The sequence below is a fragment of the Carassius auratus genome, unplaced genomic scaffold (assembly GCF_003368295.1).
Source record: "Carassius auratus strain Wakin unplaced genomic scaffold, ASM336829v1 scaf_tig00217103, whole genome shotgun sequence".
Lineage (NCBI taxonomy): Eukaryota > Metazoa > Chordata > Actinopteri > Cypriniformes > Cyprinidae > Carassius > Carassius auratus.
This window is the reverse complement of record NW_020528895.1, coordinates 48,352-120,440: the sequence shown is the minus strand read 5'-3', so window position 1 is coordinate 120,440 and position 72,089 is coordinate 48,352. Positions and strand designations below refer to the sequence as shown.

The 72,089-nt window shown below is 37.8% G+C and overlaps 2 protein-coding genes across 2 annotated transcripts in view; both read left to right on the top strand.

The window, feature by feature from the left end:
- The window catches only part of LOC113100013 (NLR family CARD domain-containing protein 3-like), a 37,790-nt gene extending 36,309 nt beyond the window's left edge, over positions 1-1,481 (top strand). Inside the window, exon 6 of the mRNA XM_026264890.1 lies at positions 826-1,481. Within this exon, the coding sequence (XP_026120675.1) occupies positions 826-832 (7 nt within the window). The 3' untranslated portion in view covers positions 833-1,481. The remainder of the gene's footprint in view (positions 1-825) is intronic.
- Positions 1,482-48,513: 47,032 nt separating this feature from the next.
- Positions 48,514-70,421, top strand: LOC113100005 (NLR family CARD domain-containing protein 3-like). Its single transcript, XM_026264877.1, has 4 exons — positions 48,514-48,585; positions 48,767-48,955; positions 69,161-69,353; positions 69,415-70,421. The coding sequence occupies exons 1-4, from the start codon at positions 48,514-48,516 to the stop codon at positions 70,410-70,412; spliced, it is 1,452 nt and encodes a 483-aa protein (XP_026120662.1). The 3' UTR covers positions 70,413-70,421.
- Positions 70,422-72,089: the final 1,668 nt, after the last annotated feature.

Below are 72,089 nucleotides of genomic sequence, written 5' to 3'. Positions count from 1 at the left end.
CAAAATGTAAATGATAAAATACAATGATTATACTGAATGTGCCCAAAAATTATAAATTTACATTAATTAATTGGCAGCTTCACATATAAAGTATTCTCTCGCGCTCTCTCTCTCTTTATATGTATATGTATGTGTATATATATATATATATATATATATATATATATAATATATATATATATATACATATACATGCTGCTTATAGAATTACAGTGTAATGAAAATTGTCCTTTAAATTAAAAGTAGAAAACTGGCAGCACATTTGCCTGTAGTTTACTGCAATTTTACAGCTCTTTGAAGACTTTACATTGTTACTGTAATACACTAAATTAAACATACAGATAAATTACAAAAATGACAGATTGACTAGTTCAGTATAACAATCATGAATCATGTGGGTAGAGTGCATTTAACCTCAATGTTTTAGCTGCTGGCAAGTTAAAATCTCTATAGCACTGATCCTGGTGTATAGAAAAAGTAGAGCTCATACAAACACACACAAACACACTCCAACACTAAAACTTAAACACCGTCTCAGAGATCATTCATGTTCTTCTCTCTCTGCAGGCTGATTAACTGCAGTATTGGAGAGGAAGGCTGTGCTGCTCTGATTTCAGCTCTGAGATCAAACTCCTCACACCCGACAGAACTGGATCTGAGTGGTAATAAACCAGGAGACTCAGGAGTGAAGCTGCTCTCTGCTCTACTGCAGGATCCACAATGTAAACTGAAGAAACTACTGTAAGTTACTGAGTCAATGCTTTCATTTATCATCTTGTATTAAAGCAGATCTTAGTGTATTTTATCTTTCTATTTATTGTACAGTATTTGACAGTGGAAACTCCACGAGCTCCAAACAACTGAATCAAAACAACACGTCTTGAACAAGACTGTCACCTGGACATTAACCCCCTGGGGTCGAAGCATCAGTGCGGTCTGTCTCGTATTTTCTTGATGACCGCGAACAGAACTAAAAATACTTTGATCATTTTTGATCATACAGATAAGAATAAGGTATTGTTTTAAACTGGACATGGTGTACTTTTATATTACCGGTGCTGTCTGTCAGGTATTTTATAGATGGATTGTGTATAAATGTTATGTTTAAATATAACATTTTAATATAGAAATATTTAATGATTGCAAAAATGAAATAAGATACTTTTTGTAATGTGGTGTTTGGGTTTTGTTTCATGTTCTTGTTTTCATGTCTCTTATTTTGTAGTTTGTTTCTTCCTGTGTGTCATACTTCCCTTGCCCTCATGTATCTCTGCCTTGTGGATGTATCATGTTCTGATTGGTTTATTGTCTTGTCATGTGATTATCAGTTTGCTCATTAGTTTGTTCATGTCATGTGACCCTCATTGTCTGTTATAAGTACTCATGTTTTTGCCACTGTCCCTTGTCATGTATTAATGTTGTAACCTGCTGTCGGTGAGTCTACTCTGTTCATGCCTCGTCAAATCAAGTCTGTTCAAGTCAAGTCTTTGTTTATTGTTTGTTTATTGTTTGGATTTTGGATCACTCTGTAAATAAACTGCACTTGGGTTCTCACAACGGTTCGCCTTCATTGGACTCGTTACACTTTTTTAAATATGAAACTACAACTGCCAGTAGGTGGCAGCAAGTGACTGTTTAATGAGTGAGTTGAATCAACTGAGTCGTTGAAAAATCTGATTCATTTAACTTCGCAAACGATTCAGCGGTTTTGCTGTTTGTTCTCATTTCTTTCTGATGGAGCAAAAACTGACTTTTGTGTCTGAAAATCAGGGAATCTTCCAATAATTCGTTTTTTTTTTTTTTTTTTTTATATATAGGGCTTGGGCGCCGCGTTGCATTCTGGGACGTGGCGGTCCTGCTGGCAGCCTCTCGAATGTAAACAAACAGCAATTCGAACGAGAAGAAGCAGAGTTGGGAGAAAGAGAAAAGATGGTAAAATCGCGAAAAGGTTGTGGGATTTAAAGGGATACACAAAATAGGGATGTCAGGGACCGGTATGTGCACAAAATCGGCAACATTAACGGTTTGGATCCATATGAAATTCCCAACAAATAGTGGAGTACCGACGGAGACTTGTTGCCGCACATTTGCATTACAGATATCTTCGGCTACCTTGTTTGTTTTGTGAGCGCCTACACTTCAGAACAGTTCCGAAGCTACAAGTCATTGGAGTCTCATGTACAGTTCACAAATGGATATGTTCAGGAGTTGCAGATCATAAAACCGGCAAACAGTATACGTTACAGTAATCTGGACAAAGGTAAGCTGCGCTACACCTAGCTGCTAGTTTGGTAAACGTTAGTGCTAACAACCATTCACACATGTAATTACTTTTAACAAAAGTGTAGTTAGAAGCTGTCAACCCTCCCGTTTTTATCCGGGATTCTCACGTATTTGAGCTCTTTTCCCGCTGTCTTCCCGTTTTAGTATTTTCCTGTAAAATATCCCGTAAGCCCTTCGATCCGACCTGTCAGTCTCTGTACTGTTGTCCTGTTGCTACCCCTTGCCCTTCCAGCGAAACATGTTTTCAAAGCATCGTTTGCTTACTTGAGAGCAACCTTAAGGCCAATTTATACTTCTGCGTGATGTTGGGCTTTTTAAGATAGCGTGGTTGTTGTGAGAGCACGATTTCACGCCAATCTGTAACTAAAATCACGTTAGACCTAGCTTCACAAATCGCTTAACGTTAGTTAATGCAGCAGTTTTGTAGTACGACTTTTTGCTGTCAGCAGAGGGATAGCAACAAAAAGATGAATGTTGAAATTTCCCATATTTTGGATGAGTAATCCGAGAAATTTCCCTTATTTTCAATGATAACTTGAGCTATATAAATTAATATTCAGATGTTATGGTCTCCGTGGTCGCGCCTCCAAGCAGGAAAGCGTTGTAAAGTTAATCCATTCTCATTTTATTTTCCCCATGGCGATTATGTGTTGCGCTATTACACCCCACAATACAGCAACGGTTTACCATGGTTGAAATAGATTTTTAATTAATCAAATTAAGACACACGGATGAGAGGGAGTATGTCTAAACACTGCACAGTAGTCCGAGTATCAGTAAAGGAGGCTGTCAACGTGGTGGCAACGCCAAGTAATGATGTCACGACGCCCAAGCCCTATTGAAATCTGAAAAATGGCACTTATTTCATAATAATTGTCCTCTGCTTCTGTTGATTCTTAACATGTTTATTTCTACTACATTTGATCTCTTTCTCTTCATTAAACAGACAGATTATGAATGGCTTAACCATAATGAGGCAGAGCCTTTGTTGCTTTGGCACACAGTCTGATCTATAGCTAACTATCAAAATCTGTGTAGCAAAGCTGCTCAACACACTGCAGTGCGAGGAGAATGTATTGTAGTGAAGCACTGACCTCTATCAATTTATGTGAACATAGAGTCTTAATTTTGTGTTCAACTACACTGTGTTTTAGACAAAGGAGGAACTTAAATAATATGACAGATATGAAGAGTTTTATTTATTTTTTATTTTTTTTAATTATATATATATATTTTATTAATAGAGCACTTTCTAGAAATTCATGAAATCATATGTTATCCAACTGGGATAGGACTATTTGTTCATCAAAATGCTTGTTTCAGTGATTGAATTTAGTGAAATGTGAATTTGACGTCATGTTTTGAAGGTGAACTTGTTTGAGTTATAAGAACATATCCAAACCCTGAAATATCACTTTGAACAATAATCCAGTGTCATCAGTGTCAGAAATGAACTTTCCCATAAGGGGCAGCTGATTTTCAGTTTATTTATTTATTTATTATTTTTACTTTTTACCTTTTGTATGTCATCTTTAATGTTAAATTCTTACCAGTTAAATCAACATTCAGAGATATAGAAGCTGCGTCTGAAGATGATTTTAGATGTATTTACAGTTTAATGTTGATCAGACGGCTGAAGGTGCATTTACACAGCAATTACAAATGTATAATGAAATGAGGTTGTTTTATGCAATATTTTTAATACAGAAATATGAATGAAATTAATCAATGAAATGATGCTTAAATTATGAAAGTAAGTCATTGTGTTAATAAAGGAGCCTTTTATTCAATTAATTCATTCAAAATGCTTCATTCAGGAATAAAATTAAGCGGCTGTCTATAATAATTAGTAATTGCATTGTTGTCTATAATAATGTATTTCTGAAAGACAGGAATGATGAATGTGTGTAGTGCACAGACCAATGGCCAAGGTAAGGTCTTTCCTTAAATATATTAAATCTCAGTTTGTTTTTCCACCAAACCCTAACACGTGTGATTGTGTGAGTGTAATGTTTGTATTTCAACACTGCGTGTGACAGCATGAGCATGATGATCATGAGTTTGATTGTAAAATGACTGTAATACTGTGTCCAAAGTGAAAGAGCTCTGTCTGGAGGTCTGGGGTTTCATGAGACAGCAGCTACCAATCTCTACTCGTCACCTTTCACTCCCTCTCAAGGATTTGACAGAGTTAGAGAAACCAGAGCGGATCGTTCAATGTGAAGATGACAGACGTGTGATGGTCATTTTAGAGTTATTTATATTTATTTTACTTTTATTTATTCATTTTGAGAAAAAAAAGTTTTTCATTCAACACACATCTACCAGGTGAATGCTGTTTTTAATGTTTTCTAGCAGGAAAACTACATCACCATGACATTTATTTGTAACCTATCCATGTTTTGTGCGAATATGTCCCTGACACCCTTTTCTCTTTCTGAATGAGTTTCTCTCTTTTGTTGAACACAAAAGAAAATGTGTTAAAGAATGTTAGTAACCCACACTGTATAAACTCCAGTTAACAAAATATTGGAAGGTCAAAAATATTTAAGTTGAGCCAATTTTATAACTTGGATTTAGTTGATATTATATTACACAAATAGATTTCAGAAACGTTTAATGAACGGTTATTTTCAAATCCAGTCAACAGTGAGTTATGCTAATGTTGACTAAATTAATAAAAACTAATCCAACCAACACTGAGATCATTCTGCACGTGCACTAGCCTGAGTGACTTCACAGGAGAAACAGCGCCATCTTGTCAAGTTCATGAGTCAGGTAAGTGACACTAAATACATTTATTGTCAGAAGAAAAATAAATATTAAGGCTTTGTTATGTCAAGTTCACGCGTCAACTGAATTTGTACCCACATGGAAAGAACCTATACGTGGATATATGCGCATATATGAAACCTATATGCAGTGTATATGCACATATATGCTGCATAAATGCACATATATACTGCATATATACGTATGCCACATATAGGCAAAATTGAGGTGCATATATGTGCACCTACAGGAAATATAGGTCTCCTGTATTGCTTCTTCCACATATAAGCCCTATACATACAAGATATGTCTTCTATATAGCTCATGTAGCTCAGGGCCGGTAGGACAAATCGACAGAACACCGGCCCGCGGCAAATGCTAAGGGCGCCACTCATCCATAGGGGCGCCAGAATGAGTGAACGAGTGAATTTTTTTTTTTTTTTTTTTTTACATATATTTTTTTTATAATAGGCTACTATTTAAAAAACATTAATTCGAAATACTACCAAATAAAGCAAAAAAAAAAAAAAAAGTCAGGCTCTTCAATCTTCCCCCGCCCATCGAGTGCTTGAAGTGCGTCAGAAACAGAGCGCGCGCACGATCAGTTGTTAATTTGTTGTGTAGCGTGCCCGACGCCGCATCCAATGTAGACAGCACTGCTTTTGTTAACACACAGCTCGTAGAAACGGGCCTGGCAGCTCGCGCCAGTTCTAGACACGCTGAAAGTTTCCTGATTGTGACGGAAGGCCGAATTTACATGACACATTATAAATGAGCATAGTCTGCGATAGATACAGTGCCAAAAAGAAGAGAAGAGGATAAAGACAGACGTAAAGAGATGTAGTGAAAGAACAATTTATTGCATAGGAGTAAGATACTATAATTTCATGGCAGTTATTTTTACCTTAAACTTAATGTTAGCAGTTGTTCTGAGTTCTGAGTCCCCAGACTGTGATTTTGTACAATCATGTCAGTTTTAAGACGCATTTTTTATTATCACTTTTTTATTAATGTTTTACTCTACAGTTGTGCAGTTTTGGGGGGATACAGTACAGGCCAAAAGTTTGGAAACATTACTATTTTTAATGTTTTTGAAAGAAGTTTCTTCTGCTCATCAAGCCTGCATTTATTTGATCAAAAATACAGAAAAAATGTAATATTGTGATATATTATTACAATTTAAAATAATTTGTTTTCAATTTATTATACTTTAAATTATCATTTATTTCTGTGATGCAAAGCTGAATTTTCAGCATCATTACTCCATTCTTCAGTGTCACATGTGACATCCAGTCTATCACATGATCCTTTAGAAATCATTCTAATATTCTGATTTATTATGAGTGTTGGAAACAGTTCTGCTGTAATGTGTGTGTGTGTGTGTGTGTGTGTGTGTGTATATAAATATATATATATATATGCTAAATCATGAACACAATGACAGGGTGAAATGGGCTGTGATGCATGGGGCGCCAGGTAAAATCTTGCCTAGGGCAGCAAATTGGTCAGGGCCAGCCCTGGGCTGAGGCAGCAGCCCTGTCTCACTCCTCGCTGTTGAGGAAAATACTCTGTCCTTTGCTGCCCAATTTTAAATAAATGTTTATGTTCTAGATTTCTGTTTTTTTTCTGAAATATCATAATTTTAGTTTTTGGGATGTTGACGTCTAAGGCCCAATCCTGGCAGTATTTAGTTAAAATGTCAAGGTTGTTCTGGAGACCTTCTGGTGTTTTAGACAGAATTAGTAAGTCGTCTGCATACAGTAAGTATTTGACCTCTGTGTGGTATAATTGTAGTCCTGGACTGTTTGACTGGTCCAGTAGATCTGTCAGTTCATTGATATATATGTTAAATAAGATCGGGCTGAGGCAGCAGCTCTGTCTCACTCCTCGCTGTTGAGGAAAATACTCTGTCCTTTGCTGCCCAATTTTTACTGCACATTTATTTTGGTTATACTTGTTTTTAATTAAGTCATATATTTTACCCCCTATGCCACTTTGAATGATTTTATAAAACAGTCCGTTATGCCAGATGGAGTCAAAAGCCTTCTTAAAATCTATAAAGCATGCAAATATTTTTCCATCTTTCTTCTGGTGTACATGTTCATTTATTAGCGTGTGTAGTGTGTGAATATGGTCAGTGGTCCGATGTTTAGGGAGGAGGCCAATCTGAGATTTGCTGATGACATTGTGCTGCTTTAAGAAAGATGAAATCCATGAGTTGACTATAGCGCAAAATACTTTTCCCAAATTACTGGTTACACAGATCCCTCTGTAGTTATTAGGATCAGTTTTGTCTCCACTTTTAAAGATGGGAGAGATGAATCCTGTGTTCCAGACCTCAGGAAAAACACCTGAACTCAAAATCAAATTAAAAAGTTTGAGTAATGCAATTTGCAATTCAGGAGAGCTGTTTTTAAGCATCTCGTTCTTTATCTTGTCAGGGCTTTATCTTTATCTTGATTTCTGACATTTGAGGGATTTCAGTTTTTCACTAAGTTCTTGTTGGGTTATTGGATAATCTAGTGGATTTTGGTTGTTTTTGATACATGATTCAAGAGCATTCAATTTTTCGAGGACTTTTAATTGGTTGGGATTATTCAGAGGGTCAGTTTGAGGTGTATAGAGCTTCTCAAAGTAATCCTTCCAAATCTGACCATCTTGTGTGGCTAACTCTTGTGGTTTTGTCTTGTTCAGACTGTCCCACATGCTCCAGAACTGACCCTGATCAATTGATGTTGTGCTACAGGATGGCGGCTGGTACAACAGCAGCAGCAGCACGGCGTGCTGCGGGAGAGTGCACACAAGAGTTTTCTCGAATCAAACCAGAGATTTACCATACTGTAGACGGTAGAGTCGTAGTTGAAGATGAATTGCTGAACTTTATTGTGATTAAAATGCGAACACTAAGCCATGATGATATTGTGACGATTGTAACTAGCAGTTTCAGCTCTGAGCGGATTGAGACCTCAAAGGCAGTTTTGTCAGAGCTCCTTCCACATCATAAACGATGGATCTCCCATAGGGGACAAAAGAAGGATGTTAATAATGTCAAAATGTGTCTGCAAGTGCTTAATGAATGCGGTGAAGAGATCTTCCTGGATGATCTACCGCCCGTCTCATTTAAACACGTCGATGTGTCTGTGCTCCTTGGGAAAATGCAGCAAATTAATACTGACATTGACTACCTAAAAAGAACAATGGGAACTCAAGTAGCTGCCTGTGAAATGTTGCGGGAGGTTTCTGAGAAACTTGACGACCGGCTGACAGCTGTGGAGGGGCACTGTGAACCGGATGCTATCTGCCTCACTGCTGTGGAGACACAACTGGGTCTTGTGCCCAGCGTGTCAGGTCTTTCCTCGGCTGTGTTGGAGAGGCCAATAGGCCCTGGTCCTGTTTTCTGCCCTCCCTCTGCGGCTGATGGATGTTTGTCAGCGGCGCATGGTGAGACTGATGGCGGAAGACCGGCGCAGTCTTTGGATCCAGCCCTGGGACAAACGCAGACTCTCCCATGGAGCATGATGGTTAAGGATGGGTGCCGGCTGAAGCAGGTATCTGAGAACCCTGCACATCGAAGCCCCACACCTCGCACTGTAAAAACTCCAGCGAGGTTTGTGAGAAAGAAAACTGCCATAACTGGGACTGGTGTGGTTAGTAATATACTGGCTGTTAAAACAAAGTTGGTAAAGGTATTTGCAACAAAGTTTGATCTTAGTGTTGATGCCGATACTCTTAGTGACTACTTAAAGATGAAGCTGAATCAGGAAGTGACATGCAGAAAAATAGAGGCGACACAGAGCAGATTTAGCTCCTTTTGTATTTCTGCTGAATGTAATGATGTGGCCGAGCTATATGATCCGCAGCTTTGGCCCGCTGGGACTTTTGTCTGACGCTTCTATGAGCCTCGTCGCCCTAGGGGATCAGAAGGAAGACTGTCCAGGCCAGAGGATGCCCCCTGCTCTCGAGATGAGGGGCTGTTGCACGTTAATGATGCTAGTGTGCCTGCTGTAGTTGTGGGTGAGAACGGGATGAAGACCGGCTGCTCGGCTGGAAATGACAAAACATTGTAAAATGCGTGTTGTCTCATATAATACACGCGGGCTGCGAGTAGGTCATACTGCTTCTGATATATCAAAACGTCTGGTTGTGGATACATTGCTGGATGAGTGTGACATTCTGTGCTTGCAAGAAACGTGGCTGGCGAAACAAGATTTGTATAAGCTGAACACTGTACACATAAACTTTCATGGGGCTGGAGAGTCCACTACTGACCTCAGTACAAAGCTGGTTCGGGGTAGGATAGCTGGTGGTGTAGCAATATTGTGGAACATCAAATATGACTCAATGGTGAATGTGGTGCGCCTAAATGTTGACTGGGCCATAGGGCTAGTGTGTAATTTTAATGAAAAGAAATGTATTGTCTTAAATGTTTATACACCGTATGAATCATATGAGCATGAGGATGAATTTTTGAACAGGTTAGCTTTTATTCAGACATTCATAGAGGAGAATAGTTCATCTTGTGTCTATGTTATGGGTGATTTTAATGCTGACATGTCAGATAGCAAATCTTTATTTGCAACACACTTACAGCAGTTTTGTAATGAGTCTAACTTAATTCTATCGAGCATTGCTTTGTTGCCTGACTCAAGTTTTACCTATGTTAGTGATGCGTGGAACACAACATCTTGGTTAGACCATATTGTTACCACAGCTGATGCTCATGCCTCACTGATAAATCTGGAGATCTGCTATGAACTTGCCACCTCAGATCATATACCTATTGCTGCTTTGTTAGATGTTGAAAAACTCCCCCTGCTGTCCAGGAATAAGAAACTGGACTGGTCAAAGCTGAGTAAAGAGGAGGTGGCAGAATACTCATTGCGAACTGAAAGTTTTCTAAATGATATTCCACTGCCTTATGAAGTCCTAATGTGCTCAGATATTAATTGTAAGGATGTGCTACATGTTGAAAAACTCTGTGGCATGTATGATGGTATTGTGAAATGTCTTAATGTTTCCAGTGTACCGTTCTGTAAAAGAAAATGTAAGGTGCTTAACATTAGACCTGGGTGGAATGAGTTTGTGGCTGAGCAGTATGCTGAGGCAAGAGAGGCCTTTAGACTTTGGTCAGAGGCAGGAAGGCCCAGACATGGGGAATTGTTAGATAGAACAAAATGTACAAATGCTAGAGTTAAGTATGCATTACGTTTCATTAAGAAAAATGAAAATACAATGAGAGCAGACTCACTAGCCAGAAAACTACAGAAAAACAACCCTACTGATTTCTGGCAAGAGGTCAAAATTATGAATAACAATAAAATATATTTACCAGCTGACATTGAAGGTATTAGTAGCCCAGAAAAAATAGCTGAGCTCTGGCGAGAGCATTATTGTGACCTATTCAATTGTGTCAAAAGTAACCCAGTTAGATTCAATCATGAACATACTGATTTCTCAGCAGATATGATGGTTAGGGTAGCAGATATCTATGATCCCATTGATATGTTGGAGAACAAAGTCTGTCGTATGGACTACATTAATGCAGAACATCTCAAATATGCCAGCCATAAGCTCTGTCCTTTGCTTTCCATGTGTTTTAATGGTTGTTTGGTTCATGGGGTCCTGCCTAATGCTATTATGTCGGTTTTGTTACTACCTGTGCTTAAAGACAAGGCTGGTAGATTCCATAAAAATAATAACAACAAATACATAAAACAGGTTGAAATAATGACTAAATTGCAGCATGGCTTTGCAATCACTTAACTACACTGGGCACTTTTGTGATTATAATTTTTTTAAACAAGATAAAGTGAATATATTTACTTTGTATATTTTTTTTTTCTCTCTGCTAGTCTTGCTTGGACATCTTTTCACAAACCATGACGAGACGTGTAAAAGACATCAGTGGACGTCTATTCACAACCTCTTTAAAACCTCTTAAAAACTACTTGGTGCACTTGAATTAATTATTGCAGTATTAATCAAGGTGTAAGCACAGCTTTTGCATATTCCACAAGGATTTCACAGAGGGTCATGATGGACGTGTAACGCACGTCCTCTCACAACCGATTCCAAACGCGGGTAAATATTGAACCAAGTATCTTGTCTAAAGTACTGGAGAGAATACTGCTAACAAAGTTAGAAATGTATGTTCTTACTACTGATAATCAGTTTGGTTTAAAGAAAGCATTGAACCGATTTGTGTATCTATGCTCTTAAAGTGATTGTGTCCAGGTATAACAGCCTGCATTCGACCATGTTTTTATGTTTTATTGATGCGTCAAAGGCATTTGATAGAATCAATCATGAACGACTGTTTGTAAAATGGCTTGATAGAGGAGCCCCTACATTTTTAGTGAGAATTTTAATGTATTGGTATGCCCATCAAACGTTTCAGGTTAAATGGGACAATGTTGTATCTGCTCCATTCCATGTCAATAACGGAGTGAGACAAGGAGGAATTATGTCTCCTATTTTATTTAATGTCTATATGGATGAACTGTCAGACCAGTTAAATAGGTTAAAAACTGGCTGTCTTGTGGGCAACACTGTTGTTAATCATCTAATGTATGCAGACGATCTTGTCTTGCTCTGTCCTTACAGCGTTGGGCTGCAGCAGATGCTGAAAGTCTGCTCACAGTATGGCTTTGATTATGATATTAAATATAACACTAAGAAAAGCCACATAATGGTAGTTAGAAGCAATGAGGATAATAAATCAACTTTTCCGACTTTTTATTTGTCAGATAGCCCTCTTGCTGTGTGTGAGGAAGTTAAATATTTAGGTCATGTGATATCTAATGACTGGACGGATGACAAAGATCTATACCGTCAGCGCTGTAAGATTTATGCTCAAGCCAATATGCTCATAAGAAAGTTTTATATGTGTACTGACTCTGTGAGTTGCTCTTTGTTTAGAACTTACATCACACCGCTATATACTGCTCAATTGTGGTCTAACTATAAGAAAAAAAGAGTATGCAGCGGCTTAAGGTAGCATACAATGATGCAATGAGGTTGCTGCTCCGTGTCCCTAGGTGGCGTAGTGCGAGTCGTTTGTTTGTGTCTAATAGAGTGCCAACCTGCAACTGATGTTTGGTTTTATGTGTCGACTCGACAGTTCAGTGAACTATATAATCAAAGCCGTAGTCAGTCCTCTGAAAAGCTGTTACAGATACACTTCCAGGCTTAGACGACACTGGTGTAATAGCCTGTATATTATATAGGCTATTATGGAATTTTTTGTATTTGTTGTTGTTGATTGTTGTGTTATATGGATCTGTGTCTGCAATAAAGGAAAATAATTGAGTTTTCCATCTTCTGTAGTGTGTTGTTATAATAGTCCAATTTCTTCTGTCTCACTGTGTTTTTGTGTTGTTTCAGAGCGTAACTCAGAGTGTTTAGAGCGTAACTCTAAGTTGACCGGATCTTTGTGTTTTTGATTTGAAATGAATCGTAGCTCTTGTCTTATTGTTTTACATTCATGGTCAAACCACTTTTCAGAAGGTTTCTGTTTAGCTTTATTTTTGTGTTTATATGTGGTTGTTTCATTTAAATGAGCATTTTTTTGCTATATTTTCAAAAATGTCATTAATATGTTTAATTGCTAAATTTATTCCTTTCCAATTATTATCATATGTTGAATTGTTAAATAGTATAATGGAACAGACAGTTTCGTTTGATTTCAATGCTTTAATATATGTTTCAGCAGCACTACGAGTCCATCTATATAGTGCTTTGAGTTTATGTAGATGAATTGGCTTTTTATGAATTCCCCTTGATTTGTTGTCTTCCCCTTTAATGAAGAGATTGATCTGGCTGTGATCAGACAGGGGCGACTGATGTTTAACGACAAATGCACTGAAATGGGAAGGGCATATATTTGATATAGCACAATCTACAACACTGTTCCCGAGATCTGAGCTATATGTAAACTGTCCACAGGAATCTCCTTTGATTCTACCGTTGAGGATATAAAGACCTAAAGTCTGACAGAGGTGGGCTAGCTCTTTCCCGTGTCTATTGACTCCAGTATCCTGGCTATTATCATTAGATATCACATGACACTCTCTCTCACACACACACCCTCTCTCTCTCTCTCTCTCTCTCTCACACACACACACACACACACACACAGACTATCTCTCTGTCACACATACACACACACACACACACACACACTCTCTCACAAACACTCACTCTCTCTCTCTCTCTCTCTCATACACACACACACACTCTCTCTCTCTCTCTCACACGCACACACACAATCTCTGAATTTGATCACCATGTATTTCCTGTTTAATAATGTAAATGTGATGATAAATAACTGAATTCGGTCGCTATAAAATAATTAGAAATAATAATGTGAATCTGTGAAAATATACTGGATCTTTCCAGTTGATCTGGAACAACAATAGACTTTATAAAAACATATGCACAACACACTCACAAATCTGAGGCTTCTGTGTGAGCTCTCAACCAATGATTCACCGGCGATCCACAAGGACCACCTCCCTCATTTACATGTTGCACACAGAAAACTAAAAAGAAAGAAATGAATTAATAAATCTGAAAATTAGTACATGTGGGAATAAATAAATACATATAATAAATAAATAAATAAATAAATACATATAATAAATAAATACATATAATAAATAAATAAATAAATTTATGAATAAATAAATGTCAAAATAAATAAATGTATTAAATATAAAAATAAAGAAGTATAAGTAAATAAATGTTAAAAAGAATAAAAATAAATGTAAAATAAATAAATGAAAAAAAGAATTTAAAATATAATTCAGGATTACATTTTATTTCAAATGAACTGTTTATTTATTTATTATTTTACTTTTATTACATTTATTTATTTATCTATATATTTATTTATTTATTTTTAATTTCTGCAGGATTGGTCCTCCATACAGTATGATTATTAATCTTAACTCAATGGGTTAGTTGCATATCTCCTTCATCTTGGATTTCCGGTCTTGTGAGTGTGTGCATAGATATTTCCGATTGTGCTAAACGTCAGTGCAGAGAACCGGAGAAATCCAAATATTACCTTCTATGTGTTTACATGATTTATTATATCACTTCAAATGCAAATAAGTTCTACACTGCTATTATTACTATACTATAAATGTTAACTGAGCCAGTGGATTTGAAACTTGCCTATGTTTGGGTCCAGTAAATTAATTAAATACACTAATGTTCCCGAAATTAAAGTTGAACTCATGGTGTTTACACACAGCTACATAATGTATTTTTACCTCACCAATTACTACAAATTGCTTATTTTTTGAAAATGTTTTTGTAACGATATCAAAACTCCATATACATCGGGAAGAAGGAGGCGGGAACCGGCGCACCATCAAAATCATTTTAATAATTCAAAAATAAACACAAACTAGCGCACCAGCCCCTCACGGCCGACTGGTGCGCATAAATAAAAAGCAAAACATAAAATAATGTCCCAGGCCTGGTCCTCTCTCATCCTTCACGGTCGTCGCTCCAGTTTTATATCCTTCCATCTCCTACGTGGGACTCGAGACAGGTGGTGGGGCGCAGGTGCAGCTCATCTCCAATCACTACACCTGGCCTCACTCCTCGTGCCCACGTCTCTCGGCCCCGCCCCACTCGTCACATACCCCCATCGCCCCTCGCAGGCCGGGGGGTACCCTCGAGACTGCGCTCTACTCCCCCCCCCCCACCCCCCCCACCTTCCCTCCGGGGGGGGCCGCTCACGGGGACCCGCTCACCAGGAACCTGGGGGTAGGACAGACGAGGCGAGAGAAAAGGAGATGGAAGGAGGAGCGACAGGGACGAGAGAGGGGAGAGAGGGAAAAAAAAAAATTCTGGTTCCCAGACGCACTGCTGCTCGGCCCTCCACCAGCTGGGTGATCTCCTCCGCGGTGCCCGGCGGTGGCACTGGACGGCCCTCGGCGGACGGCACGACACTCCTCCGCCGCCCGATGGATGGCGACGGCTCCTCCGATTTTGGGCAGCGGCAGGAGTCCCCCGTTCCCTGCCCCTCCGGATTCCATCACGGAGGCAGCAGGCTCCGGCCCCCTGGCGAACGGCGCCGACTCCTCCGCTCCCTCACGGACGGCAGCCGCCCCTCCATATCGTGGGCGGCCGGCAGCGAGCTCGCCCGTCCCCGGCAACTCGCTCCAGCCCACCGCCTCGAGCGTCCATGGCGGCACACTCATCGCCAGCTCGAGGGCACCGCGGATTCACCACAGCGGCGAGGGATCTTCAGCAGCGCGTCCCTCCTTCTCCCGGGCTTCGGCACCACTGTAACGATATCAAAACTCCATATACATCGGGAAGAAGGAGGCGGGAACCGGCGCACCATCAAAATCATTTTAATAATTCAAAAATAAACACAAACTAGCGCACCAGCCCCTCACGGCCGACTGGTGCGCATAAATAAAAAGTAAAACATAAAATAATGTCCCAGGCCTGGTCCTCTCTCGTCCTTCACGGTCGTCGCTCCAGTTTTATATCCCTCCATCTCCTACGTGGGACTCGAGACAGGTGGTGGGGCGCAGGTGCAGCTCATCTCCAATCACTACACCTGGCCTCACTCCTCGTGCCCACGTCTCTCGGCCCCGCCCCACTCGTCACAGTTTTTATTACAATGATTTTTTTTAAAGAAATATTTAGGTTGTGAGACATGGCCTGCAATTTATCTTCATAAGTATCCATTTCTTAATTGTGCACATACATCATTTTGTTTCATCATTGTTTTTCACACCATATATTTTAATATTTTACACAACTTCGCATCAAACATTTTTTAAATGAAAAAAAAAAACGGGCTGTAGAATGAAACAATTAATACATGACTCATTTTAATGTTTGTTTTTTCTGAGAATTAATGCAAAATAATTCATAACAGCATAAATGTTGCTTATAGACAGATAATGATTTATGCTGCAGAAAACATAAACCTTGATAAAAACACACATGAATGCAAACACTGATCTTTTAATTAATGCAAACCTATTATAATTGCGTTAAATTGTACAGTTACAGTTATAAATTGTTATCAAATAAAGTTAATAAAAGAGACTGCATCTCGTTTGACAGTCAGAAACCTTATCTTATAGATAACAGTCAGAACAAAATCAGCACTCCGAAAATGTAAAGTATTGCATATTTGAGTGGTTTGTGTTTGAAAGAAGAAATCCCTGTGAAATATTAAATATTACATAAAATAAGCATATTTAACATAAAATATGGTACTTTCAGGGCTAAATAAATAATAAAAAACACCAAAAACCACAAAAACTGCATAAATCTTTAGGTTTTATTTTATTGAAGACAGTAATATGACATTTATTGAAAAAACAAATGGGATCACAGCTGAGACCTTTGAAGGAGAAATTAAGGGCCGCTATGTAAAGGATGCTTGAGGGTTAAAATAAATGTAATGAACAAATAAATTTAATTACATCTAATTAATTTCAATATTTTGATGTTTTTAATATCACAGCTGCAGTGACTGCTAGAATCTGGAAGTGCTTCTCTCATTACTGCAGAACAGTATTAGAGGACAATCAGGATAAAGACACGAGTCCCTCAGAGAATTCAGACAAAGGAATATTGAATGCAACTTCTACAGGGATATAGAAATGTATAGAAAAATATGAGGTGGCAAGGATGGCCTTTTATTTCACACTCGAGGTTAAAGACTCACCAGTATGTGACAGTGACGTGATATACAGCCAAGTATAGTGACCCATACTCTGAATCTGTGCTCTGCATTTAACCCATCGAAAGTGCACACACACAGCAGTGCACACACACAGCAGTGAACACACACACACAGACAAAAAAAGTGATGTCTATTTTCCAAATACACCTGCCCTCTCAACCTCCCCACAATCATAAACACCAGATTAATATTTCATAGTTATACTGTAATGTTACTCTTAATATTTTAACATTATTGCATGTACAATACTACAAAAGGTTTGAAGAATGATAATGATAAACTAGTTCAGTATTGTGAATCATGTGAGTAGAGTGCATTCCTATTAGTTTCTTAGCTTGTGCTTGTGCTGACAAGTTAAAATCTCTATAGTGCAGATCCTGTGTATAGAAAAAGTAGTACTCATACAAACACACTCCAACACTAAAACTTAAGCACAGTCTCAGAGATCATTCATGTTCTTCTCTCTCTGCAGGCTGATTAACTGCAGTATTGGAGAGGAAGGCTGTGCTGCTCTGATTTCAGCTCTGAGATCAAACTCCTCACACCTGACAGAACTGGGTCTGAGCTGTAATAAACCAGGAGACTCAGGGGTAAAGCTGCTCTCTGCTCTACTGGAGGATCCACACTGTAAACTGAAGAAACTATGGTCAGTGTTATTATATTATTGAACACAACAAACTGTGTGAAAATACTGCCAAACAAAAACATTTCATGTTAAAGGGATAGTTCACCCAAAAATTTAAACTGTCACCACTTTACTTTTCTTCAAGGCATTTCAAAACATTATGACTTTATTTGTGGAAAAATATTTCTGAAGATATTTTGAGAAATGTTTGTGTCCACTCAATGGAAAGCAATGGTGCCCAAACTTTGGTTGCCAACAATATTCAAATTATAAATGTTTTGTTTTTCACAGGAGAAAGAAGCTCATACAGGTTAGGAATAACATTGAGGGAAGAAAATTATATATACAGTACAGACCAAAAGTTTGGACACACCTTCTCATTCAAAGAGTTTTCTTTATTTTCATGACTATGAAAATTGTAGATTCACACTGAAGGCATCAAAACTATGAATTAACACATGTGGAATTATATATGGAATTATATACATAACAAAAAAATGTGGAACAACTGAAAATGTCATATTCTAGGTTCTTCAAAGTAGCCACCTTTTGCTTTGATTACTGCTTTGCACAGTCTTGGCATTCTCTTGATGAGCTTCAAGAGGTAGTCACCTGAAATGGTCTTCCAACAGTCTTGAAGGAGTTCCCCGAGAGATGCTTAGCACTTGTTGGCCCTTTTGCCTTCAGTCTGCGGTCCAGCTCACCCCTAAACCATCTCGATTGGGTTCAGGTCCGGTGACTGTGGAGGCCAGGTCATCTGGCGCAGCACCCCATCACTCTCCTTCTTGGTCAAATAGCCTTTGATGCCTTCAGTGTGACTCTACAATATTCATAGTCATGAAAATAAAGAAAACTCTTTGAATGAGAAGGTGTGTACAAACTTTTACTGTAATACACTAAATTAAACATACAGATAAATAATTACAAAAATGACTGATTGACCATCTTTCTCTAATCCATAAATAACAGATTTACATGTACTCATTGCAATATTTTGATGGAGCCTTGTAAAAAACCAGCACTGTAGTGTTTTTCTACATACTGTAGCACCAAGTCTTGAACATTTTAATCTGTTTGAGGAGTATTTATATAAGAGGAACAGCATTAATACATGCTACTTTTTCTGCTGTCAGGTATGTATTTATTATCTCTGAACTGGAGTCTTATTGTTAAATTAGGTAGTTAGTATGATACATTCTTACCTGACAAATAAAATATTAGATTTAATTTATTCTGATCTCTTCTGAACTCATCATGACTAGTGGATCATGTGGAGGCTGATGTTTCCTCAAATCTGTGTCCAGGACAGAACAGACTAAAGGCTCATGGATGAATGGAGCAGCAGGAACATCATCAGAGACCTTTTGATTTCTGTCTAGCACTGACTTAGCAAGTTGTGCTGAAGTGACTAACAAACTACACTTTTGTTCTGAGCAAGCAGTAGACGAGTGATTTAAAGATATAAGTTACCCTTGTAGTGAATCTGTTCAGTTCAGACCGGAGAGTTTGTAAAAGTGAAATCCACGGACTCCGGTGTGTTTGAGACTCAAATGCGACAACGAGTCCCTGATGAATCAATAACTGAAAGTATCCACCTTATTCTTCAACGCAGAAGTAAGTGATGGGTGAGACTTCTAGTTCATTAGCTGCAATAAGGAAATAATGAGAATTACAAAGCGCAGTAAGCAGTAAAACTGTTTGCACTACAGACCAGTGTGTTCATAATTAAGATAATACATTAAAATAATATGGTAAGACACACCAATTTGTAATATCAAGCAGCAGAACAAGCTGTTTTGTACAGTTAAAAATAGCTGGAAGGAACTGAGACCAGAAGTAAGACCCATAAAATATACAAATTAATAGGATGTCCAGAATAATGAAATACCTCAATTAATTTTAACCAATATTTGTGATTAGTTACTAATTAGAAACACATTGTACATTTAATAATCGCTCGAAAATTAGAGTCAGATTAAACATAGAGCTACAATAATATTTAAACTCAATCCAAATTAAGTGAACTGAACCGCAAGTAAAATATATGTCATAGTTATACTAAAAAGTTACTCTTATTTTAACACTATCACCTATATAATATTATAAACTAGTTCAGCATCACAATCATGAATCATGTGGGTAGAGTTTATTTAAAATAATGATTTAGCTGCTGGCAAGTTAAAATCTCTATAGCAGTGATCCTGGTTTATAGAAAAAGTAGAGCTCATACAAACACACACACAAACACACTCCAACACTAAAACTTAAACACAGTCTCAGAGATCATTCATGTTCTTCTCTCTCTGCAGGCTGAGTAACTGCAGTATTGGAGAGGAAGGCTGTGCTGCTCTGATTTCAGCTCTGAGATCAAACCCCTCACACCTGACAGAACTGGGTCTGAGTGGTAATAAACCAGGAGACTCAGGAGTGAAGCTGCTCTCTGCTCTACTGGAGGATCCACACTGTAAACTGAAGAAACTATGGTGAGTGTTATTATATTATTGAACACAACAAACTGTGTTAAAATACTGCCAAACAAAAACATTTCATGTTAAAGGGATAGTTTACCCAAAAATGATGCCATCACTTTACTTTTTTTCAACGCATTTCAAAACGGGACGACTTTATTTCTGGAAAATATGTCTGAAGATATTTTGAGAAATGTTTGTGTCCACTCAATGGAAAGCAATGGTGCACAAAACTTTGGTTGCCAACAAATTTAAAAATATCATGTTTTGTTTCACAGGAGAAAGAAGCTCATACAGGTTAGAAACAACATGGAGGGAAGAAAATTATGACAATTTAAATTTTAGGGTAATCGATTAATTTAAACATCAAATGTAAATGATAAAATACAATGATTATACTGAATGTGCCCACAAATTATAAATTTACATTAATTAATTGGCAGCTTCACATATAAAGTATTCTCTCGCGCTCTCTCTGTCTTTATATATATATATATATATATATATATATATATATATATACATGCTGCTTATAGAATTACAGTGTAATGAAAATTGTCCTTTAAATTAAAAGTAGAAAACTGGCAGCACATTTGCCTGTAGTTTACTGCAATTTTACAGCTCTTTGAAGACTTTACATTGTTACTGTAATACACTAAATTAAACATACAGATAAATTACACAAATGACAGATTGACTAGTTCAGTATAACAATCATGAATCATGTGAGTAGAGTGCATTTAACCTCAATGTTTTAGCTGCTGGCAAGTTAAAATCTCTATAGCACTGATCCTGGTGTATAGAAAAAGTAGAGCTCATTCAAACACACACACAAACACACTCCAACACTAAAACTTAAGCACAGTCTCAGAGATCATTCATGTTCTTCTCTCTCTGCAGGCTGAGGGGCTGCAGTATTGGAGAGGAAGGCTGTGCTTCTCTGATTTCAGCTCTGAGATCAAACCCCTCACACCTGACAGAACTGGATCTGAGTGGTAATACACCAGGAGACTCAGGAGTGAAGCTGCGCTCTGCTCTACTGGAGGATCCACACTGTAAACTGAAGAAACTATAGTAAGTTATTTAGTCAATGCTTTCATTTATCATCTTGTATTAAAGCAGATCTTAGTGTATTTTATCTTTCTCTTTATTGTACAGTATTTGACAGTGGAAACTCCGAGCTCCAAACAACTGAATCAAAACAACACGTCTTGAACAAGACTGTCACCTGGACATTAACCCCCTGGGGTCGAAGCATCAGTGCGGTCTGTCTCGTATTTTCTTGATGACCGCGAACAGAACTAAAAATACTTTGATAATTTTTGATCATACAGATAAGAATAAGGTATTGTTTTAAACTGGACATAGTGTACTTTTATATTACCGGTGCTGTCTGTCAGGTATTTTATAGATGGATTGTGTATAAATGTTATGTTTAAATATAACATTTTAATATAGAAATATTTAATGATTGCAAAAATGAAATAAGATACTTTTTGTAATGTGGTGTTCGGGTTTTGTTTCATGTTCTTGTTTTCATGTCTCTTATTTTGTAGTTTGTTTCTTGCTGTGTGTCATACTTCCCTTGCCCTCATGTATCTCTGCCTTGTGGATGTGTCGTGTTCTGATTGGTTTATTGTCTTATCATGTGATTATCTGTTTGCTCATTAGTTTGTTCATGTCATGTGACCCTCATTGTCTGTTATAAGTACTCATGTTTTTGCCACTGTCCCTTGTCATGTATTAATGTTGTAACCTGCTGTCGGTGAGTCTAGTCTGTTCATGCCTCGTCAAATCAAGTCTAGTCAAGTCTGTTCAAGTCAAGTCTTTGTTTATTGTTTGTTTATTGTTTGGATTTTGGATCACTCTGTAAATAAACTGCACTTGGGTTCTCACAACGGTTCGCCTTCATTGGACTCGTTACACTTTTTTAAATATGAAACTACAACTGCCAGTAGGTGGCAGCAAGTGACTGTCTTAATGAGTGAGTTGAATCAACTGAGTCGTTGAAAAATCTGATTCATTTAACTTCGCAAACGATTCAGCGGTTTTGCTGTTTGTTCTCATTTCTGATGGAGCAAAAACTGACTTTTGTGTCTGAAAATCAGGGAATCTTCCAATAATTCTTTTTTTTTTTTTTTTTTTATATAGGGCTTGGGCGCCGCGTTGCATTCTGGGACGTGGCGGTCCTGCTGGCAGCCTCTCGAATGTAAACAAACAGCGATTCGAACGAGAAGAAGCAGAGTTGGGAGAAAGAGAAAAGATGGTAAAATCGCGAAAAGGTTGTGGGATTTAAAGGGATACACAAAATAGGGATGTCAGGGACCGGTATGTGCACAAAATCGGCAACATTAACGGTTTGGATCCATATGAAATTCCCAACAAATTGTGGAGTACCGACGGAGACTTGTTTTTTTTGTGAGATTTGCATTACAGATATCTTCGGCTACCTTGTTTGTTTTGTGAGCGCCTACACTTCAGAACAGTTCCGAAGCTACAAGTCATTGGAGTCTCATGTACAGTTCACAAATGGATATGTTCAGGAGTTGCAGATCATAAAACCGGCAAACAGTATACGTTACAGTAATCTGGACAAAGGGAAGCTGCGCTACACCTTGCTGCTAGTTTGGTAAACGTTAGTGCTAACAACCGTTCACACATGTAATTACTTTTAACAAAAGTGTAGTTAGAAGCTGTCAACCCTCCCGTTTTTATCCGGGATTCTCACGTATTTGAGCTCTTTTCCCGCTGTCTTCCCGTTTTAGTATTTTCCTGTAAAATATCCCGTAAGCCCTTCGATCCGACCTGTCAGTCTCTGTACTGTTGTCCTGTTGCTACCCCTTGCCCTTCCAGCGAAACATGTTTTCAAAGCATCGTTTGCTTACTTGAGAGCAACCTTAAGGCCAATTTATACTTCTGCGTGATGTTGGGCTTTTTAAGATAGCGTGGTTGTTGTGAGAGCACGATTTCACGCCAATCTGTAACTAAAGTCACGTTAGACCTAGCTTCACAAATCGCTTAACGTTAGTTAATGCAGCAGTTTTGTAGTACGACTTTTTGCTGTCAGCAGAGGGATAGCAACAAAAAGATGAATGTTGAAATTTCCCGTATTTTGGATGAGTAACCCGAGAAATTTCTCTTATTTTCAATGTTAACTTAAGCTATATAAATTAATATTCAGATGTTATGGTCTCCGTGGTCGCGCCTCCAAGCAGGAAAGCGTTGTAAAGTTAATCCATTCTCATTTTATTTTCCCCATGGCGATTATGTGTTGCGCTATTACACCCCACAATACAGCAACGGTTTACCATGGTTGAAATTGATTTTTAATTAATCAAATTAAGACACACGGATGAGAGGGAGTATGTCTAAACACTGCACAGTAGTCCGAGTAGCAGTAAAGGAGGCTGTCAACGTGGTGGCCACGCCAAGTAATGATGTCACGATGCCCAAGCCCTATTGAAATCTGAAAAATGGCACTTATTTCATAATAATTGTCCTCTGCTTCTGTTGAACATGTTTATTTCTACTACATTTGATCTCTTTCTCTTCATTAAACAGACAGATTATGAATGGCTTAACCATAATGAGGCAGAGGCTTTGGTGCTTTGGCACACGGTCTGATCAATAGCTAACTATCAAAATCTGTGTAGCAAAGCTGCTCAACACACTGCAGCGCGGGGAGAATGTATTGTAGTGAAGCACTGACCTCTATCAATTTATGTGAACATACAGTCTTAATTTTGTGTTCAACTACACTGTGTTTTAGACAAAGGAGGAACTTAAATAATATGACAGATATGAAGAGTTTTATTTATTTATTTATTTTTTTAATTATATATTTTTTTATTAATAGAACACTTTCTAGAAATTCATGAAATCATATGTTATCCCACTGGCATGGGGCTATTTGTTCATCAAAATGCTTGTTTCAGTGATTTAATTTAGTGAAATGTGAATTTGACATCATGATTTGAAGGTGAACTTGTTTGAGTGATAAGAACATATCCAAACCCTGAAATAACACTTTGAACAATAAGTCAGTGTCATCAGTGTCAGAAATGAACTTTCCCATAAGGGGCAACTGATTTTCAGTTTATTTATTTATTTATTATTTTTACTTTTTACCTTTTGTGTGTCATCTTTAATGTTAAATTCTTACCAGTTAAATCAGTATTCAGAGATATAGAAGCTGCGTCTGAAGATGATTTTAGATGTATTTACAGTTTATTGCTGATCAGACGGCTGAAGGTGCATTTACACAGCAATTACAAATGTATAATGAAATGAGGTTGTTTTATGCAATATTTTTAATACAGAAATATGAATGAAATTAATCAATGAAATGATGCTTCAATTATGGAAGTAAGTCATTGTGTTAATAAAGGAGCCTTTTATTCAATTCATTCATTCAAAATGCTTCATTCAGGAATAAAATTAAGCGGCTGTCTATAATAATTAGTAATTGCATTGTTGTCTATAATAATGTGTTTTTGAAAGACAGGAATGATGAATGTGCACAGACCAATGGCCAAGGTAATGTCTTTCCTTAAATATATTAAATCTCAGTTTGTTTTTCCACCATCATCATCATGATCATGATTTTGATTGTAAAATGACTGTAATACTGTGTCCAAAGTGAAAGAGCTCTGTCTGAAGGTCTGGGGTTTCATGAGACAGCAGCTACCAATCTCTACTCGTCACCTTTCACTCCCTCTCAAGGATTTGACAGAGTTAGAGAAACCAGAGCGATCGTTCAACTAAAGATGCCAGATGTGATGGTCATTTAAGAGTTATTTATATTTATTTTACTTGATTTTTATTTGTTTATTTTGAGAAAAGAACGTTTTTAATTCAACACACATCTACCAGGTGAATGCTGTTTTTAATGTTTTCTAGCAGGAAAACTACATCACCACGACATTTATTTGTAACCTATCCATGTTTTGTGTGAATATGTCCCTGACACTCTTTTCTCTTTCTGAATGAGTTTCTCTCTTTTGTTGAACACGAAAGAAAATGTGTTAAAGAATGTTAGTAACCCACACTGTAAAAAATCCAGTCAACAGTGAGTTATGCTAATGTTGACTAAATTAATAAAAACTAATCCAGCCAACACTGAGATCATTCTGCACGTGCACGAGCCTGAGTGACTTCACGGGAGAAACATCATATCAAGTTCATGAGTCAGGTAAGAGACACTTAATAAATGTTAGACTCATTTTATCGATAAAAACATACAGCATATACGATGTTTTGAGTAGATATATAGAAGTGTTTTATAGTCGTGTGTCAGAAGAAAAATAAAAATTAAGGCTTTGTTATGTCAAGTTCACGCGTCAACTGAATTTGTACCCACATGGAAAGAACCTATATGTGGATATATGCGCATATATGAAACCTATATGCAGTGTATATGCACATATATGCTGCATATATGATAATATATGTGCTGCATATATGTGTATATATGCCACATATAGGCAAAATTGAGGTGCATATATTTGCATATACAGGATATAAGCCCTATACATACAAGATATGTCTTCTATAAAGCTAATGGCAGGATCTGGTCATTTTGTAGCTCATATCCACTGATCTATAATATAGATCAGTGCTCATATCTCATTTTTGAGATAACTCATATTTTCTATTATCAAGGCAAAAAGAATTAACGAAAAAAATTATGCAAGAACTTATGTGCGAACACGTGAAATTGGTATCACATGTAATTGGCATGTTATGGAATTTAACTATGGCAATATATTAACATGATATACAGAGCCGGACAGTAACGGAGTACATTTACTTGAGTACAGTACTTAAGTACAGTTTTGAGGGATCTGTACTTTACTCGAGTATCATTTTTGGGGAGTACTCATGACTTTACTCAACTACATTTGAGAGGCAAATATTGTACTCTTTACTCCGCTACATTTCTATCCATGACCGTAAGTACCCGTTACTTCTTCGGCCCCGTCCACACGGAGACGGACCCCCGATCTTTTTTTCCCTCGTCTCAAGAAATATCCCCAATAGTATGTTCCTGCACAACTGGAGGCTGCAGATTCAGGACCGCAGTTCTAGGACCCGTTTTTCGTGACAGCGCCACCTACCGTACTGGACAATATAGCGATGGCTGCAGTTTCAGGACCACAGTTCTAGTACACCGTTGGTTTAGTTTGCAGTCACGTTACATGGGATATAGCATCAATATATTAATCTCAGTAGTATTTGTTTTTAAATGTTATTTTTGATTCAAAATGCAGCAGAGGTTAATTACGAAGTGTGCTTTGAGTCACAATTTTACATTTAAACATGAATTTATGTAGTACCCTAACCGCCTGGTTAGGGGAGATATACAGTCAATAAAAGACACAGGACACAGAGCTGCTGCAATATCTTCTGAGTCTCTGTATTGTCTCACATTAATGCAAATAATTCTGCATTCTCATATGTCATATAAAACGTATAACAACATATCTCTTTTAGAGAAAAACACAATATATGGAAAAAATATATAGAATTACTCACAGCTTCTCAACAGGTACGGTTTCCATCAATTAAACAAATAATTTCAATAGAAACTTGAATTACACATTAATACTACTACGTACTGTATATTGCATACAATATTCACATGTGATACTCTACATTTTAAACGTGTCGTTTACCATGTCTTCAACTCTTTTAAACTTATTAAATTAGCTCAAGAAAGCATGTCAGCTAAACTAATTAACGTTATCTCTTTACACACCATTAGTATGAACACATATTACAGTTTCTCTTATGAATCAACAGATTACTTTTCTTTAAGCACTGTCACCTGTAACTTAATTGTTAAATTAGTTCTCAAAAACACCAGTTTGGTATTCATTCACTCCGTTTTCACATTTCTATGACCGCATGGTCTCTGCCATCAGTTTAGCATTCACCAGTTGTACACGTGATAACTTAGACACGCGGTAAACTTGAACCGAACTTTTAAACATAAATACACAATGCATACACTTCAAACAATGACACTTGCCATTTTTTACAGCCTTGACTTACATAAAGTGTATTTCCACTACAATTTACTAATATCATACCTGGTAAGGGGAGATATACAGTCAATAAAAGACACAGGACACGGAGCTGCTGCAATATCTTCTGAGTCTCTGAGCAGCGCGCCCCCTCCCCCAGCAAGTGAAAGTCCCAAGGCAAAAGTAATCAAATAATCGATCATCCATACTAGGTAAGGAATACCAATCACCATCATCCAAAATAATACACTATGCCTTAACGCCATTTAGTTTATTTTTTAATGACAACAACATTTTCTCATGACACTTATTATTATTAATTATATATTTATATATATATATATATATATATTTATACTTTATATATTTTTTTAACCACCACATTTACACAAAATATAAATTAAATATAAGTTTTGTAAAATTGATGTATATCAATTTTAAAACAATTGTAAAAAATGAAGAACCTTAAAAGTCTTAGTCTTTTGAATTATACAGTATATAGATTAACCTCCTTAAGGTGAATTAGCTCATTATCAGGTAAGTTAAAGTGGAATCAGCGTATGGAGTCACTAAATTACAGCCGACATTTTAAAAGTTGTTGAGAGGCAAGACAAGACACAAGAATGATTCAAGAATGTTTATATATATATATTTATATGTACAGTGAGGAAAATAAGTATTTGAACACCCTGCTATTTTGCAAGTTCTCCCATTTGGAAATCATGGAGGGGTCTGAAATTGTCATCGTAGGTGCATGTCCATTGTGAGAGACATAATCTAAAAAAAAAAAAAACAATGTATGATTTTTTAACTATTTATTTGTATGATACAGCTGCAAATAAGTATTTGAACACCTGAGAAAATCAATGTTAATATTTGGTACAGTAGCCTTTGTTTGCAATTACAGAGGTCAAACGTTTCCTGTAGTTTTTCACCAGGTTTGCACACACTGCAGGAGGGATTTTGGCCCACTCCTCCACCCTGATCTTCTCTAGATCAGTCAGGTTTCTGGCCTGTCGCTGAGAAACACAGAGTTTGAGCTCCCTCCAAAGATTCTTTATTGGGTTTAGGTCTGGAGACTGGCTAGGCCACGCCAGAACCTTGATATGCTTCTTACAGAGCCACTCCTTGGTTATCCTGGCTGTGTGCTTCGGGTCATTGTCATGTTGGAAGACCCAGCCTCGACCCATCTTCAATGCTCTAACTGAGGGAAGGAGGTTGTTCCCCAAAATCTCGCAATACATGGCCCCGGTCATCCTTTGCTTAATACAGTGCAGTCGCCCTGTCCCATGAGCAGAAAAACACCCCCAAAGCATGATGCTACCACCCCCATGCTTCACAGTAGGGATGGTGTTCTTGGGATGGTACTCGTCATTCTTCTTCCTCAAAACACGTTTAGTGGAATTAAGACCAAAAAGTTCTATTTTGGTCTCATCTGACCAAATTACTTTCTCCCATGACTTCTCTGGATCATCCAAATGGTCATTGGCAAACTTAAGACGGGCCTGGACATGTGCTGGTTTAAGCAGGGGAACATTCTGTGCCATGCATGATTTCAAACCATGACGTCTTAGTGTATTACCAACAGTAACCTTGGAAACGGTGGTCCCAGCTCTTTTCAGGTCATTGACCAGCTCCTCCCGTGTAGTTCTGGGCTGATTTCTCACCTTTCTTAGGATCATTGAGACCCCGCGAGGTGAGATCTTGCATGGAGCCCCAGTCCGAGGGAGATTGACAGTCATGTTTAGCTTCTTCCATTTTCTAATGATTGCTCCAACAGTGGACCTTTTTTCACCAAGCTGCTTGGCAATTTCCCCGTAGCCCTTTCCAGCCTTGTGGAGGTTTACAATTTTGTCTCTAGTGTCTTTGGACAGCTCTTTGGTCTTGGCCATGTTAGTAGTTGGATTCTTACTGATTGTATGGGGTGGACATGTGTCTTTATGCAGCTAACGACCTCAAACGGGTGCATCTAATTTAGGATAATAAATGGAGTGGAGGTGGACATTTTAAAGGCAGACTAACAGGTCTTTGAGGGTCAGAATTCTAGCTGATAGACAGGTGTTCAAATACTTATTTGCAGCTGTATCATACAAATAAATAGTTTAAAAAATCATATATTGTGATTTCTGGATTTATTTTTTAGATTATGTCTCTCACAATGGACATGCACCTACGATGACAATTTCAGACCCCTCCATGATTTCCAAGTGGGAGAACTTGCAAAATAGCAGGATGTTCAAATACTTATTTTCCTCACTGTATATATATATATATATATATATATATATATGTGTGTGTGTGTGTGTGTGTGTGTGTGTGTCATTTTTGCGACAACATCACAACAGCACCAAAGTGAACCCCTTTTCCATCAGTTGCTTCATGGATAGAATGGCTGTAGGCTTCAACTCTAGAGAAAGAGAGAGCGAGAGACAGAGAGAGATAAATAAGAAACATTTGTTTAACATATTCAACTGGAATATTATATATATATATATATATATATATATGAAAAGTGAAAGTCCTTGCAGCATGTGGTGCATCTCTTCAATCCGGGCAGGGATCTCCCTTTTTGGATTGTTATATGTATCTTGAAAAAGAGAGAGCCTACTTGTTAGTAATATTTTGAGATCATGAAAATATCCCTAGTGCCTTTTTTAATCATCTGTCCTACAATGAGCCTAACCAAATCCATAAAATCACTTCATATTGGCCATGCAGAACATGACAGAAACTAACACATGATATCAATGGACTGTATGTGGAGTAGACCTGCAGATTAGGCCAAATTGTATTCAAACAATTGAATCCAAACGCCTCATTCATCATTGCAAAACAATGCCAAAACAACAGGCTAACACATACTGCAACTAGGCAGTCAGTGCAGTTTAATTATGAAAGATATTTTATACATAAATATGGTAAAACAACGACTATTAAGCCAGTATTCACACTAATACATTAAGCTGCAGGTAAATCTTACAAACCTTACATCAACCATGCTCTTGTCATCTAAGTTTAATAAGTTTAATTAATGTGCAGGCTAGATTCACTTATAATACTTCGTCATTAAAACTCAACAAGGATTTATGAAATCATGGCCACGAATTAACTTCGTAGTAATTAATAAAACTAGCTCACAAATTCTTAATTTGGTGGGAATTAATTATTAATTCATAGTTAGCAGTTCTCACTATGTAATCTTCACACCGTTTAAACGTTATAAAATAAAACGTAATTAAATATCGGTACTCACCGTCTGATTGCTGTCCACGTCGTCCATCTTTAAATAGTTTCGATCCAGTACGGTAGGTGGGGCTGTCACAAAAAAACTAGGGTCCTAAAACTGCGGTCCTGAAACTGCAGCCTCCGGTTGTGCAGGAATAGAGTGCCGAAGTTATGACGTCACTTTTTAGGCCAAAACGCGAAAGTGAGTTAGCATTTTAGCACTACGGGTTCCCTCGCCCTAAAGTCTATGGGTTTTTTGAATGGGTTTTTGCTAAATCGCCTGAAATAAGGTCTGTGGTTAACAATAATAATAATAATAATAATAATTCCTTACATTTATATAGCGCTTTTTCTAGACACTCAAAGCGCTTACATAGTCAGGGGGTATCTCCTCATCCACCACCAGTGTGCAGCATCCACCTGGATGATGCGACGGCAGCCATAGTGCGCCAGAACGCCCACCACACACCAGTATGGCGAGTGGAATGTGACAGGATTACCTGCCGAAGTCGACAGTCGTGTACTTTTACGTGTGAGAAGGGTACTTCGCCTCAACTGACGTCGCCTCAAATGACGCGTGATAAGTACGTCGCCTCAACTGACGTCTGCCAAAAAAAAAAAAAAAAAATATTAATAATAAATAATACTAACCTCTAAATAACCTCTAAATAATACATCATCATCGGAGGTGTAATTTTACCAAGTAATAAAATGAAAGTGAACATGTTTTTCTATAATCCAGTTACAATAAGTAATATCTGAAGTATACTTTCATGCATATAGTAATGTATTTGATTTTACTTAAGGGATGTATTTGTATTTTACTTAAAGGATAGTTCACCAAAATCAAGAACTTCATAATCAAGTAATCACTGAGAAATAATTTACTCATTTTCATGTCTTTCCAAACCTGCAGGATTTTATTTCTTCTGTGGGACATAAAAGTTATTCTAAGACTTTCCTATAACCCAACACTTTTTCCATGTCCCTCAAACATATGATTTTTGGCTTCCGATAAGTATACAATGGCTCATTTCACTGAATATTACAAAAAACTATCATGACTAATATTTATAAAACATATCATATATGTATTCATAAAAAAAAACAGATAACATGATAAACAGCCAAGTATGACCCATGCTCAGAATTTGTGCTCTGCATTTAACCCATCCAAAGTGCACAGTGAACACACACCCGGAGAAGTGCCACTTTGTCACTTTAGTAGTTTATCAATTTATTTTCTGGTATTTTTTTCCCCCTTTTTTAATTTGTTGACTTCTGCTGTTTTCAGATTTCATTACTTAAACATTGTTCGTACTCTGCTTGCTCATGGAATAAAGCAAAGTATAAAAAAATTGACACTGCTTTATTTAATATTGTGGGAAGAGGTCTTAAAGCCATCACAATTCTCTGAATCATAATTTTGGATTGTGAGAAATCTATAAATGAAAAAAAAATACTAAGAATAAAATTCAAAGTATACTTTCATATTATGATCCAACTGTTTTGATGACTTGAAAACAAAATAGAAATTTTTTTTTTAAATGGTTATTAAATATTTAAACTTGAGTAAAAGTCACAACAAGAAAACCATGAGATGTTTCAGATGAAAGTTTAATCATTTAATAACAAATATATTATCGGTTGGAGTTTTTGTAAATGTTGTACAATACAATCTTTAATCTTTAACTGTTATTTAATTAACAAAAGTACAAATAAAATAATTTAAAAGATTAAATATATTTTGTAAATATAAACACATTTTAATTTTGATGGCTGCAAAAATAATAATAATAATAATAATAATAAAAAAAATGAAAGTGAAAGAACACCTCCTGCATGAAAAATAATCAAATTAGTAAGTAACCCCTGAATGAAATAACCAAAATTTATTTAAAAGCTTCGAATATCTCAGCTCTAATGAATGTAAGTAATATTATTTTTGGGCTTTATTTTTTTTGCTCATAACTTTATAAAACATAAAACAAAAATAAATACCATTATTTAGATTCTCCTGATTAAAAAGAGCCCCAAATCACTATAATCCGTCATTATCTAAAGATATTCCTATTAAGTTATAACACGCATTAAACTACACAGGAGCTTGGCAAAAAAAAACAAAAAAAAAAACATCAAAGATATCTGTAATGGCGATTTCGTTCGTAACCTCATGAAATATCATATATCATAGAAAAAGGCATGTCATTATTTGCAGAAAATCCATCATTTAGATCCTAAGATATCTCTCATAAAGCTATAATACATAAAAATTAATTATGACATGGAGCTGAGCAAAATATTAATTAATTAATTAAATAATATATATATATATAAAAAAATCTGAGGTTGCACTCTTGCCAAACATGCATAGATCTTGAAAAATGACACATTCTTTTCAGAAAATTCTTCTGATTAATAAAACAAAATTTACCATAATCAGTCGATCAGATTGATAGATAGATATTCCTCATAAAGCACAACACATTAAATCAGACAGGGTCACAGGGACACATATGGCGCAGCAAAGAAAAAAGGCCCAATGCTACAAGTTTTTATTCGTAACTTCTCGAAACATGCTCATAATTGGATGTCATTATTTTCAGGAAATTCTCCTGATTAAAAAGAGTTTACCATAATCTGTCATAGATCTAAAGATATTCATCATCTAATTATAAACTCCAAGTGTGCACATTGTGTAACTTTCTCGTGGATTTTTATGCTGGTCATGTCATAACACATGCTCTGATTGTGGAAAATGTCATATCATTATTTACAGCAGATTCTCACAATTGAAATGAGTCTAAAATCAAAACAACCCATTTCGTATTTTGTGTGAATAATAATACCTAAACCTATGAATTAAAGAAATCAGTTGGAAATATCCTTTGAACACTTGGCAAGCAGAATATAAAACCTAGAATGTTTCTGTATTTTATCTTTTATATAACTTATATAACTATATATAATTAAAGAAATAAAATCTTTTTTTTGTGCCTTGTACCCTAATATGTCAGAAACATCATACAGCTCAGTTAGTTTTTGTCATATGTAATTTGAAAGGTATCATAGTAAAATAAAACAAGTGTAATTATTTAGGACTTTGACTAAACTTGAAATTCAAAACAAAAGTTTATAAACTGTCAAGGACTAAGAGAAAGGCTAGCTTGGTTCCAAATGCTGTAACTTTTGATTACTTCATGATATCACCATAAAATGTAATTCACATACATGAATGAGTCATGTAGAACATCACCAAAAATGAAATTTTCTCCTACCTTATTTCAGACAGGAACCACTTTGAGTATATTGAACACAATTTATCTTTGGCGGTATGGTTCCTTATGGGGGTTCTTGCTCCCAGAATAACTGAACATACAAGAGCTTTAACATTAACCCCCTGGAACCATGAATTTAGAAATACATAACAACTTTAAATAAAGTCTTTAAAGCAAACAGTGATAATCATGTAGATGTGGCAGAGGGACATCTATCCTGTAGCCTGGTTATGAAGATGGGTGTCCCTCAGCAGTGAGGTCCACCAGCTAAGATTTAGGAAGCCTTAGTGATCTGAAACAAAGAAGACGACAGCCACAAGGTGCGCAGTAATGTGCTCATGCTCATAATGGGGAGGGAGGGAGGGTTGTGAGCCGTTGAGCATACTTAACGAGCAGTAGTGCCACGTATATATATGTCCCGTGTCTAATAGGAGAGAGGTGGTGATTGGAGCGTTTTGACAGATGACCACATCAGCTGTTCACAGCCTTGCCTCCATGGCCTGACTGAACTAACGCTGCACTCGATTTATCTTGAGATAAATATAAGAGAGATAAAATATAAAATATAAGAGAAAAAAATATCCCTTGGCCACGCAAATTTCTCTTACATTTTATCATCTATTTCTCCACATGAGAATATTCAGAGGGCAAAGATTTTCCCCTCTAAAAATATAGAAAGATTTCTATCAAATGATACCATCCTTTTGACTCTCCTTGCTACAGTTTTTGAGTTATGTGTCATTATTTTTGTGTATGTCAAAGCAAAAACAATACCTTCACTGAGGTGAAGCCTCGGGGCTAAAAGGGTTCAAACAGTCTATAATCAGGGTAAATTGGTAATAGGTCAGGGTATGTTTGACTCATCAGAAAGCTATACATCAATTCTGTGCAGTGATGCCACGGATTCTCTCAGATAGTCAGAGACAATGGAAATGTGTGATGTGCTCAGATGAGTCCACTGGGAAAAACAGATGAGTTCTCAGTCCCAAAGACCAATGGGCCATCCAGACTTTTACCAGTGACAGATGCAAAAGCAAATATTTGTTACTGGATGGGGGTTTATCAGAGCAAGAGGCTTGGTGACTGGCATGTGTGAGGGTACACTGATGGAGGCATTACATGTCATTGGTATTGTACAGAGACATATACTGCCATCAAGATGACATCTTTCAAGAGAAGTCCATGGTTATTAGACAAAGACAACACCAGCTCTCATTCTGTCCTTCACTCATTCATGTGCTACAACAGCATGGTTTCGTAGAGACAGAATGAATGTGCCAGATCAGTCCAGATCTGTCTCCTATGTTGAACATCATGAACCCTAACCCATCATGAAAAGGACATCCAGGCAATGATGACCACAGACTGATGAGCAGCTGAAGTCTTGTAAAAAAAACTATTAGTATTTTCAATTTACAAAAAATTAAACATTGTAATTTAAAAGAGTTGCTGGGACACAGTGTTAAACATGTCTCTGTCCCAGTTATCTTATATTTACAGATTACCAATTATTTGGTCAGTGAAAACATTGAAAATCTTTTCTTTGCACTTTTGCCAATCAAATAAACAATAGAATTACGATTTTATTATAAGATCTTGATTTTATTGCATTTTAAAAATCTTTTTCTGATTTGGGGTTGTATTTAATCCTATCTTGATGTTTTATGTCTTATTGATGTCTATAAAAGTTAATGTAATGATAAATATAAGATTCAAAGATTTATATGTACTGTAATTATATAAAACAATACGGTCAGCGCACCATAGTTATGCAAATGAAGTAGATCATCGCGTTTGATTCAATTCATGAGGAATTAAAACTCGCAGCACATTTGGGTTCAAATCAATCCCATGGCCATCTAGTGGACAACATTAATATCACAGCCTTAGCGTCCCAAATATTATAAATTAATAAACCTAAGCATGTTTGCTTAGAACGACTTTGTTCTCGACGCATTTAATGTTAAAGATCGAATGTCTAATGAATATCTATTATAAATACAACTTTATTTCTGTTAAAATTACACTCTTCTATGTCAAGATCACAAGGAACCAAGAAAGAAATGTAATTCAAGCAGAAATCATGCATTTCCTCTCAGTTTGTCCCTACTTTTTGTAGCATCCAAGCAAACTGAACATTAATGTGCTGTACTTCAACACCAACTTAACAGATAAACAGAATTTATCAAACACAAAATAGACTTCATGCAGTAATTATTATGCACTATTACCAAGTTTGGGAAATATCTAAATAACAACCTATTACAAATGCATCTACTGTAATGCAAACTTTACATTTCGTGTAAAGCGACGTATATTGAGACGATGTATATATCAGCCGTCTTTTGAGGCGACGTATATTGAGACGGCGTATATATCAGGCGTCATCTAAGGCAACGTAGCTAGTTCAGACGTACTTAGTACACGTACTATTTTTGATAAATTTCTTACGTACGCCGTCGTCACGTCGCCGCCTATGATTGGTTCCAACAGTGACGTCGCCGTGGGTCTGACGTCTGCCCTCCCATTCAATCCCATTCAAAAATGGACACGGACTGACGGCGACGGAAGGGTCGACTGCTCCTTCTCCTGCTAAGCCTTAGATTTGGCAGAATCTTACTGGTGGAGAGGAGACGGAGTGATGAAGCCAATCAGCAGATATGGGGATTGTTAGGAGGCCATGATGGTCAGAGGCCAATGGGCAAATTGAGCCAGGATGCCGAGGTCACACCTCTACTCTTTTCGAAAGACATCCTGGGATTTTTAATGACCACAGAGAGTGCACAAAGCCTCTAAATATTTTCACGTTTTGATTTATGACATAAAACCCACAAGTTATAACCTGCTTGTGATTTTTTTTAAACTTTATTGTGTCTTAAAAACGGTGGTTGCTAACAAGTTGCTAAAAGGGACTACATCCCTTTGGCGGGGACTTTAGATGCCATGAAATCTCTCACTTGCCGGCGTTTCACCCTCACGTTCATCTCAGTTAATATACATAACGTTATATATTTAGTCTTTTCAAATTGTAGTTTTTACAAATATTATTGTACACAGAATTCTATGATATTAAGGCAACCGATTACTTGGCGGCTGGCTTGACCGCACTTTTATTTCTGTGGAGAGACTGTAGTTCGACAATGGTGTTTTGTTTTGTCCCGAGATGAAAGCACAAGTCGTCGAATGAAAGATGCTCGTTTTCCGTCCGAATCCGATGTTACCCAGCGGAGACTCTGGGTTCGTGCCATAAGGTAAGCTCACACAACGATGATTTCCATGTGAACATCATATTTACTGCCTTAATGTGGCCACGACGAAACTTTAATGGTGCATATTGCTTAACACGCTATTGTTACTTTGACGGTCAGATGGAGTTAAAAAGGCTAGCAAGAATAAACGTTTTTCATAACCAAATCAACAGCTAAAATACCTTTGTCTTTCTCTTAACATATCTAAATCCTTGTTTACTTTGCCACTGTTTAATATATTAGATACGCTGCAGTTGTATTAAAAGCTAACGTTAAGTCGAGAAATGTGTTTGTTTAAGATATTCAAAATAATACCTGGTTTATTGGCTTATTGTAACTTGTTTGGATATAATTAAGAAGGGTCCTGCTCCCTGATATTTGTTAACTTGACTTTTACCCACTTATGATTGTATTTGTAAACAGCATTAGTTAAGGCATTAGGTAACTGATATTAATCTTTGTTATTTTAGTAGTAAATGTAAACTTTATTTAATGTGCTATATAAACGTTGACAGATCAATGAAGAAGATTAATGTAAATGCTGAAAAACTCCATTCTAATATAATACAAATATTTTATTGTGTGATTTTTCCCCCACCCCACTTTGTAATTTTAATCTGTAAAGGTGTAACTTCCATAAAACATTGCTTATTTTGAATTTATCCTTAGACGAGCTGACCGGAAGCCCAGTGTCCATTCTCGCATCTGCAGCTGTCATTTTCCTGCAGGGGGAAAAAATGTCCCTGTTTTGTTTTTATCCACAAACGATGTTCCCACTGGACAAATTTGGAAAGATCATTAATACTCCCTGAGACAGGATAGCGCTGATGTGCCTAAAAATGTTCAACCACCCATTGTAGCAACAATGCCATCTTTCCCTGTAGAGACCTGTTGTGTGAATTATCAGTTTTTGCAATTAGTATATAGTTTGTTTTCAGTTTACTTATTTTATGAAAATAAAGATGTTTACTACAGCTCTTGCTTTAAGGTTTCTGTGGCTAAGTTATTAGAGCATTTTATTAACTGTGCAAAAGGTTGCGAGTTAAATTCCCAGAGAACATGCTGATATGTATAGCCTGAATGCACTGTAAGTCGCCTGTCTGACAAATACCAAAAATTAAATGTTAAACTATTGTATACTACTTGTATACTATTGTAACTACACTCCAGTCAGCTCACAGTAATGTGAATGGGAGATAAAATTTACTGCACTAGTTCTCACATTGGGGCTTGTGGATTACCAGGTAAAAATATATAGAAAATGTATATATGGTATATGGTTTATTCGGAGAACATATATGGTTTATTTATATTATATTATAATAAGCATTTGTTGATGCTATTGGACAATTCTCTTTAAATTCAACATATGTAATTATATACAACTATTATATAAAATGTTTGGAATTTAACTGTGTTATGCTTGTTCAGAGATTGTGTGTATAGTTATCTTAAATACATAGAACACTATTATAACTCATCTAATGTTATCCCTCCCTAATTTAGATAATCTTCAAAGTTTATTTGGGGCACAATGATAAGGTATAATAATCTTAATCACAAAGAAAATAATATTAAGGTTTATATGAAATAACAAAATAATAAACGAAAAATAAAACACTAACAAAAGATTTTAAAAAATCTCAGAGAGTTACACATAAAATTAGTTTCTAACATTTTTGAAAAAAAAAAAAAAAAACAATAGGCAATATTCTCATGGAAAAGTGGGTAAGTGTTCATACACAGCGCAGATCATAATGAGCGAGCGTGTTTTTTAAAATAAAGTTTGAGGAAGCTTGATGATGACGTTGATCCACGACCATGGTGTGCTGTAGTCCGTTTATAGCCTACCGTTAGCATTTTATATCTGACGGCTTTATTTACGCTTCAAAATTTATAACTTTTGGAGTAATTTGAAAAGATTATCGTGATAGACAAAACGTGTAAGGGTCATAACTCTTTGTTGAACACCGATCTTATTTTTTGCGATTTTCCAAATGTCTATGGGAAAAATGCATGGCTTTTCGATCGAGGGAACCCATGCGCCGGGTTGGCCTACAAAGTGACGTAGTATACATGCCAGACCAGCATGTGGCGCTGTAATTCTGCCACAGAGATACACTTTTTTTTAAACGGAGAAGAAGACATGGATTTGCTGATAAACCTTGCGCGTGGTACACAAACGAACATGGAACAATACATTTATTAATCCGTGTTAATGTTAGTTAATAAAAAATAAAATCATTCAGTGTTTGTTCATGTTTTTGTTGCTGTTACTTTTTTTTTTTTTTTTTTTTAATGCCAAGGTACCAAAAATACAAATACAGATAATAACAACATCACGTGCAAAGAGGTGACATTACATGCAAAGCATCATTTATAGACATATGCAACAGTAAATAAATAAAACAAAACAAAAACTTTAACAAAATAAATTAAAAATATTAAATAAATGAATCGTTTTACAAGCTTTGAGATTCTTAGAAGATGAAATAGTTTGAATATACTGTTGAGCCTCTTTTTCAAAAACAATATATAAAGGATTTTGACGATTGAATTTACTACGGTGAATGTGAAATTTTGCAAGAAGTAATAATAGGTTAATAATAAAATATTCCTTAATTTTATCTTTTGGTATATTAAAGAAGCCAAACAGTACATCCTTAAAAAGCAGAGAGAAGCCATGGAGCACACTGCGATTGACAACACTACAGAATTCAATCCAAAATTGCTGTGTGTGAGGACAATCCCAAAATATACAGTATTGTTCAAAATAATAGCAGTACAATGTGACTAACCAGAATAATCAAGGTTTTTCGTATATTTTTTTATTGCTACGTGGCAAACAAGTTACCAGTAGGTTCAGTAGATTCTCAGAAAACAAATGAGACCCAGCATTCATGATATGCACGCTCTTAAGGCTGTGCAATTGGGCAATTAGTTGAATTAGTTGAAAGGGGTGTGTTCAAAAAAAAAGCAGTGTGGCATTCAATCACTGAGGTCATCAATTTTGTGAAGAAACAGGTGTGAATCAGGTGGCCCCTATTTAAGGATGAAGCCAACACTTATTGAACATGCATTTGAAAGCTGAGGAAAATGGGTCGTTCAAGACATTGTTCAGAAGAACAGCGTACTTTGATTAAAAAGTTGATTAGAGAGGGGAAAACCTATAAAGAGGTGCAAAAAATGATAGGCTGTTCAGCTAAAATGATCTCCAATGCCTTAAAATGGAGAGCAAAACCAGAGAGACGTGGAAGAAAACGGAAGACAACCATCAAAATGGATAGAAGAATAACCAGAATGGCAAAGGCTCAGCCAATGAACACCTCCAGGATGATCAAAGACAGTCTGGAGTTACCTGTAAGTACTGTGACAGTTAGAAGACGTCTGTGTGAAGCTAATCTATTTTCAAGAATCCCCCGCAAAGTCCCTCTGTTAAAAAAAGGCATGTGCAGAAGAGGTTACAATTTGCCAAAGAACACATCAACTGGCCTAAAGAGAAATGGAGGAACATTTTGTGGACTGATGAGAGTAAAATTGTTCTTTTTGGGTCCAAGGGCCACAGGCAGTTTGTGAGACGACCCCCAAACTCTGAATTCAAGCCACAGTACACAGTGAAGACAGTGAAGCATGGAGGTGCAAGCATCATGATATGGGCATGTTTCTCCTACTATGGTGTTGGGCCTATTTATCGCATACCAGGGATCATGGATCAGTTTGCATATGTTAAAATACTTGAAGAGGTCATGTTGCCCTATGCTGAAGAGGACATGCCCTTGAAATGGTTGTTTCAACAAGACAATGACCCAAAACACACTAGTAAACGGGCAAAGTCTTGGTTCCAAACCAACAAAATTAATGTTATGGAGTGGCCAGCCCAATCTCCAGACCTTAATCCAATTGAGAACTTGTGGGGTGATATCAAAAATGCTGTTTCTGAAGCAAAACCAAGAAATGTGAATGAATTGTGGAATGTTGTTAAAGAATCATGGAGTGGAATAACAGCTGAGAGGTGCCACAAATTGGTTGACTCCATGCCACACAGATGTCAAGCAGTTTTAAAAAACTGTGGTCATACAACTAAATATTAGTTTAGTGATTCACAGGATTGCTAAATCCCAGAAAAAAAAAATGTTTGTACAAAATAGTTTTGAGTTTGTACAGTCAAAGGTAGACACTGCTATTTTTTTGAACACACCCCTTTCAACTAATTGCCCAATTGCACAGCCTTAAGAGCGTGCATATCATGAATGCTGGGTCTTGTTTGTTTTCTGACAATCTACTGAACCTACTGGTAACTTGTTTGCCACGTAGCAATAAAAAATATACTAAAAACCTTGATTATTCTGGTTAGTCACATTGTACTGCTATTATTTTGAACAATACTGTATGTACATCTGTTTCATTAGGGTCACCACAAAAACAACAGCTTGTATCGATGTCTGATTTAAATCTTTTCAAAAACACTTTAGTTGGGTAAAATCTGTGTAATAATTTGAATGAGATCTCTCTAACCTTGTTTGTTATTATGTATTTCGAAGACAGATTCCATACTTTTTTCCAATCAATATGATCAACCACATTCTTCCAATAAAACATAACGTAAGGAGTTGTTACAAGCTCCTTTTGAAAAAGTGATCTAATCTTAAAGTTACGTGATGAAGAAGTTGACAGAAAGCATAGTTTTCCTACTGGGATTTCAAATGGGTCTAAAGAAATAGATAAAGTGCTGGATGATCTAACAGAGTCCCTTAAAAGCATAACAGCTCCTTTAGGAATAGCATCCATGACAATGGAAAATTCTTTGGGAGTTACTGGAAAATTAAATTTACATAAAAATTCTTCGTAACTTAAAAGAAGACCTTCTGAGTTAAATAACTGGGAAACAATCATAATGTTTTTCTCAAACCAACTACTAAAAAACAAAGATTTTCTCTTATATACAATGTCTTGATTGTTCCAAATGAAGTACCGGTGAGGGGAGAAATTGTGCTTATAGATTAATGACCATGCAAGTAATGCCTGTTTGTGAAATTTAGATAAATTGTAAGGGATTCTAGCAATATTATAATTACAGATCAATAGGAAAGGGAGACCACCTAATTTGGAAAAATAGTAATTGGGGATAAAATTCCAGATTGAGTTTGGGTTACACAAAAACTGTCTAATCCAATTAATTTTGAAAGTGTTGTTCAAAGAAGAGAAATCAAGGAAATTCAACCCACCATGCTCATACGTGTTCATTAATACAGACTTCTTAATATAATGGATTTTGTTTTTCCAAACAAAATTAAACAGGATTTTATCAACTGATTTACAAATTTTGTTGTCCACATATAGAGAGAGTGCAGAGTATGTAAGCCTGGAGATGCCCTCTGCCTTAGCAAGCAGTATTCTGCCTCTCAAGCTCAAGTCTCTCTGCAACCATGCATTGAATCTTCTTTGGGCTTTTATTATAACCGGATCAAAATTCAATGTACATCTTTTATCCTGATTTTTAGTTATCATAATGCCTAAATATGTAATCTCGGATTTAACTGGAATATTATAAATAGTGAGTGCTGTACAATCTTTAATAGACATTAGTTCACATTTACTTATGTTTAGATTAAGGCCTGAAGCTTGTGAGAAGAGTTTTATATAATTAATGGCTATAGGGATTTGGGAAGCATCTCTCAAAAATAAGGTGGTGTCATCTGCTAATTGACTTATAAATATTTCTCGATCTGCTACACGGATACCCTGAATACCACTTTCACATACAAAATTTGACAGAATCTGGACACAAAGAAGAAATAAATAGGGAGAAAGGGGACAACCTTGTCTCACTCCTCTGGATAAACTAAACCTTGGTGAAGTGCCATTCTTTAATTTAATCGAAGCACTTCCATTATTGTAAAGGGTTTTAATTACTCTGCAAAACATGTCCCCAAAACCAAATTTATCTAATGAATTAATAATAAATTGGTGCTCTAAAGAATCAAAAGCCTTATAGAAATCTAAGAAAAGAATGAAGCTGTCCTCCTGAATCAAGTCTGAATAATCTAATAAATCAAGAATCAACCTTATATTGTTAACAATGTGTCTTTTGTTCAAGAAACCAGATTGTGTCTCATCTATAACAGAACCCAATACAGATTTAAGTCTTTTAGCAAACATAATAGCTAGAATTTTATAATCACTGTTAAGCAGAGAAATGGGTCGCCAATTGTCAATTAAGAGTAAATCTTTTTTAGGCTTGGGAATTAAAGTAATTAAGCCTTGAGTGAGAGTCGGGGGGAGAGCCTCATTCTGTATGCTTTCTTCAAAAACCTTAAGTAAAAAAGGAGACAATTCTTTAGAGAACTGTTTATAAAACTCTGCGGTAAGCCCGTCCGTTCCGGGAGATTTATTGTTTTTAAGTTCTAGAATTGAGTTACTAACTTCAGATAAAGTAATTTCACTATCACAGAGATTTCTGTCATCGCTTGAGATAGTCTTACAATCTTTAACAGACTCCAGAAAAGTATGGGCTGCCTCTTCCGAAAAGGTTTTTTTACACAGATTACAGTAAAATTTAGCACAGAAATGTGCAATTGACTGAGGATTATGAGTGACTGTCCCCTCAATATTGAGAGTTTCAATTAGTGAAGTACTTACGCGATTCTTTTCTAATATGAAAAAATATGCTGTGTTACATTCTCCCTCCTCCAGCCATTTTTGTCTAGATCTAATATAAGCACCCTGTGCCCTATAAGTGTACATCTCATCTAATTTATACTGCAGGTCAGCATACTCAAGCTTATCAGATTCAGAAAACAACTCTGGGGGTTTAGAAGAAAGTATTGCAATTTTAGACACCACCTTATTTTCTTCTGCTCTCTTAAGTTTAGCTAGATTACTACCAAATTTCCTAAAGTATTTACTAATTTCAAACTTTAACAGCTCCCACTGGCAACAATATGAATCTAACACTAAAGCTTTTTTCCAGTACTGCTCAATCAATAATGTAATATTCTTCTTGACATCTTCAAAATGGAGTAGAGAATTGTTCAATTTCCAGTAAGAAGGAGAGGAGTTGAAATCGAGGGATACAGAGAGACAAAGCCTAAGAGAAACTGCGCTGTGATCTGTAAGAGGTGTAGCATGAATGCTGACTGATTTACAACTATTCCTTAGGCTTTGAGAAATGAGCCAGTAATCTATTCGCGACTGCTTAGAACGGTCCTTGCTGCTCCACGTATAGAGTCTCTGCTGTGGATACATTTCTCTCCATATATCAACAACACAAAAACGCAACATGAAATTATACATAATGGTACTTATAGAAGCAGCTTTTGGGGGAAACCTATCTAAATCACTGTTTAAAACCATATTGAAATCCCCACCTAAAATAAGAACAGCATCGGGGTATTTCTTTAACCAGTGCTGTATATTTTCACTGATATTGTCCATTAAAGAAGTATTTTGTATAGAAGAATTGTATCCATAAACATTTAATAACACTGAGATGGTCTGACCAAGTGAAAGCACTAATAGAAGAAAATGACCCTTTGGATCACTGTCAACGTGTAGAATCTTACCAGCAAACTTATTTTTTAAAATGGTGACACCTGCTGATCGCTCTGTGCCGTGTGACATCCATATATCACTGCCCCACTGGGACTTCCAAAATTTAACATCGTCCTGTGTAGAATGGGTTTCTTGAAAAAAGCAAAAGTCTGATCCATGGTTTTTAACAAACAAAAAGAGTCACATTGTTTCTTAGACCCCTGGCATTAAGAGAAATGAACGATATTGACATTGAAAAAACGAACAGCAATGAACAGCTGTTAACACGATTCAAAACAAAGGCAAAAAAATCAAAACTGACCGATAGATGAGAAAAAAGCTGAGATGAACAGAGCTTAACTGACCAACTTAAAGGCCCAGCTGTAGTAGGACGATAGATTAAACGCCATAGTGACAGTTAACAGTCATCATTTTACAAAAGAGTACACGATCCACATGATGGAACTCACAAAGATATCTCCACACCGTCAATAAACGCACGCGCTCCGACGTAATAAGCCATTCTTCCAGCAGCCCTCGCCTCTCTCACTCTCGGCCACAAGCTCTTCCGTCTCTCCCGGTCCAGCGAAGTCAGATCCTCTGCGAAGCGTAGGTTGTTGTCTTTGAGAAACTGGGAATTCTTGGCAGCTTTCCATAAGGCATCGCGGATAACCCGTGAGGAGAACTGCATGATAACGGCGCGAGGTTTTGTGTTGTCACCTCTCCTCCCTAAACGATGCACAGTGTCAACAACATCAGGGTACTTGCTCTTGGCCTCGGGATAAGTCTCACTGCAGATTCGAATGACCTCGGATCTGATGTCTTCTTTGAATGTCTCAGGCACTCCAAACAATCTCAAATTCCACCTGCGAGAGTATCTCTCCAGATCAGAAATGCGTGTTTCCCAGGCGCTCGTGAGATGTTCTTGATCTTTAAGCCTGAAATCTACATCTTTCATATTAGTTTTTAGATCTTGTACTTCGGCACACACAAAGTCTACCGTTTTCTTCAGCCCTTCTATCTTTAGAGCATTGGCACTAATCATTCCTTCCAGTGCGTCAAACCGAGTATTGATCAACGAGGAGAGTGTAGAAATGATGGCAGAGTCGCCCTGTTCGTTTGGACTTGAAGATTTACCTTTTTTATGAGCAGGTGGCTTGCTAGGAGTGACAGGGAGTGAAGTCGCGCAGAGAACATCTAGCTCGTTTACAGCAGGAGAAGCATAATCGTGGACATCCATGATGTCGCTATAGTGTCTGATCGCTCTTTGCGTTTGTCAAATGGCATATTAACGTTCTCAGTTGAATGTACTAAAATATGATCAAGCAAATGTAACAACAAAAAAAAAAAAGTTAATACAGCTATACGATCTTAGTGTGTAAAGTTTGGTCAGGAGCTCTGAAAACTTCGACTTAACAAGGCGCCATCTTGGACCTCCCTCAGTAAGCGTAATTCCTTTGAAACTATCCACTGCGTATGCGCAAAGCAAGCAGGACGGCACCGTGGGAAATAGTTAGACCTACAACAAATAAAGAAAAATTGAGAAAACGTAAATTTGATCCATTATTTCGTTTTGGTTTCCTTGTTTATTATATTTCCCGTTTCGAGCTGAAAGCAATGAAACAAACGTCAGTTTTTAATATTTGGTTCATACAGAAAAACAGAAAAACAAAATATTGATTCGTTATTTCGTTTTTGGTTTGCCAGATTAAATGGAATAATTGAATGATCGGATGATACCCGGTCCGTGTACGTTTTGATAGTTTGTTTTCCAATTTTAAATGAAATAAGCAGAAACGAGAAAACGGCCCCTTAATCCTTTTTGTCGTTTTTTTGAAAAAACGAAAAAACGAGATTTCGGCTTGATTTTTCGTTTTTTAGTTTAGAGGCATAAAACGAATAAATGACTTCAAAATTCGTTTTCCACATGTGGGCGGTCCTGAGACGCCCCCTTCCGCCGATTGGTCAAGCAAGTCTGAGCATGTGACGTCATCAGTTGTCGCTCAGGTCTGTTCAACAAAATAATAGTCCTCTATCGTTACTATGGCTACCGATTCTTAAGCTGTGCAGGGCAGGTCCTGTTGGGCTTTCTTCTATGCAACTTTACGCGTTTCACAGAAATCTTTACATTATAAATATTAAATATTAGTCTGCCACCAGCCCGTTTTTTTTAGCATTGCGGAGTTAAATCTGTGTGGTGAAGCTGCGCTAGACAGCGCCGAGCGGGAGAGGATCAATGACCATTGTTCGGTCAGCAGTCAGAACTTGGGTACCGATGATGGTGAAATACATTTTTACTGAAAATGACCGGCGAGTATGATTGACAGGACGATAGCGGAGACAATTAAAAGCGCAATATAACTCCTGTTAACAAAAACATATATTTTTTTTAAATATAAGTGACTTTGTCTTTGTTTTAATCAAATAATGGTGGACCACAAACCGAGCCTTCGTGTTAAAGGGCGGTTTCCAAATATATTTTATTTATTTGTTATAATATGGGTATTTTATTTCACCCCTCTTATTAGTTTGATTATAGGCTATACGCGAGTTTATTTATATATTGATTTATTATTGTACTATTTTACTGTTGTTTTTTAATTAACAATATATCATAACAACTTAAAAAGATTAAAATCTGCAGAAGAGATTAACAAATAACATTGGTGTTGTCATAAGGCAAAATAGGCAAAACACATCTGCTTTTCCTCTAGATCACTTTACAGTGTGATGGAAATAAACTTTTCTTAAAGAGTGTTGTATATCACCACAGCTTTATTGGCACCCTTCTATATGTGTTGTATACGGTAATAGACAATTGTCCTGCAAAATGATGAGGTTTGGTAAAAAAAAAAAAAAAAACATTGCGAGCAAATGTCGAATTGTGTTTTGAAACTTAAATCAACAACATAAGAGGCTTCAGGCTGTCTGATGAACTCTGTATGAACAAACACCCAGCTTTGCAGTATAAGTGGCACAGAAACAGCATCTGACATGGCTTTAGATGTACTTTACACACTGTCTTTTGCAGCTCAAAGGAGGCACTGTGAATTTACATTGCAATTTCATTCTAAGAGGCTATTAAATGTGAAGTGACAACATGAAACACTACTTTTAATATATATATATATATATATATATATATATATATATATATATATATATAAAACACCAGCCGTTGGTGGCAAGTCACCCTGATAATGATTAAATACCAATTTACTCATTTAGGCTCACAATAAGCAGATTACATAATTATACCATGAAAAAATTAAAATAAATATATATATATATATATATATGTGTGTGTGTGTGTGTGTGTGTGTGTGTGTGTGTAAAAGCAAGAAGTCCAGTCCTGGCTGTATAATCAAACAATAAAACGAGAAACAATGCATGCCATCAAGAACATTTTTTATTCCACAGGAACTTGATCCAGTTCACTTGTTAAAGGATACTCCACTTTAAAATAAATTCTGTCATCATATACTTGCTGTCACGGTTCGTGAATGCACCGTCTCCAGCTGTAGTCATGTTACGTCATGTTGATTGTTTCATGTGGGTGTTGCCGCTGATCGTCTGATCAGCGGCAGGTGCATCTCATTCCAACAGACTATTTAACACCCTGTCTTTCGTCTCCTGTTTGTTAGATCGTTGTTTGTAGATCCGTGGTAGATGTCTTGTTCGTGTGTTCCTGCCTTGAATTGTCTCCTGTCTGGTTTCCGTTGGATCGTTGTCTTCACACACGGATTACATTCACCGCACTTGGATTACCATCACTGTCATCGTCATCAGCGCACTCGACCCATCTACTCACCAGTCTGTGCTGCCATCGATGTTCCTGCGTCACTCTTCTACCTTTGATCATCCCACCTTGTACAATAAACTCTGTTTACTCGCTTTTGCCTCCTGTCTCCTTTACCGAACGTCACAGAACGATCTGACACCTATATGGAGGCAGCGAGTAGTCAACATTCCACCCTCGAGGAAATTCTCAGCACCAGTGTTCGGAGGATGGACTCCCAGGAGAGGACTCTTAACGACACTGGTCGCGCACTCCAAGTCCTGGGGACGCAGGTGTCCGAGCTCACCCAGCTATTCCATCTTCTTCGAGCCCCCACTGCACCACCCACACCGCCCGCTCTCCCGATACCACCAGTGACCGCCTCCCAGCCGGAACCACGACTTCCCATCCCGGAAGCATACTCAGGTGAGCCCAGCTTCTGTAGAGCATTTCTAACCCGTTGTGATATGCATTTTTCCCTTCAACCCAGAACATTCTCTAATGAGAGAGCTAAAGTGGCATTTGTCCTAACGTTACTCTCTGGGAGAGCGGCACTATGGGGGACGGCGGTGTGGGAGAACCAGGATCCATGCTGCGACTCGTTTCAGGCACTCTCCGCCGAAATGAGGCGGGTCTTTGATCGGGCCGTTGCAGGACGGGAGGCGGCCAGGAGGCTGGCGGAGTTACGCCAGCAGGAGAGATCCGTCTCAGACTTTTCCATTGAGTTCCGGACTCTGGCGGCAGAGTGCCATTGGAACGAGGAGGCGCAGTGGGACATGTTCCTGCATGGGCTGGCTGACCGCGTCCAGAGGGAGATCTACGCCCTGGATCTTCCCCCCTCTCTTAATGGACTCATCGAGCTAGCGTTACGGGTTGATGCTCGCCTCACTCGGATAGAGAGGAGGGGGCTGCTCAACACCCCGTCCAGGGGACCGGCGGACGGGCGATTCAGCGGCAGAGACGTGGTCAGCCCCATTTACGATCACGAGCCCTTGCAGGTAGGGCGAGCTCGGCTTTCCCGGGAGGAGAAGGAGAGGCGGAGGTCCCTCGGCCTGTGCCTTTACTGCGGGGGAGCCGGACATCAAGCTCACACCTGCCCGGTAAAAGGGCCAGGCCCGGTAGTACATAGGAGTCTACTATCGGGTGGGATCTCCGCCGAGAAGACCTCATCACCATCATCATCATCCTCTACACTCCTCCCGGTAAGACTGAGATGGGCAGCACAGACCCACCACTGTCAAGCACTACTGGACTCAGGGGCAGAGGGTAATTTCATGGACAGCACATTGGCACACAAGCTCCACATTCCTCTCAGACCTCTTCCGCACCACATCAGGGTTCACGCCCTCTCTGGACAGCAACTTCCTACCATCTCATACATCACTGCAGACATCACACTCATCACATCTGGCAATCACTCCGAGACCATCTCCTTTCACATCCTTGACTCTCCCCTGGCACCCATTGTCCTCGGTCACCCTTGGCTACTCCTCCATAACCCCAAAATAGACTGGTCCTCTAATTCAATTCTGTCTTGGTCTCGTAAATGTCATGAATCTTGTTTAGTGTCTGCTTGTCCGTCTGTGTCTGTGTTACAGGAGGAGGCGATGGATTAATCTAACGTGCCCGCTGAGTACCTCCACCTGAAGGAAGTGTTCAGTAAGTCTCAGGCTGCTTCTCTTCCTCCGCATCGTCCTTACGACTGTGCCATAGAGTTATTGTCAGGTAAGTCTCCGCCTAAAGGCAAACTTTATTCACTTTCTGTCCCAGAAAGGGAGGCTATGGAGAAATATATTTCTGATTCTCTAGCTTCCAAATTCATCTGCCCTTCCTCTTCTCCTGCGGGGGCGGGGTTCTTTTTTGTGGGAAAGAAGGACGGATCACTGCGACCTTGCATTGATTACCGAGAGCTGAACAACATCACGGTTAAGAATACTTATCCTTTGCCGTTGATGTCTTCAGCCTTCGAGAGGTTGCAGGGAGCGTCAATTTTCACAAAACTGGACTTACGCAATGTGTATCATTTGGTTCGGATCAGGGAGGGGGATGAATGGAAGACCGCGTTTAACACCCCCAGAGGGCACTTTGAATATTTGGTTTTGCCCTTCGGGCTCTCCAACTCCCCAGGGGTCTTCCAGGCACTCGTCAACGACGTGCTGCGAGATATGATTGATCAGTTCATTTATGTCTACCTGGACGACATATTGATTTTTTCTTCCTCTCTCCAGGAACATGTGCAGCACGTCCGACGAGTGCTTCAGAGGTTGCTAGAGAATGGGCTTTTTGTCAAGGCGGAGAAATGCGAGTTTCATGCACAGTCTATTCCATTTTTGGGGTTTATCGTGTCGACTGAGGGAATACGCATGGATCCCGAGAAGGTTAAGGCTGTGGTAGAATGGCCAAGCCCAGATTCTCGTAAGGCCCTACAGAGGTTTCTGGGGTTCGCTAACTTCTACCGGCGTTTCATTCGCAATTTCAGCCAACTAGCCGCACCTCTGACCGCCTTGACCTCCACCAGAACTGCGTTCAGGTGGTCAAACACAGCGGAAGCTGCGTTTGCTAAACTGAAGAGCCGTTTCATTTCAGCTCCCATTCTGATTACCCCTGATCCTACACGTCAGTTCGTGGTGGAGGTCGATGCGTCAGAGGTGGGGGTAGGAGCGGTGTTATCGCAACGTTCTCCCTTAGACGACAAGGTCCACCCTTGCGCGTATTTTTCATATCGTTTATCTCCTGCAGAAAGTAATTACGATATTGGTAACCGAGAATTGTTGGCAGTTAAGATGGCATTGGAGGAATGGCGACACTGGTTAGAAGGATCGGGGGTTCCTTTTATAGTATGGACTGACCACAAGAATTTAGAGTACATTAGCACCGCCAAAAGGTTGAACTCCAGGCAGGCTCGATGGGCACTTTTTTTCGGACGTTTTGAATTTACTATTTCGTACCGCCCGGGTTCCAAAAATATCAAACCCGATTCTTTATCTCGTATTTTTGTCCATTCCGAACGCCCGTCCACTCCCGAGTGTATTTTTCCTGAGACATTAGTGGTCTCCACTCTCACATGGGAGATCGAATCGAAGGTCAGAACGGCCTTAGAAGGGGTAACGCCTCCGCCCGGGTGCCCACCGAACCGCTTATTTGTGCCGGAGGGATTAAGGTCCAACGTTATCCAGTGGGGACATTGCTCTAATGTGGCTTGCCATCCAGGGGTTAACTGTACTAGATTTTTAGTCAAGCAACGATTCTGGTGGCCACTCATGGCTCGCGACATTCACAATTTTGTTTTGGCTTGCTCGGTATGTGCCACTGGTAAGGCTTCCAATCGGCCCCCTGATGGGTTACTCCAACCGCTGCCGGTGCCTTCGAGACCCTGGTCCCACATCGCACTAGATTTTATTACCGCCCTCCCGCCCTCCCAGGGCAACACGGTTGTTTTAACCGTGGTGGACCGGTTCTCGAAGGCCGCCCATTTTATTCCCTTGGCCAAGTTGCCCTCAGCCAAGGAGACAGCGTTGACCGTCATAGACCACGTCTTTTGGTTACATGGCCTCCCGATAGACGTGGTTTCTGACAGGGGACCCCAATTTGTGTCTAAATTTTGGCGAGAATTCTGTAAATTACTGGGAGCGACTGTAAGTCTGTCCTCAGGGTTTCACCCCCAGAGCAATGGCCAAACCGAGAGAGCCAACCAAGATTTGGAAAGGGTGTTGCGATGTTTGGTCTCCAAGAATCCTTCCTCCTGGAGCCAACAATTGTCTATGGTGGAGTACGCCCACAATACCTTACCAGTATCAGCTACGGGCCTATCTCCTTTTGAGTGTAGTGTAGGTTACCAGCCACCTATTTTTCCCAGTATGGAATCCGAGGTTGCGGTCCCCTCTGTTCACGCCTTCATCCAGAGGTGTCACCGCACTTGGACCAGAGCCCGCGAGACTCTACTCCAAGTGGGGGCGCGCACCAAGGCCAAAGCCGATCGCCACCGGTCTAGGCCTCCCGTATACGTCGTGGGTCAAAAGGTGTGGCTTTCTACCAAGAACATTCCTCTCCGTTCCGTATCTAATAAATTGGCTCCCAAATTTATCGGCCCGTTTACTGTCACCAAGATCATTAGTCCGGTGACAGTCCGCCTCAAACTCCCTCCTACGTACAGGAGAATTCACCCCGCCTTTCATGTATCCAAAATCAAGCCCGTATTTCATTCTCCCATTAGTCCGCCTACTCCGGTTCCTCCCCCGCCGCGTCTCGTAGATGGGGAGACCACCTATTTGGTTAATCGCATTCTGGACTCTAGAAGGAGGGGACGCGGATTTCAGTACTTGGTGGACTGGGAGGGTTACGGTCCGGAGGAGAGAATTTGGGTACCTGCTAGGGACATCCTGGATCATTCCCTTATCGATGATTACAATCGACAGGTAAGAGATTCTGGGGACGCCAGGAGGCGTCCTTAGGAGGAGGGGTACTGTCACGGTTCGTGAATGCACCGTCTCCAGCTGTAGTCATGTTACGTCATGTTGATTGTTTCATGTGGGTGTTGCCATGTCCTCTGGTGACTGAAATGGATTCTGCCCAAAAGTTGAAACTGGTGTCAGTGAAGATCTTGCTTCACGGTCATACCAGCCTGTAGCCTCCACTGCATTTGGCAAAAGATCCACAGACACTTTCTTTTGGCATCCTCCATGAGCCAAAACATTAGGAACCCCCTTTTCTAAAAATAATAATAATAATAATAATTAGACAAAAGAACATGTATCTTATCAACATAATTTCAGTAATTTGATAAGGAAAGGGACTTTTAACAGATGATAGACGGTAATTTACAAAATCGGAGGCATTCTTGACTCTGACACAGTCACGGCCTGTGGCATTTACATTGGCAGTTGATTGATTCAATTGCATATGCCTGTACTCTGTAAGATTTACTGCGATAATTAACAGGGGCTATCATGAAATAATATTTCCCAAAAGTGTTAGATTTTCCTGAATGCACTGTAGAATAATTTACATCCAAAGATTTTCAACATTACAATTTTTAGAGGAAATGTTCTTGAACTAAAAATAGCAAAAGGGAGACAGACACATTAACTGTCATAAATGGTTAATGAAAAGGGTCAACTCCAGATACTGTACATCTAATTGGGTGTCAACTCTGTCAATTTTTTCTGTCATAAAATTTTGTGGTTACCATTGTGCTGAAGAGTATTGCTGTCAATTGCGATTTTCACTTTGATTCAACTCATGAGCAGGTGCACATGTGTCGAATGTGTCCATCCTGAGCAAGCATTAATGGAAATTGTATGTTAAGTCAATATAACTCAGTTAGGTTATAACGGCTTTCCCCTGTTTTATGTTTCAACGAACTGATTGAAGTAGGTCACAACAACGACATTAGAATTTCTATGTAGAATCAGGTAGAAATACCTCCTTAAAGCAACCAGATTTAAGATCCACTGCTCTAGAGGTCCAAGATTGTATGTAATAAACTAACTTCCTTAACTGTATGTAGCTGTTGTGCTAGTCTAATTGTTTTCCTTTTTTCCCTTTTAAATAAACAGAATCACATAATTGAAAGAATATGGCCTGAAATAAATAACAGAGTGAATTATCCAGTGAAAGGGGCACTGATGCAATTAGTGAACCAGGAGGAACTGGACATGGAAGATGACCTGAAACGTTATTGCATGTCTGCACTATCTTGTCAGGTTACTACAGTTGGTCTTGACCATGTGGTGCAGTCCTGGTATGCTCACCGGATTCCAGGTAAAACAAAGTTTAAGTATGAATTATGTAATAGGCATGTGCAAGGATCAACATTTCACATCACAGTAATTACTTAAGGTTCAAGTTTTTTAATAGTATTGCAATAAATAACAGGTTTTAAAAAAATTGTCTTTGTTAATGACAAGTTTCAATTTTTGTGATGTATATTAAAATATCATGCAATATGGCAAAAAAAGTATAAGTTTCAGATTTAAGAAACAAAATTAACCTAAATAAGCTAAATACTAATTTAAATAACCCTAATGCAAACATTAAATGAAAACAACACTTGTAAAAAAGATAAAATTGTGGTTGCTTGCCCATTTATGATCAATCAGATCAGCCACAAGCTAATACATTTCAGCAAAGAATTTATTATCAAAGCAAGGGAATATTCTAAAATGCTTACAGTTTTTTTTTTCAACTGCTTACACACAAAATTATTACTTGTCACACAATTTCTAAAACCAATTTCTAAAGACACTCAGACACCAGAACCACACACTAAATCTGCAAAACCATACACAAATGTTTGGCCTTTTACTCAGTTTTCAATTTCGTTAAACACTTTTTGCAAAACACAACACACAATTTTCTATACAACACACAAAAATCTGACAGGAAGTTTCTTGATTTCCTTTTATAAACACAACCAATCAAAATGCCACACTAATTCATCAATGCCTCACACTAACTCCTCACATGTGCAGACACTTGTTGCTTTACTTAACAACAACCAAACATAACTTTAGTAGTGGCCTATAAATAGGCCAAAGGTCAAGTAATAGATTTTGGATAATGGATGCAAACAATGCAGACAGAGTAAGAGGAGTTGGAGGAGAGCCAAAAGGACGAGTTCGACTAAGAGGACTTGGAAGGGGAGCAAGGGGAGGAAGAGGACAAGTCAGAAATGGAGGAGGACAAGGAACAAGAAGAGTGGTCTCGAATGAGATTAGGGCTACAGTCGTCGATCATGTGATAAACCATGGTTTAACAATGAGAGAGGCTGGACTGAGAGTAGAAAGAAATTCATAAAGGATTGAAAAAAACATGAGAGCAAGTATATGATGACAGAATTTATTTTAAAGTGGAGTATCCTTTAACAAGTGAACTGGATCAAGTTCCTGTGGACTAAAAAATGTTCTTGATGGCATGCATTGTTTCTAGTTTTATTGTTTGATTATACAGCCAGAACTGGACTTCTTGCTTTTACACACACACACACACACACACACACACACACACACATATTTATTTTATTTTTTTCATGGTTTAATTATGTAATCTGCTTATTGTGAGCCTAAATGAGTAAATTGGTATTTAATCATTATCAGGGTGACTTGCCACCAACTGCTGGTGTTTTATATATATATATATTAAAAGTAGTGTTTCATGTTGTCACTTCACATTTAATAGCCTCTTAGAATGAAATTGCAATGTAAATTCACAGTGCCTCCTTTGAGCTGCAAAAGACAGTGTGTAAAGTACATCTAAAGCCATGTCAGATGCTGTTTCTGTGCCACCTATACTGCAAAGCTGGGTGTTTGTTCATACAGAGTTCATCAGACAGCCTGAAGCCTCTTACGTTGTTGATTTAAATTTCAAAACACAATTCGACATTTGCTCGCAATGTTTTTTTTTTTTGTTTTTTTTACGAAACCTCATCATTTTGCAGGACAATTGTCTATTACAGTATACAACACATATAGAAGGGTGCCAATAAAGCTGTGGTGATATACAACACTCTTTAAGAAAAGTTTATTTCCATCACACTGTAAAGTGATCTAGAGGAAAAGCAGATGTGTTTTGCTTATTGGCATAGCCTATTACGTGTATTTGTTTTTATTTATGCTATTATAATTACACCGGGTCACCAACTAATGACAGATTGAGTAAATTAACATATCCTTCTTGACTCTTCAACTGAATGTAATGGTATTTAAGAAGCCTTTAACATTATGTGCTCAACATTAAATCTGTAACATGTAGCCAACATTAAGAATAGGGTTGTGCCGGTGAGGAAAATTTCCCATTGATTAGTTAACTTACGACAACAACAATGTTATTTGTTAATCTCTTCTGTAGATTTTGATCTTTTTAAGTTGTTATGATATATTGTTAATTAAAAAACAACAGTAAAATAGTACAATAATAATAATAATAATAAAAATCGCGTATAGCCTATAATCAAACAAATAAGACGGGTGACATAAAATACCCATATTATAACAAATAAATAAAATATATTTGGAAATCGCCCTTTAAAACGAAGGCTCGGTTTGTGGTTCACAATTATTTTATTAAAAACAAAGACAAAGTCACTTATATTAATATATATATATATATATATATTTTTTTTTTTTTTTTTGTCAATCATACTCGCGGGTCATTTTCAGTAAAAATGTATTTCACCATCATCGGTACCCAAGTTCTGACTGCTGACCGAACAATGGTCATTGATCCTCTCCCGCTCGGCGCTGTCTAGCGCAGCTTAACTCCGCACCGCAAAAAAAAAACGGGCTGGTGGCAGACTAATATTTAATATTTCTAATGTAAAGATTTCTGTGAAACGCGTAAAGTTGCATAGAAGAAAGCCCAACAGGACCTGCCCTGCACAGCTTAAGAATCGGTAGCCATAGTAACGTTAGAGGACTATTATTTTGTTGAACAGACCTGAGCGACAACTGATGACGTCACATGCTCAGACTTGCTTGACCAATCGGCGGAAGGGGGCGTCTCAGGACCGCCCACATGTGGAAAACGAATTTTGAAGTCATTTATTCGTTTTATGCCTTTGAACTAAAAAACTAAAAATCAAGCCGAAATCTCGTTTTTCGTTTTTTTTCAAAAAAACGAAAAAACGAATAAAGGGGCCGTTTTCTCGTTTCTGCTTATTTCATTTCAAATTGGAAAACAAACTATCAAAACGTACACGGACCATACCCACGGTGGTCCGTGTATATTTTGGTCATTCGATTTTCTATTTAAAAATAAATAAAGATAAATGAGAAACGGTTTGATTTTCATTTTTTCGTTTTGTTTAAGAAACGAAAAACGAAAATTTAGCTGGATTTTTCGTATTTTTGTTTGTGGGTAAAAAATGAGATTATGCTTTAATATTTGTTTGAATGTGTGGGCGGCGCTGAAACGTCCCTTTCATCCCTTCTGTACTGCACCGACAAGCGGCAACCGCGAGCTCAGTTCATTTTCACCAGGAGAGAAGCGGCAGACAGCAGAGTTTATTAATCCTGCGAATTCTTTGCTAGTGGTGCTTTATATATATATATATATATATATATATACATATATATATATATATATATATATATATATATATATATATATTATTATTATTATTTTTGACCAAACAGAAATTAATTTATTAAATTAATTTTACTGTAGGATCTACAATTACATGAAATGTGTAGATTTTTTGCCTACTAATTTTATTCTATGCCTATTTAAGAAAAACCTCACAGCCTAACATGTTTTCATTTGCTATACAAACAACAGCAACTGAAGCTTTATCTTGTAGAGTGTAGTCTGCTGCATTTCTCCGGTCGGCGGATCCCGATCCACAGCTTCCATCCCGATAACAGGGGAAAGAGCTTCAGCTCCGTCAGTTTGGGTCGTAAGACACCCTAAATAACATGAAAACCTTACAAAACTCAACATGATTTGCTTTCTGCCATCTCGGTCTACATTAACTTATTTCTGAAACGTCAGAAATGAACCAGGCTCATGCATCAGACGAACCATGTCTAGCTGGACATGTCTACTTTTAAAATAAGCCATTTAAATAGAATAATAATAATAATAATAATTGTATATTTAGGCCTATGTAATTCAAATGAAACCAACCAGAGGTGCAGTGTTTCCCGTCTGAACTCATTATCTGTAATGATGTCACACCATCACTATATTCATACGGTCATCTACAGAATTCGTGAATTCAGTTCATAATTCTAAGTAGCCTATAGCCTATAATTAAAACATTTAAAGTAGACTAATTATGGGGAAAACTTAACTTATTTTAATATAAATTTTATTATAAATGTGGGGTTGGATTTTTCCCATTTTATTTTTTTTATGAATGGCCTAGAATAAAATAAGTAGGCAAAGAATTAGTAGTAGGCCTATATTTTATTCCATGTCTTTGTAGATCACAGGCTAAAGTAAAATTCAAATGGTGTTTTATGAATAAAGTTGTCAAGTCTGCTTTGTCAATAACATGCAGCAGCCGGAAAAATATAATATTATTATTTATTTTATTATTAATTTAATTAATTTATTATTATTATTATTATTTTATCTTGCAAGCACCACTAGCGAAGAATTCGCAGGATTAATAAACTCTGCTGTCTGCCGCTTCTCTCCTGGTGAAAATGAAATGAGCTTGCGGTTGCCGCTTGTCAGTGCAGTAGCCTACAGAAGGGATGAAAGGGGCGTTTCAGCCCCGCCCACACATTCAAACAAATATTAAAGCATAATCTCATTTTTTACCCACAAACAAAAATACGAAAAATCCAGCTAAATTTTCGTTTTTCGTTTCTTGAACAAAACAAAAAAACGAAAATCAAACCGTTTCTCATTTATCTTTATTTATTTTTAAATAGAAAATCGAATGACCAAAAGATACACGGACGGTCCGTGTACCTTCGTATAATTCGTTTTTTAATTTAATATTGAAATCTGAAAAATGAAAAAACTGCACATTTTTCTTTTTTTCATTTGTCCAAACAAAACGAAAAATCAAGACTTCGGTTTCGTTTTTTCGTTTTTACGTTCAGGGACAGAAAACGAATAAACAACTTGTATATTCCATTCCTACATGTGGGCGGTAATGAAACGCCCCCCCTCCGCTGATTGGTCAAACAAACATTACAACATAATGATAGTCCTAAAAACATAATAAGAGTCCTACGGATTCTTAACGTGTTTATTTCTACTACATTTTATCTCTTTCTCTTCATCATTTTGGTCTTTTTGGCACACGGCTGTTTTATTATAGTACCCACCTATCAAAATCTGTTTGGCAAAGCTGCGCGACTCACTGAAGCACAGGGAAAATAGCCTATTGTAATGAAGCGAAGACTGCTATCAATTTATGTGAACATGTCATAACTTTTGTTTTAGACAATATTCAGTATTTAAAACTATGGGGGAATAAAATGACAGATATGAATAGAAATTAGCACATATATTATTTTTTCTATTTTGAGTTTTATTCATAGAGCACTTTATGCAAATTTCGTAAATCATAGGTTGTTTTCCCACTAGCATGGGACTAATGTCGTCAGAGTGCTTGTTCCAGTGATTTAATTTAGTGAAATGTGAATCCGACGTCATGATTTGAATGTAAACTCATTTGAGTTATAAGAAAATATCCAAACCCTGAAATAACACTTCGAACAATAAACCATAGATCAGTGTCAGAAATTAACCTGATTTTCAGTTTTTTTTTTATAACATTTTAACTTTAGTATGTTAAATTTTTACATCAAAAACATTAGAATAATATGACAATAGGCTGTTACCAATTAAATCAGTATTCAGAGAAATAGACCCTGTGTTTGAAGATACTTTTATAGATATATTTACAGTTTAATGCTGATCAGAAAGCTGTGCGTGCATTTACATAGCAATTACAAATGTATAATGATATAAGATTAATGTTTTATACAACATTTTTAATACAGAAATACGAACAATAGTTTTTTTTTTTAAATGAAATTAAAATGAAACTTGAATTATGAAAGCAATATCACCACTAGATGGTGGTATTTCATTGTGTTAATAAATAAGCCTTTTATTCAATCTATTCGTTCAAAATGCTTCATTAATTGATTCAGAAATAAAATCAAGTTGCTGTCTATAATAATTGGTCAGTGAATTGTTGTCTATAATAATGGATCTCTCAAAGACTGTGATTCTTTAGGAACCATACACCATTCTTTGCTCCTACTGTGAGTCACACAGCGGTTCTGTGACGTGGGCAGCGAAAATAAAAAATTTCTATGCTATCAGTTAGATGGCCAGTACCCAATATGAATTAAATAAACTCAGCTTATTGTTTAAAACTACCTATGTTCACATAAATGAATAGTGGTCTGCGCTTGTCTAATACATTGTCCCCGCGCTGCAGTGCACAAAGATGTATAGGCTAGTAGAAGTAAATTAATATTTAAATGATAAACTAAATGTTTCACTGGTAGGTTGCATAATTTATGCCTACACAAAATAAAGTTCTGTAGGGTTTGCCTCCGGTTTGTGTCAAGCCATTCGTTAATCTGGGCTGCGTTTCTCGATAACGATTGATTTTAGCGCTGAAGACCGTTTTCTACGAGTCATTTTACGATCGGCCGTTATTGTTTCATGTGCGTTTCCCAAAAATGCACTTAACACAGTCGCACGTAGCCATGCTTTAAGTGCTACTTAGGAGTCTCTATCCGTTTGTCAAGTGATGAAATGTCATCTTGAAGAATGGCTCGTTATTGTAGTAGGCCTACACAATTGTTTATTGAAATGTTTACCTAATATCTCTGCATTCCAGATAACTCGGATATAATAACAATTATATTATATTATATTATATTATATTATATTATATTATATTATATTATATTATAGTATAGTATAGTATAGTATAGTATAGTGTATAATATTATACTTTACATAATAATAATAATAATATTAAATAATAAACATAATAATAATAATAAATATAGAGGGAAACGTGATTTTCAGCTGTGTTTCTTGCACGTCAGCAAGTTATTGACAGAACCCCCCCCCACCCCCCCACCCCCGAGCATATTTCCTACATTACTTATTTTATTCATTTTTTGTTCAATCATTTAATTTAGATTTAATAATAATAATAAAAAACATTGTAAGAAGAAAGATTTATGCGGTCACCTGCAGGGCAATCAGCAGATTCGAAATTAAACTTTATTCAAATGCAATGTGATTATAAGGATTTGATTGTACTTTATTGTACATTTTTTACTCGTTTTTGCTGTTGTTTTAAATGAATTCATAAATGAAAAAATTAAAAAAGGCAGCAAAAATAAAAATACACATCTAAATTAAATGACTAAACAAAAAACAAAATTAATGAAATAATGTAGGAAATATACTTCAAAATTATACATTGACAATCTGTAAATGACTTGCTGACTTGCACGAAAACCAGCAACCTATTGGACCCCAAAATAACGTCTCTCTCTCTCTCTCTCTCTCTAAGGCTATATAATAATAATAATAATTATTATTATTATTATTATTATTATTATGTAAAGTATAATCTTATTCGTATAATGCAATATAATATAATAAAAATATTATATTGTATCCGAGTTGTCTGGAACACAGCATAAGGTAAGCATTTGGGATAACAACCAATGGTTTCTGAAATTTTCATAAAGTGCTTTATGAATAAAACTCAAAATAGAAAAGTAATAAATAATAGATGTGCTAAGTTCTATTCATATCTGTCATTTTATTTAAGTTCCTTCATCGTTCAAAATGCAGCATATTGTCTAAAACAAAAGTTATAACTAGATGTTCACATAAACTGAAAGCGGTCTGCACTTGGCTATATTTTCCCCGCGCTGCAGTGCGTCTCACAGTTTGCCAGACAGATTTTGATAGGTGGGTACTATAATAAAGCAGCCGTGTGCCAAAGGACCAAAAGGCTCTGCCTCTGTATGGTTTTTGTGAAGTTATTCTTTGATCTGGCTGTTTGATGAAGAGATATTGATAAAATGTAGCAGAAATAAACACGTTAAGAATCCGTATGACTCTTATTATGTTTTTAGGACTATCATTATGTTGTAATGTTTGTTTGACCAATCAGCGGAGGGGGGCGTTTCATTACCGCCCACATGTAGGAATGGAATATACAAGTTGTTTATTCGTTTTCTGTCCCTGAACGTAAAAACGAAAAAACGAAACCGAAGTCTTGATTTTTTGTTTTGTTTGGACAAATGAAAAAAAGAAATATGTGTAGTTTTTTCATTTTTCAGATTTCAATATTAAATTAAAAAACGAATTATACGAAGGTACACGGACCACGGACCCACGGTCCGTGTACGTTTTGATAGTTTGTTTTCCAATTTGAAATGAAATAAGCAGGCCCCTTTATTCGTTTTTTCGTTTTTTTGAAAAAACGAAAAAAACGAGATTTCGGCTTGATTTTTCGTTTTTTAGTTCAGAGGCATAAAACGTTTTCCACATGTGGGCGGTACTGAGACGCCCCCTTCCGCCGATTGGTCAAGCAAATCTGAGCATGTGACGTCATCAGCAGTCGCTCAGGTCTGTTCAACAAAATAATAGTCCTCTAACGTTACTATGGCTACCGATTCTTAAACTGTGCAGGGTCCTGTTGGGCTTTCTTCTGTGCAACTTTACGCGTTTCACAGAAATCTTTACATCAGAAATATTAAATATTAGTCTGCCACCAGCCCGTTTTATATAGCTTTGCGGAGTTAAATCTGTGTGGTGAAGCTGTGCTAGACAGCGCCGAGCGGGAGAGGATCAATGACCAGTGTTCGGTCAGCAGTCAGAGAACTTGGGTACCGATGATGGGGAAATACATTTTTACTGAAAATGACCCGCAAGTATGATTGACAGGACGATAGCGGAGACAATTAAAAGCGCAATATAACTTCTGTTAACAAAAACATAAATATATATATCTTTTTAAATATAAGTGACTTTGTCTTTGTTTTAATCAAATAATTGTGAACCACAAACCGAGCCTTCGTGTTAAAGGGCGATTTCCAAATATATTTTATTCATAATATGGGTATTTTATGTCACCCCTCTTATTAGTTTGATTATAGTAGGCTATACAAGAGTTTTATTTATTTATTTATTATTGTACTACTATCTTACTGTTGTTTTTTAATTAACAATATATCATAACAATTTAAAAGGATTAAAATCTACAGAAGAGATTAACAAATAACATTGGTGTTGTCATAAGTTAACTAATCAATGGGAACATTTCCTCACCGGCACAACCCTATTCTTAATGTTGGCGACAAGTTACAGATTTAATGTTGAGCACATAATGTTAAAGGCTTCTTAAATACAAAGAGTCAAGAAGGATGTGTTAATTTACTGTAGATTTCAATCTGTCATTAGGTGTAATGATAATAGCATAAATAAAAACAAATACACGTAATAGGCTATGTATGCCAATAGGCAAAACACATCTGCTTTTCCTCTAGATCACTTTACAGTGTGATGGAAATAAACTTTTCTTAAAGCCTGTTGTATATCACCACAGCTTTATTGGCACCCTTCTTTATGTGTTGTATACTGTAATAGACAATTATTGTTGAAGTGACAACATTAAACACTACTTTCAATATATATACAAAAACACCAGCAGTTGGTGACAAGCCACCCTGATAATGATTAAATACCAATTTACTCATTTAGGCTCACAATAAGAAGATTACATAATTATACCATGAAAAAAATACAATAAATATATGTATGTGTGTGTGTGTGTGTGTGTGTGTAAAAGCAGGAAGTCCAGTACTGGCTTTATAATCAAACAATAAAAACGAGAAACATTGTATGCCATCAAGAACATTTTTTTTTCCACAGGAACTTGATCCAGTTCAGTTGTTAAAGGATACTCCACTTTAAAATAAATTCTGTCATCATATACTCGCCCTCATGTTTTTTCAATCCTTTATGAATTTCTTTCTTCTGCTGAATAGATAATAAAATATATATATATATATATATTATTATTATATATTATATATAATATATATATTTTCCTACTATGGAAGTCAATGAGACCAGAAACTGTCTGGTTACTGACATTCTCCTAAATATCTTCCTTTCTATTCAGCAGAAGAAAGAAATTCATAAAGGATTGAAAAAACATGAGGGCGAGTATATGATGACAGAATTTATTTTAAAGTGGAGTATGCTTCAATTCAGAAAACAGTATTCAGGAAAACAACTTTTTTTTTTTTATTAATTTTTTTTTTTTTTATCACATATATACAGTTAAGACAGTTAAGTTTCAAATTTGTTATCAAATGTGCAATTGTATGAAACATGTGGTATCAGTAGTTTTGCCTGTTGTAAACCATAAGTAGTAAGTATAAAGAAATGCATTCCTCATGATTTAAGTGGTCTTGTTTAACCTCAATTTAGTAAATTATGATTCGGGTTGTTGGGATTACATCAAAGGACATACAGATAGGGGTAGGCAAAAATCATGAATTTGTTTTTTTTTTTCAGGAAAAAAATTCTCATGTTGGTTTTATTATTTTTCAAAGGACTGAGCAGTACAGCAAAACCAATTTCCCCCTTTTCAACTTATTTGGAAGAATGTTCGTAATCAAATATAATAATAATATATATATATTTTATTATCTATTCAGCAGAAAAAACATGAGGGCGAGTATATGATGACAGAATTTATTTTAAAGTGGAGTATCCTTTAACAAGTGAACTGGATCAAGTTCCTGTGGGAAAAAAATGTTCTTGATGGCATACAATGTTTCTCGTTTTTATTGTTTGATTATACAGCCAGTACTGGACTTCCTGCTTTTACACACACACACACACACACACACACATACATATATTTATTGTATTTTTTTCATGGTATAATTATGTAATCTTCTTATTGTGAGCCTAAATGAGTAAATTGGTATTTAATCATTATCAGGGTGACTTGTCACCAACTGCTGGTGTTTTTGTATATATATTGAAAGTAGTGTTTAATGTTGTCACTTCACATTTAAAATTGCAATGTAAATTCACAGTGCCTCCTTTGAGCTGCAATAGACAGTGTGTAAAGTACATCTAATTGCCAGGTCAGATGCTGTTTCTATGCCACCTATACTGCAAAGCTGGGTGTTTGTTCATACAGAGTTCATCAGACAGCCTGAAGCCTTTTACGTTGTTGATTTAAATTTCAAAACACAATTCGTCATTTGCTCGCAATGTTTTTTTTTTTTTACGAAACCTCATCATTTTGCAGGACAATTGTCTATTACAGTATACAACACATAAAGAAGGGTGCCAGTAAAGCTGTGGTGATATACAACAGGATTTAAGAAAAGTTTATTTCCATCACACTGTAAAGTGATCTAGAGGAAAAGCAGATGTGTTTTGCCTATTGGCATACATAGCCTATTACGTGTATTTGTTTTTATTTATGCTATTATCATTACACCTAATGACAGATTGAAATCTACAGTAAATTAACACATCCTTCTTGACTCTTTGTATTTCAGAAGCCTTTAACATTATGTGCTCAACATTAAATCTGTAACTTGTCGCCAACATTAAGAATAGGGTTGTGACGGTGAGGAAATTTTCCCATTGATTAGTTAACTTATGACAACACCAATGTTATTTGTTAATCTCTTCTGTAGATTTTAATCCTTTTAAGTTGTTATGATATATTGTTAATTAAAAGACAACAGTAAAATAGTAGTACAATAATAAATAAATAAAACTCGTGTATAGCCTACTATAATCAAACTAATAAGAGGGGTGACATAAAATACCCATATTATAAATAAAATATATTTGGAAATCGCCCTTTAACACGAAGGCTCGGTTTGTGGTTCACAATTATTTGATTAAAACAAAGACAAAGTCACTTATAATTAAAAAAATATATATTTATGTTTTTGTTAACAGAAATTATATTGCGCTTTTAATTGTCTCCGCTATCGTCCTGTCAATCATACTCGCGGGTCATTTTCAGTAAAAATGTATTTCACCATCATCGGTACCCAAGTTCTGACTGCTGACCGAACACTGGTCATTGATCCTCTCCCGCTCGGCGCTGTCTAGCGCAGCTTCACCACACAGATTTAACTCCGCAAAGCTAAATAAAACGGGCTGGTGGCAGACTAATATTTAATATTTCTGATGTAAAGATTTCTGTGAAACGCGTAAAGTTGCACAGAAGAAAGCCCAACAGGACCTGCCCTGCACAGTTTAAGAATCGGTAGCCATAGTAACGTTAGAGGACTATTATTTTGTTGAACAGACCTGAGCGACTGCTGATGACGTCACATGCTCAGATTTGCTTGACCAATCGGCGGAAGGGGGCGTCTCAGGACCGCCCACATGTGGAAAACGCATTTTGAAGTCATTTCAAGTTCAAGTCTGCTTTATTGTCAATTTCCACATGTACAGTACATACATACAGAGAATCGAAATTGCGTTACTCTCAGACCCCGGTGCATACAGTTAACATTTACATTAAAGCCTAAAAAAATAACTAGATCAAATATAAAAATGTAGAAACAACTATACAATAAGGGAATGATATAAAAAAAAAAGACATATAATAAAATTAAAAATAAAGTTAAATAAAGCAGCGCAAGGCAAATGACAGATATAGTGCAAATCAATGAAGTGAACAACAGTGCAGTTAAAAGATTTTTTAGTGCAAAAAAAAAAAATCACTTATTAAAAATATCTTATTAAGTCTGATTAAAGTGACAAGTGACCAAGAGCAGTTATTTTATTTAACTGACTGGTCAGGTAGTGGAATGACGTCAGTTCCATGCCGAATGAGGTAGTGACCAGGACAATGCTGCACAAGTGACTAGTGCATGCCATCATATAACAATTAATCTGTGTGGAGGGGGGGGGGGGGGGGGGTTCATAGTTCAGTGGTGCCTGGGGAAGAAGAGGGGAGGGGGGGCAGGTTCGGGAGGGAGTTCAGCTTCCTGACAGCCTGGTGGATGAAGCTGTCCTTCAGTCTGCTGGTCCTGGCCTGGAGACTCCGCAGTCTCCTCCCTGATGGTAGCAGGCTGAAGAAGCTGTGTGATGGGTGGGTGGGATCACCTGTGATGCAGAGGGCTTTGCGGGTGAGACGTGTTCCATATATGTCCTGGAGGGAGGGGAGAGAGACACCAATGATCTTCTCAGCTGCTCTCACTATGCGTTGCAGAGTCTTTCGGCAGGATGCGTTGCAGGCGCCATACCACACAGTGATGCAGCTCGACAGAATGCTCTCGATGGTGCCTCTGTAGAAGGTGTACATGATGGGGGGTGGGGCTCTGGCTCTCCTCAGTTTGTGGAGGAAGTAGAGACGCTGTTGTGATTTCTTGGCCAGTGCTGCGGTGTTTTCAGTCCAGGAGAGGTCCTCTGTGATGTGCACACCCAGGAACTTGGTGCTGCTCACTCTCTCCACAGTCGCACCATTGATGGTCAGAGGAACGTGCTGAGTGTGTGCTCTCCTGAAGTCTACAACAATCTCCTTTGTCTTCTCCACATTCAGAGACAGATTGTTGTCACTGCACCACTTGGCCAAGCGGCTCACCTCACTCCTGTAATTTGTCTCATCTTTGTTGCTAATGAGACCCACCACAGTCGTGTCATCCGCAAACTTAATGAAGAGGTTGGAGCTGTGTGACGGGGTGCAGTCATGGGTCAGCAGAGTGAAGAGGAGGGGGCTCAGCACACATCCTTGGGGGGCCCCAGTGTTCAGTGTGATGGTGCTGGATGTGTTACTGCCGACCCGTACTGCCTGAGGTCTTCCAGTCAGAAAGTCCAACAGCCAGTTGCACAGCGAAGTGTTGAGCCCCAGCTGAATCAGTTTGTAGATGAGCTGTTGAGGGATGATCGTGTTGAATGCTGAACTGAAGTCTATGAACAACATTCTGACATATGAGTCCTTTTTGTCCAGATGGGTGAGTGCTGAGTGGACGGCAGTGGAGATGGCATCATCGGTCGACCGGTTGGACCGATATGCAAACTGGAAGGGGTCCAGGGAGGGGGGGAGGGCAGACTTGATGTGGTGCATGACTAGCCGTTCAAAGCACTTCATGAGAATAGGGGTAAGTGCAACAGGACGGTAGTCATTGAAGCAGGATGGAGATGGCTTCTTTGGGACTGGGATGATGGTAGTGGTTTTAAAGCATGTGGGAACAACAGCCTGACTCAGTGATATGTTGAAAATGTCTGTGAAGACATCAGTGAGTTCTGCTGCACAGACTTTCAGTACACGCCCAGGGATGTTGTCAGGACCCGGAGCTTTGCGTGCATTGATCCTGCTGAAGGATCTCCTCACGCTGTCTGGGGTCAGCGTCATCACCTGGTCGCCGGGAGGAGGTGGAGTCTTCTGTGCAGTGGTGCTGTTTTGTTGCTCAAAGCGAGCGAAGAAGGTGTTCAGCTCGTTCAGCAGAGAGATGTTGTTGTCACAGGTCCGTGGTGGGGGCTTGTAGTCCGTAATGGTCTGTATCCCCTGCCACAGGTTCCTAGTGTCTCTGCTGTCGCTGAATTGATGAGCTATCCTCCTGGAGTGCTGTCTCTTAGCCTCTCTGATGCCACGGGACAGGTTGGCCCTAGCTGTTCTCAGGCCCACCTCATCTCCAGCTCTGAAGGCAGCGTTCCGTGTCTTCAGGAGTCTGTAGACCTCCCCTGTCATCCATGGCTTCTGGTTGGCCCGGACAGTGATGGTTTTTGTGACCGTTACATCATCAATACACTTATTGATGTAGGCAGTGACAGTCTCTGAATACTCCTGGAGGTCAGTGGTGTTATTGCATGTGGCAGCCTGTTTAAACATGTCCCAGTCAGTTGTGTTGAAGCAGTCCTGAAGAACATCTGATGATCCTTCTGGCCACACTTTAATCTGTTTGTAAACTGGTTTGGCGACTTTAATGAGCGGTCTGTATGCAGGCATTAGCATAACAGTGATGTGGTCTGAAGCTCCGAGGTGGGGGAGGGGGAGGGCTTTGTAAGCTCCTCTCTGTGTGGTGTAAACAAAGTCCAAAATGTTATTACCTCGTGTTGGAAAGTTGATGTGCTGGTGTATTTTTGGAAACACACTCTTAAGGTCAGCATGGTTGAAATCCCCAGCTATGATGAGAAAAGCATCGGGGTGTGCTGTCTGCTGCTCACTGATGTGCTGGTACAGTTCATTTAGTGCGTCGTTCCTGTTGCAGCTGTTGTTTGGGGGAATGTAAACTGAGATGAGCAGTATAGCAGTATATTCCCTCGGCAGATAGAACGGCCGGCACTTAATAATCATAAACTCCACCAGGAGTTTATTCGTTTTATGCCTCTGAACTAAAAAACGAAAAATCAAGCCGAAATTTTTTTCAAAAAAACGAAAAAACGAATAAAGGGGCCGTTTTCTCGTTTCTGCTTATTTCATTTCAAATTGGAATTGGAAAACAAACTATCAAACCGTACACGGACCCTGCACAAAGATGAACATCAATCTAACAAACAGCCAATCCAGTCAAACTCTCTCTTTTAACCTCAGTATCTGTAGACGCTGATGTTTGAGCATACAGTGAAGTTATTAGCAGGTCTGATATAATTCAGTGATGTTTATTAATATTCATGCTTTAACTCTTGTGTATTGATCCTTTGGTTCACCTTCTCTGTGACTGAATGCAGGTTTATTGTTTGAATATTTACTATGATTTCAGGAGATTGAGCACAAAATCATCTCTGAGTTAAAAAGCTTTAAGAGACTACTGAGTCCAGATTACCCAGAATGCTCTGAAAGAGACCGTTATGATGATGAGGGTCATAACAGAGTCAGAGAGGGTCTTCTGAAGATCACACTGCTCCTCCTGAGGAAGATGAACCAGACAGACCTCGCTGACACACTACAGACCAGTAAGAGCTCTGGATCAGCAGATTATAGCCTGTGTTTTTATTATCAACCTTCTGTCTTCAGTCACTAATGTTCCTGAATGTCACGACAAAAAAAAACTCAGATCCAGACTACAGGATAAATATCAGAGACTCAGTGAAGGACTGTCCAATAATGGAGACTCAACACGTCTGAATGAGATCTACACAGAGCTCTACATCACAGAGGGAGGCAGTGGAAAGGTCAATAATGAACATGAGGTGAGACAGATTGAGACAGTGTCCAGGAGACCAGAGACACAGGAGACACCAATCAACTGCAATGACATATTTAAACCCTCACCTGGACAAGACAAACCCATCAGAACTGTGCTGACTAAAGGAGTCGCTGGAATTGGAAAAACAGTCTCTGTGCAGAAGTTCATTCTGGACTGGACTGAAGGAAAAGCCAATCAGGACGTTCATTTCATATTTCCACTTCCTTTCAGGGAGCTGAACTTGATACAGAAACATCTCAGTCTTGTGGATCTTCTAAACCACCTTCACACAGAAACCAAAGAATTAAAGTCAGCAGATTATGAGGACTACAAAGTCATGTTCATATTTGATGGTCTGGATGAGTGTCGACTGCGTCTAGATTTCCAAAACAGTCGGAGCTTGTCTGATGTGACAGAATCAGCTTCAGTGGATGTGCTGCTGACCAACCTCATCAAGGGGAACCTACTTCCTTCTGCTCTCCTCTGGATCACCTCTCGACCAGCAGCAGCCAATCAGATCCCTCCTGAGTGTGTCCACCAGGTCACAGAGGTACGAGGATTCAACGACCCTCAGAAGGAGGAATATTTCAGGAAGAGAATAAATGATCCGAGTCTGGCTGATAGAATCGTCACACACATCCGATCATCAAGAAGTCTGTTCATCATGTGTCACATCCCAGTCTTCTGCTGGATTTCAGCCGCTGTTCTGGAGAGGATGATGGGTAAAGCAGAGAGTGCAGAGATCCCCAAGACTCTCACACAGATGTTCACACACTTCCTGATCTTTCAGACCAAACTGAAGACACAGAAGTATGATGGGAAATAAGAAATCGATCCTGATCAGGCTAGAAAGACTATTCTGTCTCTAGGAAAACTGGCTTTTGAACAGCTGGAAAAAGGGAACCTGATCTTCTACGAGGAGGACCTGAAAGAGAGCGGCATTGATGTCAGAGAAGTGTCCGTGTACTCAGGAGTTTGTACCCAGATCTTCAGAGAGGAGTCTGGACTGCACCTGGGGAAGGTGTTCAGCTTTGTTCATCTGAGTATTCAGGAGTTTCTTGCTGCTTTATTCAAGCTACTGTCCTTTTCTGAACAAAACACAGGACTGAAGAATGTGTTCAGGTCACCAATGATCAGTTTACTGAAGAGAGAAGTGGACAAGGCCTTACAGAGTGAGAACGGACACTGGGATCTTTTCCTCCGGTTCCTTCTCGGTCTCTCACTAGAGTCTAATCAGACTCTCTTACAAAGCGTCCTGAGAAAGACAGTAAGCAGCTCTGATATCAATCAGGAAACAGCTGCATACATCAAACAGAAGATCAGGGAGAATCCCTCTCCAGAGAAATCCATCAATCTGTTCCACTGTCTGAATGAACTGAATGATCGTTCACTAGAGCAGGAAGTACAAACATACCTGAACAGAGCAGATAATTACAGTCGTCTCTCTGGAGTCTCTCTGTCTGCTGCTCAGTGGTCGGCTCTGGTGTTTGTGCTGTTGAACTCAGAAGAAGATCTGGATGAGTTTAAACTGGGTAAATATGATCTATCAGAAGAATGTCTTCTGAGGCTGCTGCCAGTGATCAAAGCATCTAGAAAGATTAAGTGAGTATTTTACATTGACTTTATTTTATACAGTAGGCCTGTGTTTCTCTTCACTGTTTCTGTATGTTTTGAGCTCTTTCTTATTTGACACACTCAGCTAACATCACAGATCGCTCTACTAATGATCTGATGAGTTGAATCAAGTGTGTTTGATAAGAGAGATTCATCCAAACTCTGCAAAGTTGAGGTGTCTTCAGGAACAGGGTTGTGTCTCTGATTTTACAAATATTGGATTGAGATCATCATCAATCACATTTATGGTGCTGCCATTTTAATTTTTTTTTTCTTCAGAAAAAAAAAAAAAGTTAAAAATATAAATATATTAACATGGATGAGGCTATCTTGTATAGTTTCATGACCAGTTGTGGTCAGCAATGGAGTAGCTTTACTTCGTTACTGTAGGGGAGAGTGGGGTGATTTGTGCCGGGGGGAAGTAGTTCCACCCCTTGTTTCTGGAAAACCATTGAAGAAATTGGTCATGTGACCACATAATTTTAAAAAGCCATCCATTTTACTCATCCTCCAAAGAAGAGAAACACATGGCATGAGAGGTAATCACATTTTTAGCTCAAAAAACTGTTTTTTTTTTTCCTTTCAAAGTAAAATTTCTTTGATCAAGGTTTTTTGATTGTAGCGTCTGAACAATTCTAGAAAAGTTTGAAAACATTTCACACGTGTTTTAGTGCTTTACCAGGCTACGCAATGGGTCTATACAGTTAGCATGATGTTAGCTCTTAACTGCTGGATCATGCTAGTTTTTCAAACTTGTGGGCATGGGGTGATTTGTGCCAAAGGGCCTGGGTTAAGTTGTGCCAGTGGCACAACTCACCCCCACTTATGATTATTTTCAACACATTATTAATTTGCAATTGTACATTGCACTCTTGCATTTTAGCACTTA

Bases quoted from the DNA above. Each gene is read 5' to 3' on its own strand.
- LOC113100005 (XM_026264877.1), top strand. From the start codon at position 48,514: ATGGGGGACGGCGGTGTGGGAGAACCAGGATCCATGCTGCGACTCGTT. The intron at 48,956-69,160 runs GTAGGGCGAGCT...CTATGATTTCAG, and splicing joins ACGATCACGAGCCCTTGCAG to GAGATTGAGCACAAAATCAT. The intron at 69,354-69,414 runs GTAAGAGCTCTG...TTCTGTCTTCAG, and splicing joins CGCTGACACACTACAGACCA to TCACTAATGTTCCTGAATGT.